This window comes from Suncus etruscus, chromosome 3, assembly GCF_024139225.1.
Source record: "Suncus etruscus isolate mSunEtr1 chromosome 3, mSunEtr1.pri.cur, whole genome shotgun sequence".
Classification (NCBI taxonomy): domain Eukaryota; kingdom Metazoa; phylum Chordata; class Mammalia; order Eulipotyphla; family Soricidae; genus Suncus; species Suncus etruscus.
The window spans coordinates 20,099-92,187 of record NC_064850.1 but is presented as its reverse complement, the minus strand read 5'-3'; the positions used below and the strand labels follow the sequence as shown (position 1 = coordinate 92,187).

The 72,089-nt window shown below is 43.4% G+C and overlaps 1 protein-coding gene and 2 non-coding genes across 3 annotated transcripts; 1 reads left to right on the top strand and 2 right to left on the bottom strand.

Annotated features, from left to right (window-relative positions):
- Window positions 1–34,716: 34,716 nt before the first annotated feature.
- On the bottom strand, window positions 34,717–34,849 carry LOC126005086 (small nucleolar RNA SNORA51). Its single transcript, XR_007494264.1, has one exon. It is a non-coding gene; the product is annotated as a small nucleolar RNA SNORA51 (small nucleolar RNA).
- A 7,524-nt stretch (window positions 34,850–42,373) lies between these two features.
- Window positions 42,374–42,503, top strand: LOC126005031 (small nucleolar RNA SNORA22). The gene has a single exon (XR_007494216.1). It is a non-coding gene; the product is annotated as a small nucleolar RNA SNORA22 (small nucleolar RNA).
- A 16,870-nt stretch (window positions 42,504–59,373) lies between these two features.
- LOC126003910 (histone-lysine N-methyltransferase PRDM9-like) lies at window positions 59,374–68,419 on the bottom strand. The gene is made up of 7 exons (XM_049770239.1): window positions 68,386–68,419; window positions 66,139–66,673; window positions 65,534–66,054; window positions 65,095–65,449; window positions 64,217–64,298; window positions 60,327–60,459; window positions 59,374–59,516 (listed from the first exon to the last, which is right to left on the bottom strand). Exons 1-7 carry the CDS (start codon window positions 68,408–68,410, stop codon window positions 59,374–59,376), a joined length of 1,794 nt encoding a protein of 597 aa, XP_049626196.1. The 5' UTR covers window positions 68,411–68,419.
- Window positions 68,420–72,089: the final 3,670 nt, after the last annotated feature.

The following is a 72,089-nucleotide window of genomic DNA, read 5'->3' as shown; positions in this document are numbered from 1 at the left end:
TCAAACCTTTGTCCTGGATCGGCCGCATGCAAGGCAAATGCCCTACTGCTGTGCTATCTTTCCAGCCCCAAGGCATACATCTTAACCCCACCATTTCCAACTACCTTTAAACTGAAATTTGTTTTGGTAAATGCTATAAATGTTTTGTTCATAATACTCATCTCTGATTTCTCTCCTCACACTCTTGATTCACTCTTCAATGATTTTCAGTCCTCACTATTCTTTTTCAACTGCTACTGATATAGTCAGTTACCAAGGACCTCAATCTTGCTATACATAAATGTTTTTTCACATTTGCAGAGCAGCACTGCTCATGCATACTGGTCCACAGAGGAGTAATGAAAATCAAGTGGCAGACCAGTGGTTTTCAACACCTTCCAATAACTGCAAACTAGCAAAGGTCTGTAGAATACTGTTGAAGACTCCTGCTTATAGACCATTTTCTTGTCTTCACCTTACTGAACTACTAGGAATGACTTTTTCTTAATAATCTTTCTTCAATTTATAGGGCATAACATGTACCTCTTTTTCTCTCTCTCCATACTTATGGTACTGCCCTCATTTCTTTTTACAGTTATCTCAACTGAAAAATGTTACAGCACCCAGAGTCAGTGTTATCTGCCTTCACATTTATTCCTTTAATACTATGTAGTGTCACAATTTATAAATTCATCTTTTTTTGGGGGGGGTCATACCCGGCAGTGCTCAGGGGCTACTCCTGGCTCCACGCTCAGAAATTTCTCCTGGCAGGCTCAGGGGACCATATGGGATGCCGGGATTCAAACCAGTGACCTTCTGCATGAAAGGCAAATGCCTTACCTCCATGCTATCTCTCCGGCCCCCTAAATTCATCTTTATATGAACTTCTATATGTATATCTTGAACCAAGATATTTCCTCAAATAACACACTTTCAGTGCAACAAATTCCTTTCTTGCTATCTTAAGTTTTAGGGAAATTCTGTATCATATATGTTTAATGTTGTACTCCTGATATTTCTCCAAAGCTGCATCTCCCAGTTTCCCTACCTCCATAAAAATCAGCACTATTATGGGCTGGCGTGATCATATAGCAGGTAGGGCATTTGCCTTAAATGTGGCAGACCTAGGTTCAATCCCTTGCACCTTATATGGTCCTCCGAGTTTGCCAGGAGTAATTTCTGAGCTCAGAGCCAGGAATAATCCCTCAGTGCTGCCAGGTGTGGTCCCAAAGCAAAATAAAACCACAAAAAAAGGGCAATATTTTTTTCAAGCCTAAATCTTAAGAGCCAATCTCTGTTCATCTCCTTCACTCACATTATTATTCCAGAAAACTTCACTCTACATGGGTCTTCAAAACAGAATCAGAATCCAACTTCTCATTGCCCTATAGCTATCATTTTGGTTACCTCCCATTCTATCTAAATTACTTTAAGATTTTACTAATTATTTGATCTAATTCTATTCTTTCTGGTTTATAGTCTCTTCTCAACAAAAGTTAGGATAAGTGATATTTTAAAAATAATAGTATTATAGTGTTACCTTTATTCTCAAAATCCAAAAGTGACTTCATATCCTTTTCAAAGTTTAATAATCTAAAGCTATCACAGTTACCCACAATTCCCTATATGATCTGTTTCTGGGCCAGGGAGATTGCATAAAGTTAAGGCAAGAATGAACTCTGAGCAGAGGCAGCAGCAAGCTCTGAGATTAGCATAGTGTACCTCCAAAACAAAGGATATGCCCCCTATTAACTTCTCTGCCCAATGCCTTGTTCACTCTACTTGAGTCTTGACTAGCCTCCTGACTATTCAGCAAGGCATGCTCTTCCTGAAGGGCTCTTCTTACAGGTAACACCTTTCCTTCAGGTAAGCACTGGGCTCACTCCATTAAGCGTTTGCTCAAATGCCACAATCGCAGGCAGCAGTCTGACTTGATATTTAAAAGTCCATCTCCACTCAGCAAAGATGTTTCCTCTCCTTTAATTTTCACATTCCCTCACTACCTTGTGTTTTATTCTTCTACTTAATGTCAATTTTCTTTCCACTAATAAGTAATTTCCATGAGGACAGGAATTTTATGAGAGGAGTATGAGGTTTGGGGCCCTCCACTTGGGTGCTCAAGGACAATTTCTGGCTTTGTGCTAAGAAGTGAACATTGGCAGTGCTTGAGAGACCATATGTGATACCAGGGATCTGAACAAGCGCTGGCAGCATCCAGCCTGTATTAACTCTCTAGACCCCAGGGAGGACTTTTTGTCTGATTTGGACACTACTCTATCCTCAGAAACATGCAATGCCTGGTACATAACCAGAGAATGAGAGAATAGAGAAATACTAAAGAATAACTAAAAGGTCAGTGATTTAAATGGTATCAAGATGACAAACAGGTTTCACCTTGAATGCCAAACAGAGATGGCTGACAGTAGCTGTAAAGGTGATAAGTAGAAAATTCTGAGGTTATGTCAGTTAGAGAAAAATTTACCATGATTATCAGTCTGTCACTTTGTATTCTTCATTTCTGTATTAATTTGATGCTATGTAAAATATTATCAACTATAAAAAAGGACAAACTTGTTCACCATATACAAACGCTATTATATCTTATAAAATTCATTATGAAAGTTTGGTTGGGGCCGGAGAGATAGCATGGAGGTAAGGCGTTTGCCTTTCATGCAGAAGATGGGTGGTTTGAATCCCGGCATCCCATATGGTCCCCTGTGCCTGCCAGGGGTGATTTCTGAGCATAGAGCTAGGAGTAACCCCTGAGCGCTGCCGGGTGTGACCCAAAAACCAAAAAAAAAAAAAAAAAAAAAGATTATTTCTTAGTATTCTCAAGAATCAGGCCAGATCCATAGATCCATAGTATAGTAGGAAGGGTTGCTAAAATTGCATTCAGTAGACATAGGTTCAATCATTATCATCACATATGTTCCCTTGAGAGCACCAGAATTGGTTGCTGGACTGACTCCCAAGTACCACCACTAACGGTGGCCTCAAAAGATGTGAGAAGGGGGCCGGAGTGGTGGCGCAAGCAGTAAGACATCTGCCTTGTGTGCATTAGCGTAGGACAGACAGTGGTTCGATCCCTAGCGTCCCATATGGTCCCTCAAGCCAGGAACGATTTCTGAACACAGAGCCAGGAGTAACCCCTGAGCATCACTGGGTGTGGCCCAAAAACCAAAAAAAAAAAAAAAAAAAAAAAAGAGAAGAGAAGAGTAGGAGCAATAGCACAGCAATATTTGGGCGTTTGCCTTGCATGCAGCAGATATTGGGCAGACCTTGGTTTGATACCCAGCGTCTCATACAGTCTCCCAAGCCAGGAGCAATTTCTGAGTGCATAGTCGGGAGTAACCCCTGAGCATCACAGGGTGTGGTCCCCCCACCAAAAAAAAAAAAAAAAAAAAAAAAAGAAAGTTTGGTTAACAAAGACCAGAAAACAGAAAATGACTGAAAGGCTAATAACTAAGATGAGCAAAAGCTATGTTTAAATATAATAGAGGAATAAAACAAAAAGTATTTTTGAAAACAATTTCAAATATCCTTTTATCACATTCCAAAATACAGATATTGATTTTTTTAATTTCAAAAAATTCACTTCAAAATATTATTGAAAATACTTAGTAGTCATTAAGCATACAATTCTTACACTACCACATAAAACATTTTTTTCAGTAGAAATTACGAATTCATGACACATACATTCCGTTTCATGCTTATAGGCACCTAATGTTAGCTGATGAGATGTTGTTAATAACTGCTGCATCATTGCTGTAGGATCTTAAAATATCTAAAAGGACAGAATTAAAATAAAAGTCCACTAACTTCAGAGTTCTATAAATGAGAATACACTCAAATTTTTATAGTGTCTACTTACCATTTCATCATAGAACTCTGAAACCACTGTCTTTTTCCCCTAGCATTGCATTGGTATCTGATTGAAATAGCTTCAATAAATGATACAGGGTTACCTTTGAAATAAAAATAGAAGACATACTGGTGTTATGGTAAACACAAGTGTGACAAATTTCCCAAACCCTGTACTTTCCTTCCTCAATGCACAGCTGCAAACCCAACAGGAGTAGCACAGCTATGTATAGCACAGAAAGCAAAACAACTGAGAATTGCCATATCACAGAGTTATATGTAGTTTTATGTACTCAACTTATTAGTAGAACATAAATGGAATTAATACATTTTAAACGTTTTTTGCTGTAATAAGATTTCCGTGTGTTTTTTTCAATAAATGCTCATATTATATCTATTTTTGTACTGAGTTTATGAAAGGCACATCACTTAAGAAGGGACGAGTTTATTAATTTGGGGACAGAAACATCATGCCAAAACTTTACATAAAGTATACTTAAATAAAATGTCAACATGTGCCAGGTTATTAATTACAGTTACATTTTCACAAGTACTAAAAATTATAAATTTTCAAAGATTTAACATTACTCACAGGTCTTTCATTAGGATCAATAAAAAATATTTTGATGATTATTTCAAATTCACCCCATCCTGTTTCAGTAATTTCATATGGTGGTTTAGTAATAACTGGAGAGGAAAAATAAAGTAATTGTAAATGAATAGTTTAGTTTTCTAAATCCCTTACTTTTTTTTTTTTTTTTGGTTTTTGGGCCACACCTAGTGATGCTTAGGGGTTACTCCTGGCTATGTGCTCAGAAATCGTTCCTGGCTTGGGGGACAACATGGGATGTCGGGGGATCGAACCACGGTCTGTCCTAGGCTGGCACGGGCAAGACAGACACCTTATTCCTTGCACTATCACTCCGGTCCCCCCTTAAATATTTTTGTTATAAATAAAAAAACACCATATTAGAGTCTAGCAGGAGGAGGCTTGGCAAGCCCACGCCATGCCGGAGGCCTGCTTGGCCAGGCCTAGGAGGGGTGCGGGACTTGGGTAACCCCAGCACCCCTCTGCCGCCTTGCTCCAGATCTCCAGGGCTTCCCCGGGCCACACGCCTGAGCAAGCCGGTGAGTTGGGTCCCTTGGTGGAGCTTGAAGGTACCCTAGGCCTTCCTCCACTATCGATGCGGCTCCTTAGGGAGGGTCTGGGTGGGGCTCTGAACCTCTGGTCTCCCAGCTTCTTGAAGGATCTCTCCTTCCTGGGAGCCGGGAGTCTAGCAGGAGGAGGCTTGGCAAGCCCACGCCATGCCGGAGGCCTGCTTGGCCAGGCCTAGGGGGGGTGCGGGACTTGGGTAACCCCAGCACCCCTCTGCCGCCTTGCTCCAGATCTCCAGGGCTTTCCCGGGCCACACGCCTGGGCAAGCCGGTGAGTTGGGTCCCTTGGTGGAGCTTGAAGGTACCCTAGGCCTTCCCCCACTATCCATGCGGCTCCTTAGGGAGGGTCTGGGTGGGGGCTCTGAACCTCTGGTCTCCCAGCTTCTTGAAGGATCTCTCCTTCCTGGGAGCCGGGAGTCTAGCAGGAGGAGGCTTGGCAAGCCCACGCCATGCCGGAGGCCTGCTTGGCCAGGCCTAGGGGGGGGTGCGGGACTTGGGTAACCCCAGCACCCCTATGCCGCCCTGCTCCAGATCTCCAGGGCTTTCCCGGGCCACACGCCTGGGCAAGCCGGTGAGTTGGGTCCCTTGGTGGAGCTTGAAGGTACCCTAGGCCTTCCCCCACTATCCATGCAGCTCCTTAGGGAGGGTCTGGGTGGGGCTCTGAACCTCTGGTCTCCCAGCTTCTTGAAGGATCTCTCCTTCCTGGGAGCCGGGAGTCTAGCAGGAGGAGGCTTGGCAAGCCCACGCCATGCCGGAGGCCTGCTTGGCCAGGCCTGGGGGGGTGCGGGACTTGGGTAACCCCAGCACCCCTCTGCCGCCTTGCTCCAGATCTCCAGGGCTTTCCCGGGCCACACCCCTGGGCAAGCCGGTGAGTTGGGTCCCTTGGTGGAGCTTGAAGGTACCCTAGGCCTTCCCCGAATATCCATGCGGCTCCTTAGGGAGGGTCTGGGTGGGGCTCTGAACCTCTGGTCTCCCAGCTTCTTGATGGATCTCTCCTTTCTGGGAGCCGGGAGTCTAGCAGGAGGAGGCTTGGCAAGCCCACGCCATGCCGGAGGCCTGCTTGGCCAGGCCTAGGGGGGGTGCGGGACTTGGGTAACCCCAGCACCCCTCTGCCGCCTTGCTCCAGATCTCCAGGGCTTTCCCGGGCCACACGCCTGGGCAAGCCGGTGAGTTGGGTCCCTTGGTGGAGCTTGAAGGTACCCTAGGCCTTCCCCCACTATCCATGCGGCTCCTTAGGGAGGGGTCTGGGTGGGGCTCTGAACCTCTGGTCTCCCAGCTTCTTGAAGGATCTCTCCTTCCTGGGAGCCGGGAGTCTAGCAGGAGGAGGCTTGGCAAGCCCACGCCATGCCGGAGGCCTGCTTGGCCAGGCCTAGGGGGGGTGCGGGACTTGGGTAACCCCAGCACCCCTCTGCCGCCTTGCTCCAGATCTCCACGGCTTTCCCGGGCCACACGCCTGGGCAAGCCGGTGAGTTGGGTCCCTTGGTGGAGCTTGAAGGTACCCTAGGCCTTCCCCCACTATCCATGCAGCTCCTTAGGGAGGGTCTGGGTGGGGCTCTGAACCTCTGGTCTCCCAGCTTCTTGAAGGATCTCTCCTTCCTGGGAGCCGGGAGTCTAGCAGGAGGAGGCTTGGCAAGCCCACGCCATGCCGGAGGCCTGCTTGGCCAGGCCTAGGGGGGGTGCGGGACTTGGGTAACCCCAGCACCCCTCTGCCGCCTTGCTCCAGATCTCCAGGGCTTTCCCGGGCCACACGCCTGGGCAAGCCGGTGAGTTGGGTCCCTTGGTGGAGCTTGAAGGTACCCTAGGCCTTCCCCCACTATCCATGCGGCTCCTTAGGGAGGGTCTGGGTGGGGCTCTGAACCTCTGGTCTCCCAGCTTCTTGAAGGATCTCTCCTTCCTGGGAGCCGGGAGTCTAGCAGGAGGAGGCTTGGCAAGCCCACGCCATGCCGGAGGCCTGCTTGGCCAGGCCTAGGGGGGGTGCGGGACTTGGGTAACCCCAGCACCCCTCTGCCGCCTTGCTCCAGATCTCCAGGGCTTTCCCGGGCCACACGCCTGGGCAAGCCGGTGAGTTGGGTCCCTTGGTGGAGCTTGAAGGTACCCTAGGCCTTCCCCCACTATCCATGTGGCTCCTTAGGGAGGGTCTGGGTGGGGCTCTGAACCTCTGGTCTCCCAGCTTCTTGAAGGATCTCTCCTTCCTGGGAGCCGGGAGTCTAGCAGGAGGAGGCTTGGCAAGCCCACGCCATGCCGGAGGCCTGCTTGGCCAGGCCTAGGGGGGGTGCGGGACTTGGGTAACCCCAGCACCCCTCTGCCGCCTTGCTCCAGATCTCCAGGGCTTTCCCGGGCCACACGCCTGGGCAAGCCGGTGAGTTGGGTCCCTTGGTGGAGTTTGAAGGTGCAGGGTCCAGAAGCCCCCCAGGGGGGCCCGGCCAGCAGGAATTAGCTGGGAAGGCTTCTCAGACGACCGCACTCCTATTTTGCTGAGTAGAAGCACAACCACTCTGTAAGAAATTTAAGAGAGGTTAATAATAAATGGCCTAAGACAATATTTCACTGTTCAAAGGCCCTTTATTGAGGTACAATTCCTTCTTTTATAGTGAAGGAGAAGGGGGCAGTACAAAGGTGCTGTCAATCATACTTTTGGCGCGAAGGCCCATAAGGAAGTGGGCAGTGGGCTAGGGGCTGGATGACCTTCAAGCTATGCTGAACGTGCTGTTTCAATGGAAACTTCTAGTGTCCTTCTAGCTGCATTCCTAATTGCTTGACTATCAGGAAATGGTGCAATATGTGCTTGCCTAAGTGATCTTGAACAGACAATATAGCATATACTTATTGATAACAGCCTAAATTACTCCGGAATGTGGTCTTAAGGAATGGGGCCTAGTTTCTGATAACTGTACCAGGCAGTTTTTACTCTCCTCCGGGCTAAGAGCTAAATTATGTCCTGCAGCTGTACATTCTTTTCTCTTAGCTCAAAAATTTACAGCAAGACTGCATATTGCTTTTAGGTGAAAAGCTGGGCTATGGCAGAAAGAACAGCAAAATGTCCTCAAACAAGTCAGTTCCCAACATCTCCCCCTTTCTCTTCTAATAAAAGAAGGAAAGTCGTGAGCGGGTGGAAGAACCGTGTCTTAGGCATACAAGGTTTGACCAGGTCGGACACGGCCAAAGCCGCATTTAAAAGGTGGCTACAAATGCCGTGGGTGTACGCAGAGATCCGAATTATGCGTTGTAGCCTTTTAGGGCCGTGCCCTAACTGGGACCTTGCTAATCCCGTTGTAGGTGTCTCCACAGCCGAGAGCACAAGTGCCGGAGCGAGCTCCGTCTGTTAGCTATGCGCTCTATCTCCTGGAAACTTAGTGGCTGGAAAGGCGGCTTGGTGACTAAAGCCAAGTTTTCACAGGAGTCACGCGGGGTTAGACGCTGGTAGTTAACCTGAATAGAGGTTTTTGCCTTTTCATCTACCTGGTTTTTAATAAAGGCAGTAATTTTGCGGAAAATCCATGGGCCAAGAGAAAAGAGCAGGATGAGGCTAATAAGAGGGCCCACAATGGTGGACAAGATTGTGTGGAACCAAGGGGAAGAGAAAAACCAATCCTGGTACCAACCTTGTTCTTCATCGAAATGTTTTTCAAAATCTTTTATACCATCACCAATATGTTGAACGCTATCTCTAACTAAACCTGTTTTGTCTTTAAAAATACAACATTGTTCCTTAAGGGCTACACAGACTCCCCCTTTCTTCAAAAAAAGGAAACCAAATTAAAGCATGGTGGTTTTGCTGCACTATCTTTGCTAGGGATTTAACAATGTGCTTTAAGTGTTGTAAACTTAGTTTAAGTTTGTAAACATTATTAACAACAGTTATACTTAAGGCATTGACAGATTTTAGAGTATGAATTAATGAATAAATTATTGTGCCAGCACCAATAATACCCAGGCCCATTAATAAGGCAAGGGTAAGAGCAGTAACTGGCTATTTCCTGCGGAGGGAGAGAGACACAGAGTTATTTTTAAGGGGTAATAAATTAGTTTCAGGTGTAACAGTTAATTTAGGCATTAAAACAACTAAAACACAGTAGTTCTAGGACTGAAAAAACAAATGTGAAACAATGTGGGGAGATAAACCAGTAAAACAGGCAAGAAACGTTAAATTGGGGGCAATTATGAACTAAAAGGAGGAATTAATGACAAGAATTTGATTACAATTTTCAATAGGGGGAATCATATTGGGTACCAAAAGGCAAAGTATAAGTTTCACCATCTGTTCCAAGGTGATGCTGAAGTGAGGCTTGGGGCTGGATCGCAGAGCGAAGGGGTTAGAGACAGGCAGGAGGTTGCCAAAGCAGGCAGGGTCGGTGATGGTGGAGACGTTGACCAGCTGTAGGATGAGGTTTGAGGTGGGTGAATAGCAGGTACCGAAGGCGTTTGCATCTGGGCGGAGGGCGGAAGCGTTGATCATGACAAGGATGAGCTGAGAAGAGGAGGGGGGTCCGGAGGACAGCATGGGCAGCAAAGGGTGAAGAGAAGGAACCAGAGGTGTTGTCATCGTCTTGCAAGGGAGAGTGAAGTGGAGCAAACAAATTAATGAAGACTTGGTGCGAAGGGGGTGGTTGGTGGCAGTGGGCATCAAGGACAGCCAGGCAGAGTACCAAATTCAGCATTGCCAAAGGTGGAGTCAGTCAGAAACAGGTTCGCAGTAATGGCAGCTAGCAGGTGGGGTGGCAGGCTTTTTTGAAGTGAATAAGGACAGGACTGCAGGAAGCTGTAGGAGGTCTATAAAAAAACAACTTGGCAGGAGGTAAAATGATTATTTTTGAATGCCACAGGAATGCCTTCTGACTTTTGCCAGACTTTAGCACTTTTAAAAAATCTTATAATTAATGATAGCCAATTGTTCAAAAGCCTTTAAACTGAACTTAAATGATTTTTGTTAAACTTATAGTTATTATTTTAAAGCTAGATGCTTCTTTCTCTAGCCAAATTTGGCCTTATTCTATTGGCCTTAACTACACATAGCAGAAAAACTGGGGATTGCAAAGTCCAAAAATTCTCCAGGGAAAAATTATTCCTGATGGCCATTTGAGAAATTTTTGGGGTTTACCATCCCCTACCTTTTCCGCCATGCTGATAGAACAAAGCTAGCTTAGCACAGGATTTTTAGCAGGATTTTACAGTTAGTTAGATGACTAGACTAAGCCAGGTTAAAAAAAATTAATTGAAATTTCAAAAATGGATAAGGCTTTAAAAATTGTATTTATATGAAATGCAAGAATAACAAATAGACAGACAGAACAAACAACACGAAACACAACATTGTGGCCACTTTCACGCATAACACACACACATGAACAGACAAGAGGATTTATTCAAAAAATGCATTGGAAAAATTAACAAGCGCTATTAAATATTTAGCCGGCATGTTTGTAAAAAAAAAATTCTGTTAATGTAGCTGGAGTGGAACTGCTGAAAATAAATTTTAAGGTTTAGCTTTAACACAAAACATTTATTAAACAATTTTAATTTGAAGTTTAAAACATGAAGGAAAATGTTAGCAGCTAAAAATTTTGTTAAGTGAAATGGTTAGGGGAGCACTGTAGAAGAAGTTTGCACTCTGAAGTATGATAGTATTTGCTGAAAATGAACAGGTTTGTTATAAATTGGTTTTACAGTAGAATAGTAAGACAGCTGTAATAAAGTGTTAAAATTTTTATGATTAAACACAAGAGTATGAACTATGATTATTAAAGGTATAAAAAACTGACTTTAAAAAACAACTGTTTTTACTTTGAAGACTTAAAGTGAATAATTTGTAAAAAATATTAGATACCAAATTAACAAAATGTTTAGACATTATAAAATATAGTTAAAGACATTTGATGCATTTACACACCTAGAGCTTAAGACCAAAATTATTTTTAATACTTGTTAATTTGCTTATAAAATTTAGTTACTTTTATGATACTAATTAACAATATTATTTTAAAAAGGGCTAACCACAACATGAACAGAGACAACTTAAGATTAAACTTGGAAAATGCAAAATTATTTGTACTTACCTTTGAGTTTAAAATTAAGCTTGAAATTAAGAAAAGAAATAAAGCTACTTAAGGTTTAAGTTTATGAACAATAATTTATGAACAAATTTATTTAACTAGTTATCATATTGTTTTTGTTATTGAAATGGCTTTTATGCCACTATTTGAACTGCCTAACCACTTTTAAGGTTTAGATTATTTGGTTTAAGTTTTTCAAATGGCAATGCTATTTTGCTATATTTATATGCATTCAAAAGAGCTTAGGCTTAGCTTAGAGTTTTGGAATGTTTATACATTATTGTTAAGGAAAGCTGACCAACTTATTTTGCTCACTTGTATTATTTTAGTTCTTAAAAAATTAACTTTCTAAACATGTGCAGTAATTTTAACAAAGGAGTTTTGCTTTTTTTTTTTTTTCCAATGCAGAGGTAAGAAAGACACCTGTGTTATATTTACAAATTATTCCTCAAAAACAAAGTTAAAAATGTTACAAAATGTTATTTAAACGCAGATTAAGGAGCTTAAACTATTAAAAAATGCCCATGACCTGAACCACTTTACAAACTTTATATTTATGACATTTTGTAACACATTTAATTTTACCAACTGTGGCCTTTATATTTAGAAAAACATTTGAACTTAGGCATCCCAACTCAGGAAAAAAGGAACATTTGTAGCACCAGAGAGACAATTATAAAAGCCTGAGGGAAGATAGGCATTTGTATAGTAAGGGATGGGAGGTTTTCGCCCTGCTCGCTGAATTTTGCTGAAGCTGCCGCATGGCCAAGGGGGGGGGGGGAGTAGCAAAAGTTTGTTGCTACGTGTGGAACCGGGTTTAAGCTGGGATTTGGAAAATGGGCGCTGTCCCTTTAAGGTGAAGCCAGCGATGAGCTCAGAGATTAGAATCTGTGCTTGCTTGCTGGAAGGAAAGATTTTACTGCGGAGAAAAAGTTAACTTTGCAAGAGTTCAGCTTTTCAGCGGGGGAGACAGCGCCGCCCCCAATAGATTTCAATCAGGAGAGCGTGTAAGGGGCTGGGGTCACACGGCTTGAAACAGCTGTGAGGCTTTTCCAATTAAAGGCTTTGTATTGTTGCAATTCCTGGTTAAGGAGGGGAGTTGGTGGAACAGGGACGGAGCTGAAGCTAGGGAAGTGAAGGGCTGTTTAGGATTTTGCACAGAGGGTGCAGCGGCAGAAGTAAAGATGAAGGGTCAGAAGAGGAAGGAAACTGAGAGACAGAGTTAGAGCGAGAGGGAGCCCAGGAACACTAGATTTTTGGCAAACATCATGAACAAATATTAAAAAAATTACAAATATCTTTTTTGGTAACCTCTATATGTCTGGCTTTCAACTCAGACTGTATATATTTAATGAATTTAAGTTCAGTACTCAAAGAATTACCCATGGTAGCGTATCCTATGGGTTAAGCCCCAAAAGCCAATCAGGGGCGGCGATCAGAACGACTGGAAAAACTGCAGTTTAAATATTTGATTAAGGCTAACTCGTTTCAACGCTTACCCTGATGAGGTAATTTCCGCGATTTACGAAGGAGCTCTAGACTCGCCGACCTGTAGTCATTCGGAGTGTGGCGGTGATCTTCGAGCCCAGCGTTGGGCGCCAAAATGCAGGGTCCAGAAGCCCCCCAGGGGGGCCCGGCCAGCAGGAATTAGCTGGGAAGGCTTCTCAGACGACCGCACTCCTATTTTGCTGAGTAGAAGCACAACCACTCTGTAAGAAATTTAAGAGAGGTTAATAATAAATGGCCTAAGACAATATTTCACTGTTCAAAGGCCCTTTATTGAGGTACAATTCCTTCTTTTATAGTGAAGGAGAAGGGGGCAGTACAAAGGTGCTGTCAATCATACTTTTGGCGCGAAGGCCCATAAGGAAGTGGGCAGTGGGCTAGGGGCTGGATGACCTTCAAGCTATGCTGAATGTGCTGTTTCAATGGAAACTTCTAGTGTCCTTCTAGCTGCATTCCTAATTGCTTGACTATCAGGAAATGGTGCAATATGTGCTTGCCTAAGTGATCTTGAACAGACAATATAGCATATACTTATTGATAACAGCCTAAATTACTCCGGAATGTGGTCTTAAGGAATGGGGCCTAGTTTCTGATAACTGTACCAGGCAGTTTTTACTCTCCTCCGGGCTAAGAGCTAAATTATGTCCTGCAGCTGTACATTCTTTTCTCTTAGCTCAAAAATTTACAGCAAGACTGCATATTGCTTTTAGGTGAAAAGCTGGGCTATGGCAGAAAGAACAGCAAAATGTCCTCAAACAAGTCAGTTCCCAACATGAAGGTACCCTAGGCCTTCCCCCACTATCCATGCGGCTCCTTAGAGAGGGTCTGGGTGGGGCTCTGAACCTCTGGTCTCCCAGCTTCTTGAAGGATCTCTCCTTCCTGGGAGCCGGGAGTCTAGCAGGAGGAGGCTTGGCAAGCCCACACCATGCCGGAGGCCTGCTTGGCCAGGCCTAGGGGGGGTGCGGGACTTGGGTAACCCCAGCACCCCTCTGCCGCCTTGCTCCAGATCTCCAGGGCTTTCCCGGGCCACACGCCTGGGCAAGCCGGTGAGTTGGGTCCCTTGGTGGAGCTTGAAGGTACCCTAGGCCTTCCCCCACTATCCATGTGGCTCCTTAGGGAGGGTCTGGGTGGGGCTCTGAACCTCTGGTCTCCCAGCTTCTTGAAGGATCTCTCCTTCCTGGGAGCCGGGAGTCTAGCAGGAGGAGGCTTGGCAAGCCCACGCCATGCCGGAGGCCTGCTTGGCCAGGCCTGGGGGGGTGCTGGACTTGGGTAACCCCAGCACCCCTCTGCCGCCTTGCTCCAGATCTCCAGGGCTTTCCCGGGCCACACGCCTGGGCAAGCCGGTGAGTTGGGTCCCTTGGTGGAGCTTGAAGGTACCCTAGGCCTTCCCCGAATATCCATGCGGCTCCTTAGGGAGGGTCTGGGTGGGGCTCTGAACCTCTGGTCTCCCAGCTTCTTGATGGATCTCTCCTTCCTGGGAGCCGGGAGTCTAGCAGGAGGAGGCTTGGCAAGCCCACGCCATGCCGGATGCCTGCTTGGCCAGGCCTAGGGGGGGTGCGGGACTTGGGTAACCCCAGCACCCCTCTGCCGCCTTGCTCCAGATCTCCAGGGCTTTCCCGGGCCACACGCCTGGGCAAGCCGGTGAGTTGGGTCCCTTGGTGGAGCTTGAAGGTACCCTAGGCCTTCCCCCACTATCCATGCGGCTCCTTAGGGAGGGTCTGGGTGGGGCTCTGAACATCTGGTCTCCCAGCTTCTTGAAGGATCTCTCCTTCCTGGGAGCCGGGAGTCTAGCAGGAGGAGGCTTGGCAAGCCCACGCCATGCCGGAGGCCTGCTTGGCCAGGCCTGGGGGGGTGCGGGACTTGGGTAACCCCAGCACCCCTCTGCCGCCTTGCTCCAGATCTCCAGGGCTTTCCCGGGCCACACGCCTGGGCAAGCCGGTGAGTTGGGTCCCTTGGTGGAGCTTGAAGGTACCCTAGCTTTTCCCCCACTATCCATGTGGCTCCTTAGGGAGGGTCTGGGTGGGGCTCTGAACCTCTGGTCTCCCAGCTTCTTGAAGGATCTCTCCTTCCTGGGAGCCGGGAGTCTAGCAGGAGGAGGCTTGGCAAGCCCACGCCATGCCGGAGGCCTGCTTGGCCAGGCCTAGGGGGGGTGCGGGACTTGGGTAACCCCAGCACCCCTCTGCCGCCTTGCTCCATATCTCCAGGGCTTTCCCAGGCCACACGCCTTGGCAAGCCGGTGAGTTGGGTCCCTTGGTGGAGTTTGAAGGTACCCTAGGCCTTCCCCCACTATCCATGCGGCTCCTTAGTGAGGGTCTGGGTGGGGCTCTGAACCTCTGGTCTCCCAGCTTCTTGAAGGATCTCTCCTTCCTGGGAGCCGGGAGTCTAGCAGGAGGAGGCTTGGCAAGCCCACGCCATGCCGGAGGCCTGCTTGGCCAGGCCTAGGGGGGGGTGCGGGACTTGGGTAACCCCAGCACCCCTCTGCCGCCTTGCTCCAGATCTCCAGGGCTTTCCCGGGCCACACGCCTGGGCAAGCCGGTGAGTTGGGTCCCTTGGTGGAGCTTGAAGGTACCCTAGGCCTTCCCCCACTATCCATGTGGCTCCTTAGGGAGGGTCTGGGTGGGGCTCTGAACCTCTGGTCTCCCAGCTTCTTGAAGGATCTCTCCTTCCTGGGAGCCGGGAGTCTAGCAGGAGGAGGCTTGGCAAGCCCACGCCATGCCGGAGGCCTGCTTGGCCAGGCCTGGGGGGGGTGCGGGACTTGGGTAACCCCAGCACCCCTCTGCCGCCTTGCTCCAGATCTCCAGGGCTTTCCCGGGCCACACGCCTGGGCAAGCCGGTGAGTTGGGTCCCTTGGTGGAGCTTGAAGGTACCCTAGGCCTTCCCCCACTATCCATGTGGCTCCTTAGGGAGGGTCTGGGTGGGGCTCTGAACCTCTGGTCTCCCAGCTTCTTGAAGGTTCTCTCCTACCTGGGAGCTGGGAGTCTAGCAGGAGGAGGCTTGGCAAGCGCACGCCATGCCGGAGGCCTGCTTGGCCAGGCCTAGGGGGGGTGCGGGACTTGGGTAACCCCAGCACCCTTCTGCCGCCTTGCTCCAGATCTCCCGGGCTTTCCCGGGCCACACGCCTGGGCAAGCCGGTGAGTTGGGTCCCTTGGTGGAGTTTGAAGGTACCCTAGGCCTTCCCCCACTATCCATGTGGCTCCTTAGGGAGGGTCTGGGTGGGGCTCTGAACCTCTGGTCTCCCAGCTTCTTGAAGGATCTCTCCTTCCTGGGAGCCGGGAGTCTAGCAGGAGGAGGCTTGGCAAGCCCACGCCATGCCGGAGGCCTGCTTGGCCAGGCCTGGGGGGGGTGCGGGACTTGGGTAACCCCAGCACCCCTCTGCCGCCTTGCTCCAGATCTCCAGGGCTTTCCCGGGCCACACGCCTGGGCAAGCCGGTGAGTTGGGTCCCTTGGTGGAGCTTGAAGGTACCCTAGGCCTTCCCCCACTATCCATGTGGCTCCTTAGGGAGGGTCTGGGTGGGGCTCTGAACCTCTGGTCTCCCAGCTTCTTGAAGGTTCTCTCCTACCTGGGAGCTGGGAGTCTAGCAGGAGGAGGCTTGGCAAGCGCACGCCATGCCGGAGGCCTGCTTGGCCAGGCCTAGGGGGGGTGCGGGACTTGGGTAACCCCAGCACCCTTCTGCCGCCTTGCTCCAGATCTCCCGGGCTTTCCCGGGCCACACGCCTGGGCAAGCCGGTGAGTTGGGTCCCTTGGTGGAGTTTGAAGGTACCCTAGGCCTTCCCCCACTATCCATGTGGCTCCTTAGGGAGGGTCTGGGTGGGGCTCTGAACCTCTGGTCTCCCAGCTTCTTGAAGGATCTCTCCTTCCTGGGAGCCGGGAGTCTAGCAGGAGGAGGCTTGGCAAGCCCACGCCATGCCGGAGGCCTGCTTGGCCAGGCCTAGGGGGGGTGCGGGACTTGGGTAACCCCAGCACCCCTCTGACGCCTTGCTCCAGATCTCCAGGGCTTTCCCGGGCCACACGCCTGGGCAAGCCGGTGAGTTGGGTCCCTTGGTGGATTTTGAAGGTACCCTAGGCCTTCCCCCACTATCCATGCGGCTCCTTAGTGAGGGTCTGGGTGGGGCTCTGAACCTCTGGTCTCCCAGCTTCTTGAAGGATCTCTCCTTCCTGGGAGCCGGGAGTCTAGCAGGAGGAGGCTTGGCAAGCCCACGCCATGCCGAAGGCCTGCTTGGCCAGGCCTAGGGGGGGGTGCGGGACTTGGGTAACCCCAGCACCCCTCTGCCGCCTTGCTCCAGATCTCCAGGGCTTTCCCGGGCCACACGCCTGGGCAAGCCGGTGAGTTGGGTCCCTTGGTGGATTTTGAAGGTACCCTAGGCCTTCCCCCACTATCCATGCGGCTCCTTAGGGAGGGTCTGGGTGGGGCTCTGAACCTCTGGTCTCCCAGCTTCTTGAAGGATCTCTCCTTCCTGGGAGCCGGGAGTCTAGCAGGAGGAGGCTTGGCAAGCCCACGCCATGCCGGAGGCCTGCTTGGCCAGGCCTAGGGGGGGTGCTGGACTTGGGTAACCCCAGCACCCCTCTGCCGCCTTGCTCTAGATCTCCAGGGCTTTCCCGGGCCACACGCCTGGGCAAGCCGGTGAGTTGGGTCCCTTGGTGGAGCTTGAAGGTACCCTAGGCCTTCCCCCACTATCCATGTGGCTCCTTAGGGAGGGTCTGGGTGGGGCTCTGAACCTCTGGTCTCCCAGCTTCTTGAAGGATCTCTCCTTCCTGGGAGCCGGGAGTCTAGCAGGAGGAGGTTTGGCTGGTACTGGTAATCTCTGTCCAGTCTACATTCTCAAAATCGCGCGGGGGTTATCGCCCCCGCGCGCACAAGAAACATTAATCGTACTCTCACAAGAAACATTAATAGTACTCACTATCATTGAATTATGTTTTTCTGTATGCAGAATGTCCATTTTGTACTCTGCCCTTTTACATACCCCTTCATAAGTTCATAGTTCTCTTTAACTTCTTTATCTCCTATCATCATTACTCCTTTTTTACCCTTTCTGACTTAAGTAGTATTGAGTCCTAATTCACATACCAAAGTGTTGCCCTAGAGTTAACACCCACCCAACTATTTTAAAAGGCATAAAAATGACGCATATCTTTTCAACATTTTATGGGTGTTTTCTTTGACGGCTATAACTTTTGCTAAATACTTTCTTATACAGTGATGATTCCCCCCCCCATGTTTTTTATCTTCTCTTTGTGAACTGCTCAATATGGAATTTGGTGTGAAAGAATCCCTCAGTTTAATACTTATGTTTTGAACCAAGTCATGGGTCTTGTTGGAAATGTTCTTATGCCCCCATATATCTGATAGCACCACGTGGCTTTATTACTTGTTTGCGTAGGCACACTAACATGGGAAAATACTATACATACTAATAAGTTCTTATCTAATAGAAATGGGAACACACTAATCTTGTAGTGCAATGAGACCTTACACCCTGAACATTGACATAAAGACCTGGCACAGGCCTCAGAAGAATGGGCATTCTCCATTTACCCCTTGATCTACAGAAGACATTTACAAAACATCCAGGGTTGTATATAACATCACCCGGAGGCATTCCTGTACCAGGGACGACCCTACAGCTGCTCTGACATCGATCTACTCAAAAGAGACATCCCTTAACACTGAGAAGACAACAAGAACAATGGCCTGCTTACTGGACAGGGCTTGCTGTATTGCCCCTTTATGGTGAGGTTTGTCTATAACATCACCTGGAAGCAATCCTCTACCACGGAAGACCCTACCACTGCTCAGACATCGTCCTGCTCAAAAGAGACTTCCCTTAACACTGAGAAGACTTAACAACAACAACCTGCTTACAGGACAGGGCTTCCTGCATTCCCCTTTCATGGTGAGGTGAAACGAGAAGGCACTCCACATCATGACTTCAATGTAGGACATGCAGATTCCAGAATCTTTAATACAGAAACATGAGACCGACAACAGAGACTGTGTGATAAGTGTGTTGGCGCTACGGACAATGTCTTGGAACGAACGATAACTTTCCTGAGGCCTAGAGCTGGTCTTATGCCAGGAAACTTCAGGGGTAGGATCTCTTTGTATTTGGGCCAAGGCTATTCCTTTCCATGCCTCTCATATTTTGGTGGGCCTATGCAAACAACAATTGCCACTCTAACACCGTTTTTACTGTGCTCCTTTGACTCTAATCCTTAAAACACACCCACTTAAAATTTGAGGTTAACTTAAGCTAATATGCATGTACATGGAAATGTAAAATATACTATGCCTCTAATGTTTAAGGAGTTACGTAATTTTGATGGCTTTAGATTGCCTTGTGTGCTGTTAAGAAATATTATAATGTGCTACAATCTGGGGACTTGAGGGACAAAGTAATTGCACATGGATTCTGTTTTATTTATCTTAACTTTCTTTGGTGAAAGTTCAAAGTTAAGATATCAGCAAGGGTACTTCTTCTGATAATTATGTTATGGGTGATTGTCCTTCCACTGTAACTTTACCTTATCCTCTTTCTTTGCATCTTTTGTTCTCATAATTCATAATAAAAAATTATAAAACTGGAAAAAACACCATATTATACCTCTTAAAGGATTGCTGTAACTTTCATGCAATTTAAATTGGATTTTCTTCACATAAGCTGACATATTCTAATACAGAGAGAAATTAATCATGCATAAAAACTTGGAGAAAAGAAAATACACCGAGCATACATATTTACTTAATTGTACATAATATACCTTCCTTTAATTACGTGGCATTTAATTTTTTAAAAGAAAAAAGCCAAGGGCTGAGTCTAATAGTACAGAAGGTAGGGCTGCCTTGCCTTGTAAGTGGCCAACCCAAATTTGATCTTTACTAGGAGTGATCCTGAGCTCAGAGCTAGAAGCAACCCCTGAGCAATATTAAGTGTGACTCCGTAGCCCCTCCAAAAGTAAGGAAAAAAAAGAAAGCATAGGAAGCCTGAACATAATTTCACAATTCATAATAAAGTAGGACATATATTTATAATTCATTTGTTTTGCATTATTTTTATTCTATACACAATGCTCTAACCAATTTTGCTTTTTCAATAAATACCCCCAATCTTTCTTTTTTTGGGGGAGGGGGTCACACCCAGTAGTGCTCAGGGGTTTCTCCTGGCTCTTTGCTCAGAAATCACTCCTAGCAGGCACAGAGGACCATATGGGATGCTGAGGTGCAAACCACCATTGGTCCTGGGTTGGCTGCCTGCAAGGCAAACGCCATACCTCTGGCCCTCCCAATCATTTTTAAACCCAAAAAAATCTATATTCGATTTTAAAGAACAAATTGTAGATATAAATAAGGTCAATTAAACCAAGTAAACTAAAATGTTGGGTATAATGTTCCTCTCCTTTATATTAAATACAGGAGAATATTCATTAGTTATATGACATAAAAGGCTTCTCTAGGCAGTTAAAAAAAATAAAAAATGCACAAACAGTTACGTGGTATACAATAGTAGTGTCCACGAATCTACATATTTATATATAGGAATGTTTATATGCTAATTAACTCCATGTACATTTTCTTTTTTCTTTTTTGGTTTTTTGGTTACACCTGGCATCGCTCAGGGGTTCCTCCTGGCTCTATGCTCAGAAATCGCTCCTGGCAGACTTGGGGGACCATATGGGATGTTGGGATTCAAACCACAGTCCTGCATACAAGGCAAACGCCTTACCTCTATGTTATCTCTCCAGTCCCATTCATATACATTTTCAATTGGGATCATGCCACAATATCTTAATAATTGTTTCCATCTCATTGCATTATATTGTGAACTTTTTTATGAAGCAAAATCTCACAAACATTTTTAAAGACTCCTTTGGGAATACTTTCACTTTTCCCCTACACTAAGAGTTACTACCAACATTGGGGTTTTATATATTCTGTTGGCAAATAGAATCTTCCTGTGGAGAGCAGAAAAGAAAATGATTAGTGTAATGTGTTATGAATACATTAGATTTAAAATGACATGAAAGAGGCCTGTGCATTCTTTGGAGACTGAAAAAAATAGAACAAGAGAAACATCAGGAATGAATAAAGAGGCTTAAGAAAAAAGTGGAAAAGTGAGAAAAAAAAGTGAGAGTAACTTAGTATTAGTAAAATGTAAATTATTTGAAATGAGAAAAAATAAAGTTGCAGAAATGGGTAGGGAAAAGGTCCTGCAAAGAGGGTCAAAAATGACGGTTTTAACTTCTATCATGGAGGAAATAATTATTGATAATTATTGATATCTTAGAAAACCAAAACAAAGGAGTTAGACATTAGAATTAATTAAATAAATTAAAAAAGTCCTGCAGCCTTACCCTTGCATGCATGATTCAATTCATGGGCCCACATTCATGATCCTCCTGAAACCACATAGTATCCCCCCCAAGCTACTAGGAATGACCCACAAGCAGAGCCAGGGTAGCTCTAAGCACCTCCAGAATGACCTCCAGAAATAAAGTTTTAAATTAAAAAACAGTTTCAGTGAGATGATCTGTCATACAATTTACACAGAATGTAATTTACCCAGCCTTCAATGACTTTTAGTATAACCAAAATTGTGTATCAATGATCAACCACTATCAATTTTATTACACACCAAGAAAACCCATTAGCAGGGTTTCTCTAAAATCTTTCTACTCACTGTCAAGTACTCTTTATTTGTATAATCATATAACATATAGCCTTTTGTATCTGTTTTTTCACTTACCATATTTCCAGTTATCTTCCTTTTTTTAAACTTTATTTTATTGATTGATTAGTTTCTGGGCCACACCCAGTGGTGCTCAGGGGTCACTCGAGGCTCTGTACCCAGAATTCGCCCCTGGCAGGCTGGGGGATCATATGGGATTCCGTGAATCAAACCGGGTCCCTCCCAGGTCTGTCGCATGCAAGGCAAACACCATACCGCGGTGCTATCTCTCTGGCCTCTCTAATTATCTTTTATTGGTAGTTAGCATGTATTTTTGTATTTTTTATTGCCGAGTAATATTCCACTATGTAGATACTCATATGTAAGTTCTTGTATGGATTTTGGAAAGTTCTAAGTAAGAATAGTTTACTCATTCAATAAGTACCTTTTAAATATACAGTATTTAGGTTGTATTCCAGGTACTGAAATTCAAGAGCAAAATAAAAACAACAAAATTATTATAAAACTATTTATAATTTTAAAAATACAATGATGAAATATATTTTATCTTTATGCCAACCAACTGCAGATGAACAACACAATTACAGAAGAAACAAGTGCCTACCTCATTTCTTTTTTTTTTTTTTTTTGGTTTTTGGGCCACACCCGGCATTGCTCAGGGGTTACTCCTGGCTGCCTGCTCAGAAATAGCTCCTGGCAGGCACGGGGGACCACATGGGACACCGGGATTCGAACCAACCACCTTTGGTCCTGGATCGGCTGCTTGCAAGGCAAACACCGCTGTGCTATCTCTCCAGGCCCTTCTTTTTTTTTTCTTTTTGGTTTTTGGGCCACACCCGGCGGTGCTCAGGGGTTACTCCTGGCTATCTGCTCAGAAATAGCTCCTGGCAGGCACGGGGAACCATGTGGGACACCGGGATTTGAACCAACCACCTTTGGTCTTGGATTGGCTGCTTGCAAGGCAAACGCCGCTGTGCTAGCTCTCCGGGCCCTCCTACCTCATTTCTATATGGTTTCACACACACCGTCCACTGGTGGGTATGCCCGTCCTCTTCTCTTTTCTTTCCAAAATAGCGAGCAACATTACCATAAACTATTGGTTTAACAATAGTAACTCCCTACAAGAAAAAAATATAATTAAATAAATTAAAAAGCACAAATGGGGTTGGAGAGATAATACAGCGAGTAGAACATTTATCTGGCCAATAATAGATTCAAACTTTAGTATCCCATATGGTCCTCTGAGCCCACCATAAGTGAGTAAAGCCAAGAGTAAGCCTTGTGCTATCACCTGTGATAAGGGACTTAAATTGTTTTTTTGTCAATTTTTTTTGTTTTTGTTTTTGGGTCACACCCGGCAGTGCTCAGGGGTTCCTCCTGGCTCTAAGCTCAGAAATCGCTCCTGGCAGACCTGGGGGACCATATGAGATGTCTGGATTCGAACCATCGTCCTTCTGCATGCAAGGCAAATGCCCTACCTCCATGCTGTTTCTCCGGCCCCTTATTATTGTATTTTTTGGTTTTGGGCCACACTGGTGGTTACTCCTGGCTCTGCACTCAGGAATCACTCCTGGAAGGGTCAGGGGACTATATGGGATGCTGGATATCAAACCCAGATCAACTGTATGCAAGTCAAATGCCCTACCCGCTGTGCTATTGCTCCAGCCCCAATTGATTTTTTTTATGGCATAGACTTCTCAAGCATAGTAGAAATAGTAGGGTAATTTGGCAGAAAATTTTAGGTAGAATGGGGCAAGAATTTTTTATTTTATTATATGTGTTTGGTTTTATTACTAATTTTTTGTTTGGGACCACATCAAGAAACGCCTGGTTCTGGTTTACCTAGTAGAGTTCAAGGGACAATATGTAGTTCCAGAAATAAAACTGGGGTTGGATACATGCAAGGCATGCATGCATCCCTGTACTATCTCTACATTCCCTGCAACTGTTTACTTTCATCAGTACAGAAAAATTGCAACTAGTCAAGAACCCAAATTTAAAAAATATTAACATCATTTTGGGGGGGAGGGGGGTTCACACCTGGCAGCGCTCAGGGGTTACTCCTGGCTCTATGCTCAGAAATTGCTCCCTGGCAGGCTCAAGGGACCATATGGGATGCCAAGATTCAAACCACCATCCTTCTGCATGCAAGGCAAACAACCTACCTCCATGCTATCTCTCCTGCCCAAGAAAGGAGTTTTTAAAATTTGATTTAAGGGGGACTGAGGCGATAACACAGCAGTAAAACATTCGCCTTACATGCGGCCAACCTAGGACAGACTCAGGTTCAATTCCTGCCAGGGGTGAGTTCTGAGCGCAGAGTCAGGAGTAACACCTGAGGGCTGCCGGGTGTGGGCCAAAAACCAAAAAATACTCGATTTAAGGAACCACAAGTCTCATCAGGAGTATTCCTGAGCACTGAGCAAACAAGCCCTGAGCACAACTGTGTGTGGTCCCCAAACAAAAAAATAAATTTAAATAAAAATGTTCAATAGTATAATTAGAATCAGATCATGTTAAAATGGTAGGATTGAGATACAGTACAGGGATCAAGGTGCTTACTTGATCAACACTGGATCAACATATATCTCCTGATATACTACTAGGAGCCAGGAGAAAAACCCTGATGCGACCCCATAAAACAAAAACAACAAATAATGTTCAAAGGCACTTGGAAGAATGATAGCTATTGATGGGTGGGATGTTGCTACATTAGTGCTGTCCTAAGATGGTGTGCTTGTTTCTTACTTCATATGGTATAACTTTACTCTTTACATATCTTTACTTTTTACAGAAGAGTAAATAAAGGCCAGTGAGTTTATGGTGGCAAGGACAAAGAAATTTTAAGAGAAAATACTGAATATTGCAGATGAGTTCAATAACGGTGCATCTGAGATGGGAGGAGTAGCTCAGCAGGACAGTGCTTACTTGCACAGCATATATATAGTCCTGTGCTCATACCCTCACTCCCCAAAGAGGATAAAACACGACGTGTTTAAATATAGAGAGCAAGATCTATCTTAAGTGTAAAGGGCTGTGCTATACCAAGAAGAGCAGGGGAAAGCTGTGAAAATGGGAAAACTTTAAATCGAGAGTAGATAAAGTTTTAGCTTAATGAACGATCGGAAGAAACAATAATTTGTAGGAAATGAATTGTATGTAAGTGCTACTAATACTTTAGGGGCAAAGATGACTCAGGCTCCAGCCTGACCGAATGAGGAGGAAACACTGACAAAGCCAACGTCTTTCAGGGCTACTACATTGCTATCTATTTGCAGTTTTTCAGCGATTAAAAGGAGTCAAATGCAAGAATTTAGAACTGGAGGGAATTTATCTAAATTGGAAACACTGTAAAACTGCATAAATATCAGCAGGGAGGACTTGACTAATTCATCCCACTTTTAGAAGAACTCTTGAGGACTGGATATGAATTTAAATTTATAGATCCAACATCCAAATTTATATATCCAACCCTACAGAGGGTCTTTAACATTGGTCTTTACTCCTCCAATATCTTTTTGTGTAGGGACCACACCTTCTGTACTCAGGACTTAATGCAGAGCTGGGGGACTATATGGGAGGCCTGGGATCGAACCCAGGTCTATCTTGTGCAAGGCAAACGCCCTACCTGCTGTATTATCGATAGGTCCAGTGCCCCAAACTCAATTTTTAATCTCCTTCCCTCCATCCACTCAATTTCAGCAGCTCTTGAAATTCTCAAACTTTCAAAATCTCCTACTTTGGGGGAATAACATGAAGTGAGCACAACATCGAAGTACCGTGTCCGCGCAAAGAATCGTTTTAGAAACAATGTGGCGCGAACAGACAGAAACTCCAAGCCGAGGACCAGAGACACTGTCCAGTCGACGGGCGGGTGGCTTTGATCCCGACACTGACAGGGTCCCCTTGGCGCCGCTGGGAGGATATCCTGAACTGAGTGAGAGTGAGAGGGAGGGAGAAAGGGAGGGAGGGAGGGAGGGAGGAAGAGAGTGAGTGGGAGAGAGAGAGAAAGAGAGAGGCAGAGAGAGAGGGAGAGAGAGAGGGAGGGAGGGAGAGAGGGAAAGAGAGAGAGAGAGGGAGAGAGAGGGAAAGAGAGGAAGAGAGAGACAGAGAGAGGGAAAGAGAGAGAGTGAGAGAGAGAGGGAGAGGGAGAGAGGGAAAGAGGGAGAGGAAGAGAGAGATGGAGAGAGAGAGGGAGAGAGAGGGAAAGAGAGAGGGAGAGAGGGAAAGAGGGAGAGGAAGAGAGAAACGGAGAGAGGGAGAGAGGGAAAGGAAGAGAGACGGAGAGAGAGAGGGAGAGAGGGAGGAAGAGAGGGAAAGAGAGAGAGAGGAAGAGAGACATCCATTTCCCATGATTTCGATGAGATGACCAAATTCATCTGCTAATTTACCTTTATGTCCCTTTGGATTTTCTCTGTTAATATCTTTTTTATAATGATCTTGATAAAAATACTGAGTCAAGTCTATAATATTATACAGGCATTGTAATATTGAGTTCATGTAACATGAGTTACCTAAATTTTGTAATACAGTGAAAACAGGTTTCTGTTTTTCTATTTGTGTTCCAGACTGTAAGGATTTTTCACTGTTATTAGATTCACTGAGGATATGGGATATGAAACTTAATCCCTCACCTACTTTCCCCGTCACCTCAGCAGCACCACAACTGTTAATATCCTGAGCACTCTGTACTTGATGTGGGGAGAAGTCTATAGTCCCAGCAACCTGACCTTGATCATCCACGCCAGTCCAATTTCTAACGAAGCACAAGGGGACCCAAAATTTCTTGGGAGGGTTGTCATTTGTAGAAACATAAGCATCGGGGCCGGGCGGTGGCGCTGGAGGTAAGGTGCCTGCCTTACCTGCGCTAGCCTTGGACGGACCACGGTTCGATCCCCCGGCGTCCCATATGGTCCCCCAAGCCAGGAGCGACTTCTGAGCACATAGCCAGGAGTAACCTCTGAGCGTCACCGGGTGTGGCCCAAAAACCAAAAAAAAAAAAAAAAAAAAAAAAGAAACATAAGCATAACCCCTCCCTCTCAAGAGGAGATAACCAGCAATCCATTTTTCATCCTCTTTTATCCAAATTGGAATATTTGTTGTTTCTTATCTCTGAATATCTTCCTTAAAATGTCTTTCCCCTGCTGTGTAGCTCTTCCCTTGGGGTAAATTTAGGTAATTTAGTGTGATAAGAGTCAAAGATAACAGCTCAGTTGGCATTAAACCTCTTTTTCTATTCTTTTGCAATTGAGTTTTTAGAGTTCTGTGGGCTCTTTCCACAATTGCCTGTCCTTGACAATTGTGAGGAATTCCTTTAAGATGTTTTATCTGCCATTCTTTACAAAAAATTCAAAAGTTTTGCTTATATAGGCAGGTCCATTGTAAGTTTTAATGGAATACGGAATACCCATAACAGAAAAACATTGTAAAAGAAGACTGCAAACCGCCTTAGATTTTGGGGAAGACATAGGGATTGCCCAAATAAATCGAGAATAGGTATCCACCACCACATGTAGATACGGTTTTTTGGAAATAAGTCTGTCTGAGTTACATCCATTTGCTACAATTCGTTAGATAGTAAGCCTCTTAGGTTTGCTCCTGCTATATGAGTCTTTTGTGCTAACGGGGCACATATTTTGCATCTTTCTATAATTTCTCTAGCTTGCTTCCATGGAATTTGGTAATTTACATGTAAACACACACAAATGTGTGTAAGGCTGAATGTTCCTCTACAGGTGATTTAAATATAGGCATTGCCAACAAGTCAGCAGTTTTATTTCCTTGAGCCATTGACCCTGGAAGACCTGAATGGGCTCTAATTTGTGTGATGAAGATGGATTCAGTTCGTTTTTGAATAAGTTGTTGTAATTTTTTCAGTAAGTTCTGTATAATTGGACTATGAGAATTGAGGGAGGCAGTGGCTATCACTGGGCATACATTTACAACATATAAAGAATCATAAACGACATTCATGGCTACAGATACATTTTCTAAAAGGCAAATTAATGTTGCTAATTCAACCTTCTGTGCAGACTTAAACCCTAACGTAATACAACATCAATTTCTAAGATTAAAAACTAAAATAGAAAAACATTAATTACAATAGTCAAAAGAAGTGTAGTACCAAATATAAATTCAAAGGATTACAATTATAAGAAAAATACAAAAGGTGAAATTTCTACAGAGTCCAATACCAATCTGTAAAGATGAGGGGTCTGGAACTCCAAAAAGACACTTGATGGGTCTGGAAAAGTGGAGTGAAGCCTGGTACAGAAGATAATATCAAGCTGAATGAAGAATACAGGCCAGTATAGTCATTCATGTGTTGGGACATCCCCAAGCGTTATATCAATGCCATCATGAGTTGGTTGGGCTTGTGCATTTTCTTTGGGATAGCCATTGTATAAATGATCAACAATAGCACTGTGGATGTGGATGGAAGACCAGAAATTCAGATAGCACAGTTTAACTGGGATCCAGAGACTGTGGGTCTATCCGTAGATTTTTTCTCTGGGATTACATTGTGACACAAATTCCAGGCGGCTTCATTTCCAACAAGTTTGCAGCAAACATGGTACAAAACTCCAAAAATCATGGATTTCTTCCTCAGGCTGAGATCAGGAGGCTTGTAGTTGTGGGTGAAGGAGATGATTTGCACATGTGAAGGAAATCCTGAAAATCAAATGTTAAGGACTAGGAAGAGAGAAGAAAGGATAAGGAAGACTAAATTGGGGAAGATAAAGTTAGGAAAAAGGGAACTATATACAAAATATGCAAAACAGACAGACACTGAACAAAACATACACATACAGACTTCACAAAAAATATGACCATAACACTCACTCATACCAAAAAATATTTGTTGGAAAGTATCCAAAATAGACCAAAAGAAAAAGGAATTCAGCTGAATCAACTAAAAGCACTTTAAAATGTAATAGCCAACAACTGTTTAGATGAATCATTTCAAATTAAAAAAAATTTTAATGGCAGAGCAGAGCATATCTGAAAGAGAATTTCATGCATAATACAAATATGGAAATCTCTACTATAAATGTATAACAGTATATATGCAAAGTTATTGTATAACAGTAACTCTATAATAGTCAATCATAGGCGAGAAGCACTGTGAAGAAAGTCCACCTAAAAAGTATCATTATGCCAGCTTTTAAAACCTAAATTGAGGAAAATAAAGCAATGACATTAATATAAAAAGAGTGGAAGTTGTTAAATGAGTATACCTAGAAAGAAAAACAACATTAATATGATGAGAAATTTTTCTTTCAGGTGAACCTTGACTAAATTAAATTGTAAGATTTCATGATTAACTGAGACCTAGAGCAATAATGAAATTAAGACATAAATCCACCATACAAGGAAACACATTGGGGGTCCATGATTTTCAATCCTATTCATTGATCAGAAAATAGAAAAGGCAATGTTTCTCAATTTACAGAACAAATAGAATAACCATTATGCATTTAACTTTAAACCCTATTTGGAAAAAACTTGATTTCCTGTAATTTCTATAGGTCCAATTCTCTAAGAGCACTGTAACTTGAGTCTAGAGCTTCTAAACTTCTCCATAGAATTCTCTATACAAAACATTAGGTCATCTCTAGCTATACAGTTTGAACATACTTTTTTTAACACGACCCTCAAACCTTCTGCACATTTCTTTGTTCTATTTTTAACTTTCCACTATTTCAATTTGCAATAAATTGATTACACTTTCACAGAATTCTCCATTTTTTCACAACTTCATCCATTATCTTTCTTGCATAAAACACTCATCTACAGTTCTTTTTCCTAACCCTTTCTCTCTTCATCCTCCAATGGGTGGTCTTGTTGCCCTGTCTGCCACAGCAACCATGGACATCCAGCTTAGTGTGCTGGAGAGGGCCATTGTTGGCTTGGTGCTCCAGCCGCTTCCCAGAGCATATCAGCTTTCCATGTTAGCAGCCTAGAACTCAGCACTAGGGCTATAGAAAGTAAACTTGAAACTACCCATTGCCAATTTGAAGCCAAATTACTAAAAAATCTTACACTTAGCAGGACCAAATTGTTCTTTGCAGTACTTATTAAAGATCTTTAAATGAATTCTACTGATTTCCCCTTTAGATATTCACAATCTAGTACCATTGAGATTTTCACACTTAAAGATATTTCAAGCTCAACATTGGTTGATGTGACAAAATTGACCTGGAATTGAATTACTTTAACAATATCATGAATTGGGCTGGAGCCATAGCACAGCGGTAAGGCATTTGCCTTGCATGTGGCCAACACAGGATGAACCCTGGTTTGAATCCTGGCATCCTATATGGTCCCCCGAGCCTGCAAGAAGTGAGTTCTGAGTACAGAGCCAGGAGTAACCCATGAGCACCGTCGATGTGACCCAAAAACAAACAAATAAAAACTATCACGAATTTACAAAATTAGTAATACTGTATAAAAAAAAGCTAACCACATTAATTTGCAACATTTTACTGCCCAATTTTTTTATCCGTAGAAACCTCTAAAATAGAGAAAGTTCCTTCAGTTGAATTTAAAATAGCTCAATTTTGTTTAGTAAGTTTCTTAGTTTGCCTAGGGGGAAAGTGCGAGCAACCTTTATCACTAACAGGATCAATTACTCTAGCCTGCTTGGTTTGGGTTTTAATACAGCCATTTTCCTCTCTCCAGCCAATTCTCACCATTGGAAAGCAGCCAGGCTTTCTCCTGGCCTCCAATTCCTTCTATGATTTTTTTATTCCTCCCTACCCCTTTCTCTATACACATGTAGATAACCTCAGTAAGTCTTCCTCTGCCCCACCTAAGATTGGCAGCAAAGGAGCTGAGATTGATGTGAAAATACAGAATTGCTCCAGAACAAATTTACATCCTGATGACCTTTGAAACCTTTGAACACCTGTGAGACCTTGGTTTCCACAATCCCTCCACACTGCTTTATGGCATGTCAGTAGGAGAGCAATACTATCAGACTCTCAAATCAAGCTATACAAACACACAAGTCTAACACTACACATAATTTTTTCTGAACTGAATCCAAATTCTACCAACCTTGAAGGGGGGTGGCATTCTCCCTAGAATTTCACTCCATGTTCTGACCAGACAAGATAGAAAGCACAGCACAGGCTGGTCCGAGTGCAGTGGTGTTTACAATTAATTGATCAAAGCCAGCTTCAGATTTCTTTGTTCCTTCTCCACTCCCACTGCTTCATTTGACTAGCCTAAAAAAAAAAGAAAAGAAAACATCACAATGGACACAAGCACAATGAAACCCCAGTGGAACTTGAACCCCCAAGGTCCCAGGTGGGACTCAAACCCATTTATCACCCCTGGTGGTGATGCTAGCACACCCAAGTGGAACTTGAACACACAAGAACTTAGTGGGACTCAAACACATGTCCACACACTCGAAAACACCAATTGATGGCAGTCAAATCAATCTTCCTTGGGAGGGTGGGGCATCCCTGAACAGCCTCCAGCCCTGGTGAACAATACCAGATTCCTCCCCTTGTGTCCGCCTGAGCACACAATTAAAGATGGACAAAACTTTAATCTGTCTACCAACAGCTCCAAACTAGCTAGTTAGGTTTGTCTCTGGCAGGAGATGAACTTCATCCAAGGTCGTGAAATGGATTATATAGGGAGGGGATATAGGGAGGTCCTAGCTTTTTGATCTTCAAAATGATTGGCCTTTATTTAGGGAACCTTCCTACCTATCCTTTTCAGATAGGCCACCTGGTATGGATAGGTAGTTTGGTGGTGTTAATGGAAATAGGCTTGAATATGTGGTCTTTACAAAATGGCGTCCCTCCTTGTTCAGAACCTAAGAAAAGCTTGACATGTGGTCTTTACAAAATGGCATTTCTCCTTGTTCAGAATTCAGGACCCCACAATAGGAGAAACCATGAACCCAAGTGCAACTAAGATTTCCCAACTGTAGTAGAATTTGTGGATGGGGGGAAGGGGGCCAGAATCAATAAAAGATGGAGTTGTGTCATAACACCCATAGACATGCAAGTATGGATTCCTATTATCTCGCCTGATACATAACCCAGTGAACAAGAAGGAAGAGACACCTCAGGTAAATACACAGACCCAGGTTAGGACTGGGTCTCTGCATAACCCAGGTCAGAGCTGGGTCTCTACATGGTCAGGACTGGGCCTCTCTATGGACCCAACTCAGGGCAGAGTCTCTGCATGAATTGAGGTCAGGGCTTGGTGTCTCTATGGACACATTTATGAATGGATCTCTGCATGGATCCAGGTTATGACTAGATATCTTCATGAACCCAGGTCAGGGCAGGACCTATTCATGGACTCAGGTCAGGGCTAGATCTCTGCATAGATCCAGGTCAGGCAGGATCTCTGTATGGACCCAGGTGAGGACTGGATCTCTCCTTGGATGCATGACAGGGATAAATTTCTCCATAGCACCAGGTTAGTGCTAGAACTCTGCATGGACCCAGGTCAAGGCTTGATTTCTATAAACCCTTGTCAGGGCCGGGTGTCCTTATGAGTCCATTTCAGGGTTGGATCTCTGCATGAACCCAGATAAGTGCTAGATCTCTTTATGAACCCAGGTCAAGGCAGGATCTCTCCATGGATCCATTTCAGTTATAGATCACTGCATGAACCCAGGTCAGGGCTAGATCTCTTCTCAAACCTTAGTCAGGGCTGGATATCTTTATGGAACCATGTCAGAACAGGAATCTGCATGGACATAGTTTAGGGCTGGATCTCTCCATGGACCTAGGTCAGCGCTAGATCTCTGCGTGAATCCAGGCCAGGGTGGTTCTCTTCATGAACACCAGCCAGTGCTGAGTCTCTGCATGCTATACTATAACTGTAGATTTAATAATGCTTTCATATTACTATTTTTCTTTTCTCCCAAGAAATACATAATTAGTGATTAATAATTTTTTTTGGGGGGGTCCACACCTGGCAGTGCTCAGGGGTTACTCCTGGATCTATGCTCAGAAATTGCTCCAAGTGGGCCTGGAGAGATAGCACAGCGGTGTTTGCCTTGTAAGCAGCCGATCCAGGACCAAAGGTGGTTGGTTCGAATCCCGGTGTCCTATATGGTCCCCCATGCCTGCCAGGAGCTATTTCTGAGCAGACAACCAGGAATAACCCCTGAGCACCGCCGGGTGTGGCCCCCCCCCAAAAAAAAAGAAAGAAATTGCTCCAAGCAGACTCCCATGTCGACAGACCACATGGGATGCCAGGATTTGAACAACTGTCCTGCATGCAAGGCAAATACCCTACCTTCATGCTATCTCTCTGGCCCCTGATAATGAATTATACATCCATCAGCAGATGACAGTAATTTAGTTTTGGACTTGAGTTTTTATTACTTTATATCAGGGATCGTTCAGATCATAGTAGGATTAGAATCTGTCCACTGACATTATCGCCAATTGATGAATTATCATTAGGAAGGATCTTAAATTTATTTGTTTTGGAGCCACACCTGGCAGTGCTCAGGGGTTCCTTCTGGCTCTGTGCTCAGAAATCACACCTAGCAGGTGTGGGTATGCCTGGAATCAAACCTGGGTTGGCCATATGCAAGACAAATGCTCTACCTGCTGTGCAATCACTGGTTCCTACCTTTATTTAGCGATGTGCTTATCCCATCATATTTCACTGAAAACTTTTCTACTTTCTTGATTTTTCTTGAGGTTTTCTTTAGAAAATAGAAGATTCCGACCTTGTTCAAGGAAAAGTAACTTAGTGTAGAGATATTCATAAAGCAGTTCATACGTGCTGCTGACCACAGTTGTCACTGTCACATCATGGACTCCCTCTTGCTGGGCATAGGACCCCAAACTAGGACTGCCATCACCTCTTCTGCAGTGTATGTCACTGCTGCCACAGTTCCCGCCTTTACAGATGTAAAAAGTCCTGCACAGTTCTGTCCTCTCTGTCACCTATTCCTGAGCCAGAGTCTGGCATGAGCTCACCTGACAGGGGGTTTTTGACTGTCCAACTGCAAGAAAGTGGGGTCAGGTAGGTGTCCTATCATGGAGAAAGAGCCCTTTCTCCTGTTAACTGCAGAGTTCCTCCAAGTGAGAGGAGGCACCAGGATCCAATGATTCTTGGTTAGAGACTGGGGAGTTGGGAAAAATGAAAAATATTTATTGGTTTAGCTATATGTGAACACTGATTGCTGCTGTAGGTCAGTGCTGATTTGTGGTCCTGATTACCATCAGAAGTCTGTCAAGAAGTTCCCTGTGCCTATGCCACCAACATGCACTATAGCTGAGGTGGAAGTGATCTGTCCTCATGCCCAGGCCCCAATCATCAACATTAACAGTGCAGCACTCACAATGCTCAATGGAGCCTCTCCCAAACTGCAGAGACCTAAGATTCTGCGCTGAGCCTGGAATGGAAGGAGACTGAGAGGGACTGTATTTTGCATGTGGGAGGAATGCAAATTGTGTCTTGAAGGTGGATTTTGGTGCTTTTCAAAAGCTAAAAAGGAAGATGATTTTTCTAGTCATGAGTGTGGCTGGACCATTGCTGCCTCCTTGGGACAGAACAAAGCCCAGGTGACGTTGTGCAGCTCCACAAACATGACCGCTGAGGTATGTGGTTATGTGGTAGGATCCTTTACCATCACCCTTGGCTAAGGGACGCTCACCATATGGCAGGACAGTTTTTATTCCAGCAGCACATTGGATGAGCATTAGAGGAGACCCTGCTTCAAAAGGGGAATCTACCACATTCTCTCTATTTCTGGTCACCCTGAGAATGAATGGCTGGTGAGATATAGGACTGTGCATTATTCAGGGAAGCACACTGAGTCCTAGACCTTACTCAGGCATTTCAGGACCTTTGCCTCTCTCACAGAAAAGAATTTTCAGAGTTATAGTAATTTGAAATCCCTGGAAACAATGGTGTCAAGAAAGAGAAAAATTGACTCAGAGTGTAGGATATTCAAAAAACATTGGACTTTTGATTACTTTTTCATGCAGTACAAGGAAAGAGCTGCGTGTCTGATATGCCCGAAAATAGTGCCTGTGTTCAAAGAATACAATTTGCGTCGACACTATGAAACTTAACATAAAATAAATATGATTATTTTGTCATAGAAGTGGGAAAAGATAAAATATTAAAACTTAAAACTAAAGCTGGAGAGATAACATGGAGACAGGGCATTTGCCTTGCATGCAGAAGGACGGTGGTTTGAATCCCGGCATCCCATATGGTCCCCTGAACCTGCCAGGAGCGATTTCTCAGCGGAGAGCCAGGAGTAACCCTGAGCAATGCCGGTGTGATCCAAAAACAAGCAAACAAAAAAAAAAATAAAAGAACACCTTAAAACTACATTGACAACTCAGCAAAATACTTTTGTGAAGCAGAAGCAGCTAAATATTTTATCACTGCGAGTAGGTTTTCAAGTTGTCGTGCACTGGCATGCATGCACTGGCATTCATGCACTGGCAGACCATTCGTGAAGGAACAATTTTTTTGTCCCCCAATTCACAATACAGACCAGGCAAAGGGCCTGGGTTGAAGTATAGATGGGGTGCATTTACTGTACCTCCTCTTTCTATACAGTCAATGTAAAGAACACAGCCTGTGGTAAGAATTGGGAGGCCTTATCTTTTTTTTCTTTTCTTTTTTTGATATATATATATATATACATATATATATATATATATAGAGAGAGAGAGAGAGAGAGAGAGATACACAAAACAATACTTCACCAGTGCAACATTCCCATGACCAATATCCCAAGTGTCCTTCCTCCCCACCCCACACAGGCCTGTACTCTAGACAGGCTTTCTACTTCCCTCATTCAGTCACATTTTGTTATGATAGTTCTCAGTGTAATTATTTCTGTGACTGCACTAAATGATTCCTGTGGTGAGCTTCATGTCAGGAGCTGAACCCTCCAGTAAGGAACAATTTGTTAAACAATTCCTTCTTTCCATTGCCAAAGAGATGTGTCCAGAGAAGGCCGATTTATTTAGTACAGCGAGTCTTTCAGTACCTACAATTACACTGAGGATTGAAGAAATGGGAGACAATTTGCATCAGCATTTGCAAAACTCCACCAAAAATCTTTCATATTTTTCCTTGGGACTCAAAGGAAGCAATGATGTTCATGATTCTGCACAACTTCTAATTTTTATTTGTGGGAACAATAATTATTTTGAAGTCACAGAAGAGCTTATTGGACTGCAAAGTATCAAAGGAACAACTACAGGCGAGGATATCTATGAAAAGGTTTGCCAAACTGAATGATTTGGAGCTGGACTGGGCTAAACTAGCCAGCGTGACAACTGATGGTTCTCATAGCATGGTGGGCTCTAAAAAAAGTAATTGCTTACATTAACCAAGAGATGGACAAAAATAACCATTCTTATCCAATAGCCATAACTGCCTCATCCATCAACAAGCGTGTTGTAAATCACTGAAGTGGGACTCTGTTATGAAAATTGTGGTATCTTGTGTTGACTTCATTAGAGCTCATGCAGTAAACCACAGACAATTTCAGGAATTTTTTTCTGAGCTAAACGTTGACTCTGAAGATGTTCTGTATCACATAGAAGCCATTGATTGAGTCGAGGGAGAGCTTTGAAACTTTTCTATGAGTTACTTTCACAGATTGCAACATTTCTTTTTTTGGGGGGGGGTTTGGGCCCCAACCGGTAGTGCTCAGGGGTCACTCCTGGCTGTCTGCTCAGGAATAGCTCCTGGCAGGCACAGGGGACCACATGGGACACCAGGATTCGAACCAACCACCTTTGGTCCTGGATCGGCTGCTTGCAAGGCAAACACCACTGTGCTATCTCTCCAGGCCTGGATTGCAACTTTTCTGCTTTCAGAAAACAAAGTACTGTTGTATATGAAAATATTTTCGTTTGTGACGTCAGGCTGGGAAAATCCACGAAACTACGCCTGCCAGTGGGGCCCAACTGTGAAAAATTGTGAGTGCTGCCTGTGTGTGTTTGTTTACTATCCTGTTGCGTGAACCTCTTGGGAGTGGGCTGTGCGCTCTTTTTTTGGGGGGTGGGGGGGTTGGGCCACACCCAGCTGTGCTCAGGGGTTACTCCTGGCTGTCTGCTCAGAAATAGCTCCTGGCAGGCACGGGGGACCATATGGGACACCGGGATTTGAACCAACCACCTTTGGTCCTGGATTGGCTGCTTGCAAGGCAAACGCCACTGTGCTATCTCTCCGGGCCCGCTCTTTCTAAGAAAAGAACACCATCGCAACAAGAAGAAAAAAATCACACTAAGAACTGTGCTGGATCACTGAATCCCAGCATTTCTCTCCGGACTGTCTTTTCTGCTGCATGCTGGGGCCCAAGATTTGATCCTGTGTGAGGCTTCATCCACGGAGGACTCCCCTCCCTTGGAGGCAAGTCAACCCATCCAGAAAGGATGTAGCCAGAGGAGTATGTGTCTGCATCATTTAGCCAATGAATACCACCACAACACGTAGAAAAACCCACAATACAAGTGTGACAATGGGGAAACAACGCAGGCCAGCATCAGAAACAGAGAATGAAGATGACAACTCTGATGACCAGATAATAACCAACCAACTTACCAACCTCTCAGATAAGGACTTTAGACTAGCAATATGGAAGATGCTCAACGAACTCAAAGAAACCATGGATTGAGTTGAACAGAACACTAATAAGAACCAAGAAAATATGAAGACAGAAATCACAAAACTCCAAACTGAAATAACATGTCAACTAACAGGCCTGAAAAACTCAGTAAACGAAGTGAATGACAAAATGGATAAGCTCTGGGACAGGGTATCAGAAGCTGAGAATAGACTTGGTGCTGTGGAAGATGAGATAAATAACAATTCCACACAGCAGGAGAGATTGGAAAAAAAAACTTAAAGCAAATGAACAGACAATGGAAAAATTAGTCAAAGAATGGGAACAGATGAAAATAGAAGTCTATGATAAGATCAACAGAAACAACTTAAGAATCACTGGAGTCCCAGAGACCCAGGAAGAAAATTTCCAGGAAGAATCAACGGTCAAGAACATTATTAAAGAGAAACTTCCAGAGCTAAAGAATATATGTGATCAAATCCTGAATGCTTGAAGAGTACCAACCAAAAGAGACCCCAGAAAAACTACCCCAAGACACATCGTAGTCACAATGACAGATCCCACAGATAGAGACAGAATTCTGAAAACAGCAAGATAAAAAAAGGGGAAATTACGTTCAGCAAGCATCCTTGAGATTTACAGCAGACCTGTCACCAGAAACACTCAATGCCAGAAAGCAGTGGTGGGATATTGTGAAAAGACTGAATGAAATGAATGCTTCACCTAGAATACTGTACCCAGAAAAACTCACTTTCCGGTTTGATGGAAGAATACATGGTTTCACAGAAAAAAAAACAGCTCAGAAGCTTTACAGGCTCAAAACCAGTCTTAAGAGAAAAACTGAAAGACCTAATTTAAGACAAGACTACCCAAAAGACACACCAAATTTTGAAATAAAGATGGCGTTAAATCCCAGGACAATTCTTTCTCTCAACGTCAATGGACTAAATGCACCAGTTAAGAGACACAGAGTGGCTAAATGGATCAAAAAACTCAATCCAACCTTCTGCTGCCTACAAGAAATGCACCTGAATAGTCAGAACAAACATAGACTCGAAATAAAAGGCTGGAGAAAAATTATCCAAGCAAACAACACCCATAAAAAAGCTGGAGTGGCCATACTAATATCAGATAATGCAAACTTTATACTCAGGAAGGTTGTAAGGGACAAAGATGGACATTTTATATTAATCAAGGGGTATGTAGAGCAGTGCAACCTCCCATAGGAGACCCCCGACCCGCGGGGGTGTGGAAATGGAGGTTGCTAGTTATTAGTGGGTTCACTCGAGCAGAACCGACCTGTAAAGAAGAACTAGAGAAATTAGTAAGAGAAGTCTTCAAGACAACGCATGCTGTTCAAAAAGGGAAGTTTATTGTTGGGGGATCAGCTTTTAAGGGCTGAAACACGTCAGAGGTGTTACAAGTTTTCCACCAATCACAGTTACAAGCATTCATTAGCATAAACTGGGGCAGGTAATAGGGAGGGGCAAAGAGGTAGACCTGAGCATGTTTTACTAAAAGGCATAAGATTCAAACAGAGTTCTATAAATTATACTCAACAAGTATAAATAGAACCTCAGCTGTAATCTTAATAATGTTTGCTAACACAAAGGCAAGTTCCTCTATATCTTTCTTTCTGGCTGGATATATTGGGCTGCTCTGAATTACTTTGTCTATTTCCTTTGTCCTCAAGGCATGGGCGCCTTTGGTCATGTGGGTGACCAGATTAGGAATTACTGAGGTGTCTTTATGTTCTAGGTTTATCAGCTAGGCTCCCCACAGATCAGGAAGAAATAACTCTCCTAAACATATATGCACCGAATGAGGGGCCAGCAAAACATTTAATACAACTGTTAACAAATCTGAAAAATAATATCAATAACAACACAATAATTGTTGGGGACCTCAACACGGCTTTGTCAACACTGGATAGGTCAACAAGACTGAAACCCAACAAGAATATACTAGACCTGAAAAGAGAAATGGAAGAAAGAGGCCTAGTGGATATATAGGACACTCCATCCCCAGAAACCTGGATACACATTCTTCTCCAATGTACATGGGACATTCTCCAGAATAGACTGCATGTTGGCACATAAAACATACCTCCATAATATCAAGCAGATAGAAATTTTGCAGACTACCTTTGCTGACCACAAGGCTCTGAAATTATTTGTGAATTCCAAAGGGACTCAGAAGAAAAACTTTAACACCTGGAAGTTAAACATCCTCATACTGAATAACCAGTGGGTCTGAGATGAAATCAAGGAGGAAATCAAAAGGTTCCTGGAAACAAATGACAATAAAGACACAAACTATCAGAACTTATGGGACACAGCAAAAGCAGTACTGAGAGGAAAATTTATAGCTTTGCAAGCACACATCAGGAAAGAATAAGGAGCTTACCTGAGTAGCTTAATGACACAGCTAATAGAACTAGAAAGTGCTCAACAAAAGGACCCAAAAATAGGGAGACAGAAGGAAATAACTGTTGGGGACTGTGACTTGTTTGAGGCCATTTTGCTGTTCTTTCTGCCATAATCCAGCCTTTCACCTAAAGGCTACATGCAGTCTTGCTGTAAGTTCTTGGGCCAAAGAGAAAGGAATGTGCAGCTGCAAGAGATAATTAATCTTGTAGCCCGGAGGAGAGCAACACGGCCCGGTACCATTCCCAGAAATGAGGTCTTACTCCCTCAACTATATTCCGGAGTGAACTAGGCTGTTATCAATAAGTGTATGCTACATTGTCTGTTCAAGATCACTGAGGCAAGCACATCTTGCACCAGCTCCTGATAGTCAAGCAATTAGGAATGCAGCTAGAAGGTCACTAGAAATTTCCATAGAAACAGCACGTTCATCATAACTTGAAGGTCATCCAGCCCCCTAGCCCACTGCCCACTTCCTTATTTAGAGCATGATTTACTTTCTTTGTTCCTTGAAACCTGAAATACATCCTTGCCTTGTATGGGCCTTCGCGCCAAAAGTATGACTGACATCACCTTTGTACTGCCCCCTTCTCCTTCACTATATAAGAAGGAGCTGTAGTCAAATAAAGTTGCCTTTGAGCAGTGAGATATTGCCTTAGGTCTTTATTATTAACCTCTCTCAGATTTTTACAGGTGTGGTTGTTCTTCTACCCAGCAAAATAGGAGTGCGGTTGTCTGAGAAGTCTTCCCAGCTAATTCCTGCTGGCCGGGCCCCCCTGGGGGGCTTCAGGACCCCGCATTTTGGCGCCCAACGCTGGGCTCGAAGACCACCGCCACACCCCGAATGACTATGGGTCGGCGAGTCCGGAGCTGTTTCATAAATCGCAGGAATACCCCATCCGGGTAAGCGTTGAAACGAGTTAGCCTTAATCAAAAATTTAAACTGCAGTTTTTTCAGTCGTTCTGATCACCGCCCCTGATTGGCTCTTGGGGCTTCGCCCGTTGGCTTCACTTCCATGGGTGTTTCGTTGAGTACTGAACTTAAATTCATTAAATATATACAGTCTGAGTTGAAAGCCAGACATATAGAGGTTACCAAAAAAGATATTTGTAATTTTTTAATGTTTGTTCATGATGTTTACCAGAAATCTAGTGTTCCCAGGCTCCCTCTCGCTCTGACTCTGTCTCTCAGTTTCCTTCCTCTTCTGACCCTTCATCTTTACTTCTGCCACTGCACCCTCTGTGCAAAATCCTAAACAGCCCTTCACTTCCCTAGTCTCAGCTCCGTCCCAGTTCCACCAAAACCTTTACTCCCCTCACCACCCTCCCCTCCTTAGCCAGCAATTGCAACAATACAAAGCCTTTAATTAGAAAAGCCTCAAAGAGCCGTTTCAAGCCGTAACCTCCTATGGCCCCCAAGCCCCTTACACGCTCTCCTGCTTAGAATCTAATAGCTGAACTCTTTGTCTCTTGGGAAGTTAACTTTTTTTTCCGCTGCAAAGCCCTTGCAGATAGGCAGGAATCCTGATCTCTAAGCTCTTATAGCTGGCCTCGCCTCTTTTCATACCTTAAAGGTACAGCACACACTTTCCAGGTCCCAGCTTGCCAACATGGCTCTTGCTGCCCTCTATGCCTGGAAGTCGCTCCCCAGAGCCAGCATTCCAGCAGCTCCCCCACACGCGGCAACAAACTGTTGCTGCTTTCTTCCCCCCCCCCCCCCCTTTTCTGACTTGAGTTCCCAACTCACCACAATTACATCCATGGTGTCTCACCTCTCTAACAAACTTGATAATGCTCTTAGCTCAAAAACCAGTGCTACTACCTTTCCTGTCTTTCTCCCTAATGGAAAAAGTTCCCCCCCCCCGCCTGCTCAGCAGCCTCCGCAGCTACCTTCTCAAACGCCTCCCACTAATCCCCCGCACCCCAGGGGAAAAATTCTAAATGCCCAAGACGTTCAGTCCCTAACCATGGCAGATTCCCTCCTCTCACCGCTCCCCCTCTTAAAGCTATAGAAATGAAACTACTTGGCCAAATTGAAAATCTTAAACAAATCTTAAGCCTTCAAAAACAGGCTGCTTCTCTTAATTCACAGGTTTCTGCCCTTCAGGCGTTTCCCCCCCCCTCCTAAATCTATAGTTGTCTGTCCTCTGCCCACTGCATTCTACGGCCAGGCCCCCCCTCTTGAGAATTCAAAGGAACAAACTAATAAAAGTGAGGCTGAGTGCCATAAAACAGAAACTGCTGCAGTGCCTACAAAAAATTCTAAGGGCACAGTAAGCAGGATAATTACAAAGTATCATCTGCTAAGCCATAAAACCTTGCGATATCTACACTTTGCTGTTAAAACTTCTGAGCCTAATGTACCTTTTACTCAGTACATTTTGCTCAAACCAGCCCTCAGCCTCCTTCAGCCTCTTTCCTGCCAGCCTTGGGAAACAGCCAGCTCAGGCCCTGCCACTCCCACTTTAAGCCTTCCAATTCACCTTGAAATACCCAATCTTTGTTATTCAAAATAAATCTGAAAAGTAGCATCTCTTGCATATTCTCAAATCAATTAATAAAACCATGATCCCCATGGTACTTTTGCAACCCAGACTCCCCTCTTCAGTTGCCATTCCCTCTAATTCCAATAAATTAGTAATTAATCTTAAAAGATTGCTTTTTTTTCTCTATATCATTACACCCTGCGGACTGTAAATAATTTGCCTCTAGCCTTCCTGCTGTTAACTGTGCTGGCCCCTCCCCGAGTTATCAGTGAAAGACTCTGCTTCACCTTGTCAGCCCTACACTTCGTCAGATATGTGTTATTAGGTTTAGTGCATTAAGTGGTGTAAAGTAATTATTAAAACATTAAAAAGCAACATGAAGATAAGGGCAATAAACTTTTTTTTTGCCTCTCAGAAAATTTTAGAGCAAGGTCATGATTCTGTCACTTTACAGATAACAAAATGTTGGTAAAAGAAAAACTTCTTTGTGTTTTAAAATCCAACCGAACACAAAAGTGTTAAATTTAAGTCTTATATTTCTATTAAAAGTTTTATTTTAATTTTTAAAGTATTTACAAAATTATGTGAAAAATAGTGTGGTTAGCCTTTTTAAACAATATAGTTAATTTAATGCACAGTAAACACCTAGGTGTGCTTTATAGTACCCTTAGTTTTAACTTTGTGCTACAGCAATGGTTGTTCTTTATTTCTGCATTGAAAGAACTATTATTTTAAGTGCATTCAAAATATCAGCACATTATACAAATCTGTATATTTGTGTCGCAGTGAAAAAATAATATAAATGAAAAATATATTATATATAATTTTATAAGTAATATATAAAAGTAACTAAACTTTATAAGCAAATTAACTAGTATTAAATATAATTTTAGTCTTAAGTTCTAGGTGTGTAAATGCATCAGATGTCTTTAACTATATTTTATAATAATCTAAGCATTTAGTTAATTTAGTATATAATATTTTTTACAAATTATTCACTTAAAGTCTTCATAGTAAAAACAGTTGTTTGTTTTTTAAAATCAGTTTTTATACCTTTAATAATCATAGTTCATGCTATTGTGTTTAATCATAAAATTTTTAACACTTTATTGCAGCTGTCTTACTGTTCTACTGCAAAACCAATTTAAAGAAAACCTATTCATTTACAGCAAATCATTTCATACTTCCAAGTAGAGACTCCTTCTACAGTGCTCATTAACCATTTTACTTAATGTTTTAAACTTCAAATTAAAATTGTTTTAAAAATGTTTTGTGTTAAATCTAAACCTTAAAATTTATTTTCAGCAAAGTTCCACTCCATCTACATTAAGTACTTCTCAAAACTAAAAAAGTTTTTCTACAAAATTTTTTTTCTTTTTCTCTTTTTCTTTTCTTCTTCTCACAAACATGCTAACTAAATATTTAAAAGCGCTTGTCAATTTTTTATAATTTAGTCTTAAATCACTCCTTTTATCTGTTTATCTGTCTGTTGTGATGAATGAAAGTGGCCACAAGTGTAAAATGTTGTGTTTAGTGTTGTTTTGTTTTGTCTGTTTATTTGTTATCTCTACATTTTATAATAATACAATTTTTAAAGCCTTATCCATTTTTCAAATTTCAATTAATTTTTTCAACCTGGTTCAGTCTGGTCAGTTCACAGACTGGCATCTTGCAACTAAAAATCATGTGTTAAAAATTATGTATTAAGCTAGCTTTGTCCTTCTAAGAACATGGCGGAAGGTGTGGGAGATGGCAAACCCCAGATTTCTCAATGGCCATCGGGGATAACTTTTCCCTGGAGAATTTCTGGACTTTGCAGTCACCCGGCTTTCCTGTTATGTGTAAGTTCAGGCCTATAGAATATGTATTTATGGCTAAAAAATAGCATCCAGCTTTAACATAATAACTAAAAGTTTAAGAAAAATCCTTTATATTCAGTTTAAAAAAATTTTTTTAATTAGCAATTGTTAATTATAAAATTTCTTTTATGCCAAAGTCTAACAGAGGTCAAATAACATTCCCGTGGTATTCAAAAATAACTAGTGTAATGTAAATTGCTAATGTTTTCTGCCTGTAAACCCAAGCCAAAAAACTAAGTAAATTCTTAATTTTTATATGAAGTAACCATTTTGCCTCCTGCCAAGCTGTTTTCTTATAAACCTCCTGCTAGCCGCCATTCCTGCAAACCTGTTTCTAACTGACTCCACCTTTGACAATGCTGAATTGAGCACTCTGCCTAGCTGCCTTGATGCCCACCATTGCCACCAACAACCTCCATTGCAAACAAGTCACGGTCGTGGAACTTTGCTTACTCAAACCATATATGTGCCCCCCTGTTCAACAATCAGACATTTGCAATCAAACCATTATTGTTAACAACTCTTCCATCTTCATTGAAGCCCCCAACTCCACTTATTTTGTTTGCTCCACTAAATTTTCTCCCCATATTGTTACTGAAATGTTTCTTGCTTATCATGATTATTATGTTTTAGCTTTGTTAATGCCTAAAATAACCATCAAACCTGTTGGTCCGGTTTCCACCTTTATCCTCATCCTGCAAATGGTCAATGCCTCTACCCAAGCACTCTCCAACACCAGCTATGAACACTGTTGAATCTGCAATTCACCAGTTTCGCCGTTTTATGAAAGCATCACAACGTTTGAACCTCCTATCTACACCACTGACTCTGAACTTCTTCTCTGGAAAATTCAGCCTCAGCGTCATTAACTCACTGTTGTGCAGGTTGTGAGCTACAAACTCTGCCTTCTAGCCCATCCTCCTCCTCTCAAGTTATTTTAAATCTTATAAATGCCTCTGCTCTAGCCCTCACAGACCCATATTATGAACGCTGTTAGCTTAGCTTCTCTCCTCAACCCCTACGATACTGTTAGTTCCCTTGCTAATATAGTTCTTCAAAATCGTCGTGCTCTATATTTTGCCCTTATGAAAGAGGGGGGAGTCTGTGTAGCCCTTAAGGAACAATGTTGTATTTTCAAAGACAAAACTGGATTAGTTAGGAATAGCGTTCAACACATTGGTGACGGTATAAAAGACTTCCAAAAACATTTCGATGAAGAACAAGGTTGGTAACAGGGTTGGTTTTTCTCTTCTCCTTGGATACATACATTACTGTCCACTATTTTGGGCCCTCTTATTAGCCTCATGCTGCTCCTTTCCTTTGACCCATGGGCTTTCCGCAAACTTACTGCCCTTGTTAAAAACCAGGTAGATGAGACGGCAAAAACCTCTGTTCAAGTTCACTACCAACAGTTAACCCAACGTGACTCCTGTGAAAACTTGGCTTTTGTCACCAAGCCGCCCTTCCAGCCACTAAGTTTTCAGGAGATAGAGCGCATAGCTAACAAACGGAGCTCGCTCCGGTACTTGTGCTCTCGGCTGTGGAGACACCTACGACGGGATTAGCAAGGTCCCAGTTAGGACACGGCCCTAAAAGGCTACAACGCATAATTCAAATCTCTGTGCACACCCACAGCGCCTGTAGCCATCTTTTAAATGTGGCTTTGGCCGTGTCCGACCTGGTCAAACCTTGTAGCCTAAGACACGGTTCTTCCACCCGCTCACGACTTTCCTTCTTTTATTAGAAGAGAAAGGGGGAGATGTTGGGGACTGTGACTTGTTTGAGGCCATTTTGCTGTTCTTTCTGCCATAATCCAGCCTTTCACCTAAAGGCTACATGCAGTCTTGCTGTAAGTTCTTGGGCCAAAGAGAAAGGAATGTGCAGCTGCAAGAGATAATTAATCTTGTAGCCCGGAGGAGAGCAACACGGCCCGGTACCATTCCCAGAAATGAGGTCTTACTCCCTCAACTATATTCCGGAGTGAACTAGGCTGTTATCAATAAGTGTATGCTACATTGTCTGTTCAAGATCACTGAGGCAAGCACATCTTGCACCAGCTCCTGATAGTCAAGCAATTAGGAATGCAGCTAGAAGGTCACTAGAAATTTCCATAGAAACAGCACGTTCATCATAACTTGAAGGTCATCCAGCCCCCTAGCCCACTGCCCACTTCCTTATTTAGAGCATGATTTACTTTCTTTGTTCCTTGAAACCTGAAATACATCCTTGCCTTGTATGGGCCTTCGCGCCAAAAGTATGACTGACATCACCTTTGTACTGCCCCCTTCTCCTTCACTATATAAGAAGGAGCTGTAGTCAAATAAAGTTGCCTTTGAGCAGTGAGATATTGCCTTAGGTCTTTATTATTAACCTCTCTCAGATTTTTACAGGTGTGGTTGTTCTTCTACCCAGCAAAATAGGAGTGCGGTTGTCTGAGAAGTCTTCCCAGCTAATTCCTGCTGGCCGGGCCCCCCTGGGGGGCTTCAGGACCCCGCAAATAACAAAGCTGAGAACAGAAATCAACGAAGTGGAAACCCAAAAAACAATCCGAAAGATCAACGAAAGCAGAAGTTGGTTCTTTGAAAAAATAAACAAGATTGATAGACCACTGGCAAACCTAACAAAGAAAGAGAGAGAGAAACTTGATAATTCGTATTTGAAATGAAAAAGAGGAGATCACTACTGATATGACAGAGATTCAAAGGATAATCAGAAACTACTTTGAGAAACTCTACGCCACTAAAAATGAGAACCTGGAAGAAATGGATAAATTCTTGGACTCTTATAATCTTCCACGGTTGAAGGAAGAGGATGTAGCATATCTAAATACCCCCATCACCATTGATGAACTTAAAACGGTAATCAAAAACAAAAGCCCAGGCCCAAAAACAAAAGCCCAGGCCCAGATGGATTCACTAATGAATTCTTTCAAACTTTCCAAGAGGAACTACTACCAATCCTGGCAAGACTCTTTCATGAAATTGAACAAACGGAAACACTTCGAAACAGCTTTTATGAAGCTAACATCACCTTGATACCTAAACCAGACAGAGATGCTATGAAAAAAGAAAACTGCAGACCAATATTGCTGATGAATGCAGATGCAAAGATCTTCAACAAAATCCTGGCAAATAGGATTCAATGCCTCATTAAGAAGATCATCCACTATGATCAAGTAGGTTTCATCCCAGGAATGCAAGGATGGTTTAACATCCGTAAATCTATCAACATAATACACAACATCAGCAACAAGAAAAATAAAAACCACATGATCATATCAATAGATGCAGAGAAAGCATTTGATAAGGTCCAACACCCATTCTTGATCAAAATTCTCAGCAAGATGGGAATGGAAGGAACCTTTCTCAAAATAGTTAAGGCCATCTACCACAAGCCAGAGGCAAATATTATCCTCAATGGAGAAAAACTAAAAGCCTTCCCTATAAATTCTGGCACAAAACAAGGCTGTCCTCTCTCACCACTCTTATTCAACATAGCACTGGTAGTACTCGCTATAGCGATTAGGCAAGAAAAAGATATCAAGGGAATCCAGATAGGAAAGGAAGAAGGCAAGCTCTCACTGTTTGCAGATGACATTATACTCTACTTAGATAACCCTAAAGACTCTACCAAAAAGCTTCTAGAAACAATAGACTCATATAGCAAGGTGGCAGGCTACAAAATTAACACACAAAAATCAATGGCCTTTCTATACACCAATAGTAATAAGGAAAAAATGGACATTAAGAAAACAACCCCATTCACAATAGTGCCACACAAACTCAAATATCTAGGAATCAACTTGACTAAAACTGTGAAGGACCTATCCAAAGAAAACTATAAAACTCTGCTCCAAGAAATAATAGAGGATACGTGGAAATGGAAACACATACCCTGCTCATGGATTGGCAGGATTAACATCATCAAAATGGCAATACTCCCCAAAGCATTGTACAGATTTAATGTGATCCCTCCAAAGATACCCTTGACATTCTTCAAAGAAGTGGATCAGGCACTTTTGAAATTCGTTTGAAAAAATAAACACCCTCGAATAGCTAAAGCAATCATTGGGAAAATGTATATGGGAGGAATTACTTTCCCCAACTTTAAACTTTACTACAAAGCAATAGTTATCAAAACAGCATGGTATTGGAATAAGGACAGGCCCTCAGATCAGTGGAATAGGCTTGAATACTCAGAAAATGTTCCCCAGACATACAATCACCTAATTTTTTATAAAGGAGCAGGAAATCCTAAATGGAGTAGGGAAAGCCTCTTCAACAAGTGGTGTTGGAACAACTGGATAGCCACTTGCAAAAAAATTGAACTTAGACCCCCAGCTAACATCATGTACGAAGGTAAAATCCAAATGGATTAAAGACCTCGATATCAGACCCAAAACCATAAGACATATAGAACAGCACATAGGCAAAACACTCCAGGACATTGAGACTACAGGCATATTCAAGGAGGAAACTGCACTCTCCAAGCAAGTGAAAGCAGAGATTAACAGGTGGAAATACATTAAGCTGAGAAGCTTCTGCACCTAAAAAGAAATAGTGCCCAGGATACAAGAGCCAACCACTGAGTGGGAGAAACTATTCACCCAATACCCATCAGATAAGGGGCTAATCTCCAAAATATACAAGGCACTGACAGAACTTTACAAGAAAAAAACATCTAATCCCATCAAAAAATGGGGAGAAGAAATGAACAGACACTTTGACAAAGAAGAAATACAAATGGCCAAAAGACGCATGAAAAAATGCTCCACATCACTAATCATCAGGGAGATGCAAATCAAAACAACGATGAGATACCACCTCACACCACAGAGAATGGCACACATCACAAAGAATGAGAATAAACAGTGTTGGCGGGGATGTGGAGAGAAAGGAACTCTTATCCACTGCTGGTGGGAATGCTGTCTAGTTCAACCTTTATGGAAAGCGATATGGAGATTCCTCCAAAAACTGGAAATCTAGCTCCCATATAATCCAGCTATACCACTCCTAGGAATATACCCTAGGAACAGAAACATACAATACAAAAACCCCTTCCTTACACCTATATTCATTGCAGCACTGTTTACCATAGCAAGACTCTGGAAACAACCAAGATGCCCTTCAACAGACGAATGGCTAAAGAAACATGGTACATATACACAATGGAATATTATGCAGCTGTCAGAAGAGATGAAGTCATGAAATTTTCCTATACATAGATGTACACGGAATCTATTATGCTGAGTGAAATAAGTCAGAGATAGAGAGAGAAAAAAAACACAGAATGGTCTCACTCATCTATGGGTTTTAAGAAAAATGAAAGACATTCTTGCAATAATAATTTTCAGACACAAAAGAGAAAAGAGCTGGAAGTTACAGCTCACCTCAGGAAGCTCACCACAAAGAGTGATGAGTTTAGTTAGAGAAATAACTACATTTTGAACTGTCCTAATAATGAGAATGCATGAGGGAATTGGAAAGCCTGTTTAGAGTACAGGCGGGGGTCGGGTGGGGAGGAGGGAGATTTGGGACATTGGTGATGAGAATGTTGCACTGGTGATGGGTGGTGTTCTTTACATGACTGAAACCCAAACACAATCATGTATGTAATCAAGGTGTTTAAATAAAATATAAAAATAAAAAAAAATATTTTCATAAGATTATCCTTTGCCTGTTGTCCTACCTTGATCCTCCAGATGGGGGCGCTATTGAGAGCCAAATAAATAGCTTAGGTTCCTGGCGTTGGGGAGTCCTTTGCCAGAGTTGGTTGGCTGGCTCCAGGTGTTTTGGAATTAGCAGTAGGCTGACAAAGGACTCTCCTCACTCAACCTTTTAACTCTTAACCCTCCTGTCTGTTTGGATTATTTGTTGCGGATAAATATTACCAAGATCTCTCCCAAAAAGAAACAAAGGGATGGAAATCAATTTCTTATTCTGGGAGCTCTTTGCGGATACTCAAATAATCAACAAAGTGAAAACGGGACCCAACAAATGGGGCAACAAAGTACCAGAGCTCAATGATGCAGAATGGAAATGAGACCTTGCCAGAGCTCCTCAACAATTTCAATGTGAACTTCAAGGAAAGGGGAAGCCATCTGTAAAATGCAATCACATGTCAAAGCATTTGAAGTAAAACTAGACCTCCTCATCAAATAAGTGAAGGAGGAAAACTTCTGCCATATCCCCACAACTCAAAATCTGTTCACAGATTAAACACTGGTTGCATTTCCAAACAAAACATTTGTAGACTCACTGGAAATATTGCAAAAGGAGTTCTAATTATTTTTAAAGAACTGCATCTCCACAAACAGGGCATACAGCTTTTCTGTAACCCATTTTCCATTGACAGTGAAAATGTGGATATGGGAATTAGATGCTCTTCTGTGTCTCTGAAGCATGGCAGACATCTTGAGCCTGCTCTCTGCTTGCATTGTCCTGGGAACTTTGATCCTCTGTGGCATCCTTCCCTGAGGGCCTTCTACTGAGGTAAGTCATCCCACCCAAAAAGGGTGGAGCTAGAGGAGCACGGCCGCGCACATTATCTAGCCAATGAATACCATCACAACATGTAGAAAAACCCACAATTCAAGTGTGACAATGGGGGAAACAACACACACCAACACCAGGCATAGAGAAGGAAGATGACAATTCTGATGACCCAAAAACAACCAACCATTTAGTTAGTCTCTCAGATATGGAGTTTAGAGAAGAAATATGGAGGAGTTTCACAGAACTCAAAGAAAGCATAGATTGAGTTGAAAAACTGAAGCATCTATTTTAAGACAAGACTGACCAACAGACATATTAAACTTCTGCACAAAAATGGCACTAAATCCCATGACAATTATCTCTCTCAATGTCAATGGACTAAATGCACCCGTTAAGACACACAGAATGGCAAAACGGATCAAAAACACTGAATCCAACACTGTGTTGCCTACAAGAAAGACAACTGAATAGTTAGAACAGACTCAAAATCAAAGGCTGGAGGAAAATCACCCAAGCAAACAGCACCCTTAAAAAAGCTAGAGTGGCCATACTAATATCAGATGACACAAACTTCACATTCAGAAAAGTTGTAAGAGACAAAGATGGACAATTTTTACTAATCAAGGGATATGTACAGCAGGAAGCAATCACTCTCCTAATGCATCCAATGAGGAACCAGCAAAATATTTAATACAATTGTTGACAAATCACAATAATTGTGAGAGACCTCAACACGGCCTGTCAACACTTGATAGGTCAACCAGAATGAAATCAAACAAAAATATAGTAGACCTGAAAAGAGAAATGGAAAAAGAGGCTTAGCAGACATATAGGACACTCCACCCCCAGAAACCTGGATACAAATTCTTCTCCAATTTACATGGGTCATTCTCCAGGTTAGACCACATGTGGCACATACAACATACTTCTATAAAATCAAGAGGATAGAAATTTTTCAGGCTACCTTCACTGACCACAAGGCTCTGAAATTAGATGTGGACTAAGAAAAGACACAAGAAAAATTTTAACACTGGAAATTGAACAGCTAATGGGTCTGAGATGAAATCAAAGAGAAAATCAAAACTTTCCTGGAAACAAATGACAATGAAGGCACAAACTATCAGAACCTATGGGATGCAGCAAAAGCAGTACTCAGAGGAAAATTTATTAACTTTTCAAGCAACATCAGGAAGGAAAAAGGGGCATACCTGAATAGCTTAATGATACAGCTTATAGAATTAGAAAACGATCAACAAAAGGAACCAAAAATAGGGAGACAGAAAGAAATAAAAAACCTGAGAGCAGTAATGAAGTGGAAACCCAAAAAACAATCTGAAAGATCAACGAAAGCAGAAGTTGGTTCTTTAAAAAAAATAAACAAGATTGATAGACCATTGGCACAACTTACAAAGAAAAAGAGAAACTTGATAACCTGTATCAAAAATGAAAAGGGGAAGATCACTACAGATATTGCAGAGATTCAAAGGATATTCAGAGTCTACTTTGAGAAACTCTATGCCACTAAACATGACAACCTGGAAGAAATGGATAAATTCTTGGACTCTTATAAACTTTCATGGTTGAATAAGGAGGATGTAGCATATCAAAATACCCCCATAACCATTGAGGAAATTAAAACGGTAATCAAATGTCTGCACCAAAACAAGCCCAGGCCCAGATGGATTCACGAATGAATTCTTTCAAACCTTTCAAGAGGAACTACACCACTCCTGGCAAGACTCTTTCATGAAATTGAAAAAAAAAGGGAACACTTTCAAATAGCTTTTATGAAGCCAACATAACCTTGATACCTAAACCAAACAGAGAAGCTGGCAAAAAAGAAAATTACAGACCATTATTCCTGATGAACACAGATGCAAAGATCCTCAACAAAATCCTGGCAAATAAGATTCAATGCCTCATCAAGAATATCATTCACTACAATCAAGTAGGTTTCATCTCAGGAACACAAGGATGGTTTAACATCCATAAATCTATCAACGTAATACACAACATCAACAAGAAAAATAAAAATCACATGATCATATCAATAGATGCAGAGAAAGCATTTGATAAGGTCCGAGAACCATTCTTGACCAAAAAAAAAAAAAACTCTCAGCAAGATGGGAATGAAAAGAACCTTTTTCAATATAGTTAAGGCCATCTACCACAAGCCAATGGCAAATATTATCCTCAATGGAGAAAAACTAAAAGCCTTCCCTCTAAATTCTGGTACAAGACAAGCTGTCCTCTCTCACCACTCCTATTCAACATAGTACTGAAAGTACTTGCTATAGCGATTAGGCAAGAAATAGGTATCAAGGGAATCCAGATAGGAAAGGAAGAAGTCAAGCTCTCACTGTTTGCAGATGACATGTTATTCTACGTAGAAAACCCTAATGACTCTACCAAAAAGCTTCTAGAAACAACAAGTGCATATAGCAAGGTGGCAGTAGGCTACAAAATTAACACACAAAAATCAATAGCCTTTTTATACACCAATAATGATAGGGAAGAAATAGATATTAAGAAAACCCCATTCACATTAGTGTTATACAAACTCAAATATTTTGAAGTCAACATGACTAAACACGAGAAGGTCTCATGCAAGGAAAACTATAAAACCCTGCTCCAAGAAATAAGAGGACATACGGAAATGGAAACACATATCCTGCTCATGGATTGGCAGGATTAACATAATTAAAATGGCAATACTCCCCAAAGCATTATACATATATAATGTGATCCCTCTAAAGAAACCCATGACATTCTTCAAAGAAGTGAATCAAACACTTCTGAAGTTTGGAACAAACACCCTTGAATAGCTAAAGCACTCCTTGGGAAAAGGAATATGGGAGGCATTACTTTCTCCAACTTTAAATTTTATTACAAAGCAATAGTTATCAAAACAGCATGGTATTGGAATAAAGACAGACCCTCAGATTAGTGGAATAGGCTTGAGTACTCAGAGAATGGTCCCCAGATATAAAATCACCCAATTTTTGATAAAGGAGCAAGAAATCCTAAATGGAGCAAGGAAAGCCTCTTCAACAGGTGGTGTTAGCACAACACCAGCTAACATGATGTACGAAGGTAAAATTCAAATGGATTAAAGACCTTGATATCAGACCTGAAACCATAAGGCAGGGGTCTCAAACTCATTTTATCTGGGGGCCGCAGGAGGCAAAGTCGGAGTGAAGCAGGGCCGCATAAGAGATTTCGCTTACCAAATATTCGCAATAAAATCACATTAGTAAGAAAAAAATGCAAAAAATTAAACATTTGCATACCTTGAACGAATCTGCTCAGGGTATGCGAATGTTTAATGCGATTTTTTTCTTACTAATGCTATTTTTATTGCGATTATTCGGTAAGCGAATAATTGCAAATACTGCGATATTTGAAGGCCGGCCATGGGCCACAAAATATTGTACGGAGGGCCGCAAATGGCCCGCGGGCTGCGAGTTTGAGACCCCTGCCATAAGATATATAGAACAACACATAGATAAAACACTCCCATGACATTGAGACCAAAGGCATCTTCATGAAGTAAACTGCACTCTCCAAACAAGTGAAAGCAGAGATAAACAGATGGGAATATATAAAGCTTAGAAGCTTCTGCACCTCGAAGGAAATAGTGCCCAGGATACAAGAACCACTGAGTGGGAGAAACTATTCACCCAATACCCATCAAATAAGGGGCTAATACCAAAATATGCAAAGCACCCACAGAGCTTTACAAGAAAAAAATCTAATCCCATCAAAAAAAAATGGGGAGAAGAATGGAACAGACACTTTGCTAAAGAAGAAATATAATTGGCCAAAAGGCACCTAAAAATGCTCCACACCACTAATTATCAGGGAGATGTAAGTCAGAACAACTATGAGGTACCATCTCACACGATAGAGATTGGCACACATCACAAAGAATAAGAACAAGCAGTTCTGGAGGGGATGTGGAGAGAAAGGAACTCTTATTCACTGCAGATGGGAATGTCGTTTAGTCCAACCTTTATAAAAAAAGATATGGAGATTCCTCCAAAAACTGGAAATTGAGCTCCCATACAATCCAGCTGTAATACTCCTAGGTATATAACCTAGGAACACAAAAATACACAAAAATCCTTTCCTTACACCAATATTCATTTCCAAGCTATTTACAGTAGCCAGTCTCTGGACACAACCAAGATGCCCTTCAATAGATGAATTGCTAAGGTAACTGTGGTACATATGCACAATGGAATATTATGCAGCTGTCAGGATAGATGAAGTCATGAAGTTTTCTTATCCATGATGTACATGGAATCTATTATGCTGAGTGAAATAATCCAGAGGGAGAGAGATAGACGCAGAATAGTCTCACTCATTTATAAGTTTTAAGAAAAATAAGAGACATTTTTGCAATAATTCTCAGAGACGAAAGAGAGGAGGGCTGGAAGGTCCAGCTCATGACACGAAGCTCAACACAAAGAGTGATGAGTGCAGTTAGAGAAATAACAATATTGAGAACTATCATAACAACATGAATGAATGAGGAAAGTAGAAAGCCTATCTAGAATAGACTGGGGTGGGGTGGGGAGGAATAAGATTCAGGACATTGTAGTGGGAATATTGCACTGGTGAAAAGGGGTGTTATTTACACGACAGAAACCCAATTACAATCACTTTTGTAATCAAGGTGTTTGAATAAAGATATTATAAAAAATGTCAATGAACACCATGAGAACATTTATAGACCTATTACATATTAATATATATTTATATATACTAAATTTTTTTTCACCTCATGTTAAGGATTCAAATGTCAGTGCCATTTGGTGAACAGAGTGAGAGGTCAAAGGACCCAGGGTGGGCTAAGAAATACCCTTTCCCTAAGAAAAACACACACTTTCCTGCCACTTCAAGCCTTAACCACGAAATCTAGGCCCTGAAGGGCCCAGAGACCATGGTATAACCATCTCATCCTATTGGACCAAATTTGCTTCTGCTGTTTTTGACACTGGCCCCTAGTTTCTAAGGCCCAAATGGAGTCACTTGTAAGCAGTTTTCAATTGGTGGCCCTAAACCCTTTCCAAAATTAAACAAAAACTAAAAGTGTGTTCTATTTCTCCACCCACAAATACCTTGCAAGCAAAATGAATCAAGTTAAAAAAAATAACTTGAGACATTTGCATGGAAAAGCATGGTCTGCTGCCTCCTGCAAACACCAGATTCCACCTCAAGTAGCAAAGAACAGGCATCAGAGGGGTCTAGATGCAGGAAAAAGTTGGGGAACCCAGTGGGATCCAAATATCCCTCTCCCCAGACTTAGACTTTCTTCATTTTTAAAGCCAGAGAAGATTTCCCACTGAGAGGGTTCACTTCAACAGAGGACCCACAACTTAATGGTGAGTCTGAAAGGCCTGACGTGATCTGATTGTGGCTAGTGACAGAGACGTTATCCAGAAGCCTGGTTTTCCTGAGTTGCCCCACCAAGCTGATGGCCACAGAAACTCCCTCCATCATTTCCTATGTTTCAGAGGCCAAACTTCTTTTGAACATGAGGCCCTGTGAATTACTCGCCTCACATACAGATCATGCAGAGCCCTGGCAAAGGATAACCAGGACTGCGATTCTGGTAGGGCACCCCCTTCTTTGACAGACCTGACCACTCCAAACACACTCTTTGGTTACCCTTCCTTGCCGAGCTTCTGAAGGCAGGACGTACTCCATAAGGCAACTGTCAGCTATGGACAGCAGCAGTGTCATGACTACTGTCTCAGGATGGAATCCTGTTGCCAGAACATGGGTTTTTTTTTATACTCTAGAGCTATAGAAAAGCAAAGCCACACATGCTTCCAGTCTTCTTTCCCGGATCTCACAAAAGCAAGCCACCCAGAACGAGACACTCCAAGGAAGGCATCACAGGAGTCCCTCTTCCCTGAGCCCTTTGCCTCCCTTGTGGCATGGAACAACCAAGTTTTCAACTGACCTGCTCTCAAGCCTACTGCACAAACAATAGCAAAACACATGTGGGACATGGAAACAGTAGAGTCATGTGTGGAAGTCACTGGTCTCTGCATGTCCAGCTATATCTTGAGCTGCCAGAAAATTCTCTCTTCACTTGGGCTGGGGAGGGCTTCTGCCATCCCCTCTTCTGCATCTGCAAAGCCTCAGGACTTATTGTCTTTCCTTTGGCCTTTTCTCATATAGAACCTGGGTGACTCAGTGACTCTACATTGTCTCTACTCTACTCCCCTTTCCTGAGGCATCAGAAGATCCTGAAATAACAAAGTTTCTGGGGATAGATGAATGTTATTTGTGGATGATAATCTTCATCCAATCTATTGAAAAAGCAATACAAATCAAACATGAAACTAAGATTGGGACTGACTGAACCATTCAGAACCATATCTTTTGTAGGGGATAGTCTGCCTCTTGGTCCCTGAAATTGCAGCACCCTGCATCCAGCCAGAGCTAAGAGTCTGTCCTGCTCTGCCCAGACACAAGTTCTCTACTTTCTCCTTTGAGTGCTAGCCTTTGTGCTCTCTCTAGACTAAGGTCAAGGTGCAGAATGCAGGCTGCAGTAAAGGTAGGATGGGATGAGCTTGTGGCAGTGCCATGAAAGGACACTCCCTTCTGAGTCCTCAATGGGTACATGTGCATTTAAGAAAGTGGGGGTGCAGTCTGGTGCATGGATGCCAGGGGAAAGATGGGAGTTAAGAGTCATCATGAAGAAGGGAAGATGAGTAGAGGAGAGAAAATTCTAGGGGCACAGATGAGGGGTGTCTCTATGAATGAGTTGTCTTGACCTCTGTTTTTCTGGGAGACTCAAGTTTCTGGGTGTTCTCTCCACTATCTTAATTCTTTCAGCTGTGTCTGTGTTTTCTGGAGTCACTGACTTTTTGTTTTGTTTCTTGTTTGGGGGCCACATCCGGCAATACTTGGGGGTTATTCTGGATCTGCATTCAGGAATTATTCCTGGTAGTGCTTGGGGCTTCGTAAGAAATACTGGGGATCCAAGGTGTGTATCCAACCTTGTTTGGCAGTATGCAAGGGAAGCGCTAGAGTACAGTTCAAGCCCTCTGAGTTGTCACCTTGGCTGCTAATTCACCTCCTCCTGTCTTTTCATGTCATTAGTTGTGGGGGACCCTCAGGGTCTCAGTTTAGCAAGGGTGGTGGAGCAGCCTACACAGGACCGTGAAGCCCAGTTGCTCAGTCTACAAAGGTAGATTATCCTAACCCCTGTTCACTTGTCTCTGGTTTTAGCTGAACATATCAACTGAGCCTGGGACTGCTCATTTTCCATCTTGAAGTCTTATAGAAGTTTCTAGAAAAGAGAGAGAGGAGGCAAAAAGGGAGAGAGGGAATAACACCTGCCTGTCCAGAGCCCACAGCCACTGACTCTGACCAGGCTGTCCCTCAGTCTTGGACTTTCTCCACATCTACCTTGTTCTGAGTTTGCTCCTGCTGCAGCTGGTCCAGAACTCTACTTCAACATCACTGACTGCTATAGCAGCTTCCATTTAGGAACTAGTTGCAGGTAGGTGACCAGATTTCTGGAAAGCTCCTAGAGCCTTTTCTATTTTTCTAAATCTACCTTGTTCTGAGATGGTGCCTGCTACAGCTGGTCATAAAGCTGTTTACATATATGTTGCATCTCTAGATCACCTGATGGAACGTGATCAGTAGTTTTTGGAAGGTGGCCATGAATGACTGTAGTAGGTTGAGATACTGGTCTTTGTGCTGAAGAGACTGTCTCCTCTTTTCCAGTTTCAGCTCTGGGCTGTCACTGGGAGTGATGATGGGTTACAAAGGCATCCAGATCAGAACCAGGATATGAGGGGTGGTAAAGCACTGACTCAGGCCTAGACATCACCTGTTCTTGGTCTTAGGGTTATGATAGTGGAGTAACCTGGGCCTCCAGGACCCCAGTGACCTGTTTTTTTGGCTGAGATGGGCTCCATGCATAAAGCCTGTGTCTACTTCCCTATAGCCTCCACCTTTCAAGGAACATACTCCTTTACCTTAAGTCCTGAAGCTCAGTGCACTGCGGTGACCAGAGTGAGAGGTAACGCTCAGATTCCAACCCCAGTCTGAGGTGCCTTTCCTCAAAGACACACACCTTTCTGCCACTTCATGTCTGGACCATGACAGAGGCTCTACATCTCTTTTCTTCCTGGCAGACTTTCGCTCTGTGCAGTTTCTGAGGCAGATTTCTAAGTTCCCTAGAACTGCCAAATAGTATTTCTAAGCACCCCTGGATAAGTGGCCCAAATTTCTTGCTCCACAGTCTAACTCATCTACTCACCAAACCTCTCTTTTCAAAAAGACTCAATGTACATTTGTAATTATTGGATAATAGTCATTATGCCATGTTAGAATTTTCACATCTACTAGCACAAGTTTCTATTTTCTTCAACTGAATTCAGCAGGCACAGAACTTGTGTCCCCTGTCCTGGTCTGCCAGCTACCACACCTGCCCTGTGGAAGGTCAGGACCCACAGTCAGCTTTTTTCTTATCTTTCCTAAGGTGAGTACTATTCTTTGTCTTCTCTTGGTTTTGTTCCTTCTGTATTGCCCTCTGATTCTGAGAGGGGGTGACTTTGTCAGAGGGCTCGGAGGCTGGGAATGCACACAATGCCTGGGAGTATCCCAATTCCCAGTATGTCCCTTAACCTTTCCCCAGTCCACAGAACACATCTATGTTCTAATATGTCAAGATGATCTTTCAGCTCCACTTTCCCTTTTATCCTTTAAACTAAATGGTCTGAAACCAAGATGATAGCTCAATGGGGCACTGAAAGCCCAGCTTATTCCATGACTCTCATCCACAAAGTCCCCCACGAAACACCTGCTTACTTGCAATAGTTTCATAGCCAGCCAGTGGCAAGCCCAACTGTTTTCTCTGGGGGACAGTCTGACTCTCACTCTCAGGGTCTGTCTACTCTGCTCCAAATTAAGCTGGGAAACTGTCCAGAACTGGTCTGCACAGAAGTTTTTTTTTCTCTTAGGCTGCTCCCACTGGCCTTCCTGCTCCATTCCTGCCTTTGCTAATGCCCATGGATGTATTGAGCTGCCTCCCCTCTAATCTCGCTGAGTTTCTCCCTTCATCTTTTTTTCCTTACAGCTGGAGCAGAGACAGCCGAAAGCAACTCCATGTCTCCAAAGTGAAATAAAATTTAAAATAGTTCAGAAAGAACATTCAGAGCCTGGAATGACCACATGGCTTCTCCCCTACCACAGTCTACCTCTGTTGGCAAAGCATGAACTTTGGAGGGTCATGACCCAGGAGACGTTAAAGAATCAAGTGAGACTCCTTAAACTTCCCAATCCTTACTTCAATGGTCTCCTTTATTAGAACCATAACCTGACTTGGCAGTGAAGGTTTTGCTTCAATAGAAGGTTCAGTCTGAAATTCCTGACCTGATCCTACTGTGTCTAGAGACAAAGAAGATACCAGGAACCTAGCTTGCTTGAGGTCCCCATCAAGGTGTTGACCTAGGAAAACTCCTACAATATCTTCTAACTCTGTCTCAAAGTTCAGGGCTGCTATCGCCTCTCTTCCTGAGACACTTGGCAGTGGTGAGACTGTTAATAGTGTGGACTCTTCTGGGCCTTGCTGTCAGTCTTCACTTGGGGGTGCAGGTGATATCTTGGAGATGGAGAGGACTATGAGACAAATTCCCCACAATCCAGAAGCACAGTTTTGTGCTGGCAGGACCCGCCCTGTCCAGTGACACCAACCCACATGGCCTGGAGCAGACCTATATCCATTTATTTGAACAAAAGAGGAAATAAGACAGAATATTGGAGAACGTCTTCCCCTTGTTCTCTCCTCTGCCTCCAATGGTCAGGACTCCTCAGCCATCCCAAAGAATGCTGGAACTCAATCACAAAGCCAGTTCTAGCCAGTGATGCTGACAAGGTGTCTCTCCCAGTAACACACAATGAGTACTGGGCAGCTGTAACTTTTGTTTGGCTTTGGGAGCTCCTAAGTTAAGGGTTGAGTGTGGCCTAGGTTTTGGAGATGCCAAGAGATTTGCAGCGTTTGCCTGCAAAGTGTCTTATTCTGCACATAAGACCCTCTCAACAAAGGTTTCCTTAAATAATTGAGTTCCTTCATACACCCCCACAATTGTTTTTGAGCCTCACGACCTGGACATATGTCCACTAGATTCCTCATTTGGTGTTCTTCTATTACTCCATGTGGTGCCAGAGAGGACTCGGACCTCATGTAGGCAAGCCTACATTTGTCGATGGTGTCTCTTCCCAGGACCTTCTGGACACAATCTGAAGTATAAAATGGAGGGGGAGTGGGGAAATGCCCTGCCGTACCTCCACCACAGCCCACACCAGCTACTACCTTGGCATTTCCCATCATCTTAACATGCAAATGAAAATGTGGAGTCCTGTTCCATGCCAGTCTCTATTCGGAGGCCAGATTTGGGGGACATTTCTATCCAATGGTTCCTAATTCCCCCAGTTTGGGGACATTTCAGCATGCTATCAAAGTGCCTTATTGGGGGGATATTGCTGCCTCCTGGATCAAAGTAGCTCACTTGGCTGTCCTTTCTGTCCCCCTGGTCAAGGTGCCTCATTGGGGGACATTTCTGCCCATGACAAGCCATGCTGCCTTGGGGGTCACTTGTTTCCTGATCAAGGTGCTTAGTTTGAGGGTCATTTTCTGCCCCCCCCCACCGTGAAATGTGCTGAGTTTTGAGGAATATTTTGTCTCTCAAGCTAGGTGCTGATTTGGGGGGACATTTCTGTCCCCTGGGTAAGATGCCAGTTAGGGACACATTTCTGATCCCCAGTTCAGGTGATGCATCTGGGAAACATTTCTGCCCTCCTGTGAATGCCTTGCTTGGCTGATATACCTGACCCCTAATCAAGGTGCTAGTTTGGGGGACATTGTCCCCTGATTCAAATGCTGAAATTGGGGCATATCACTGTCCTCAAAAAAAAAGCTCAGTTGGGGGATTTTCTGCCCCCTGGTTCAAGTGTCCAGTTTGAGGGAAACTTTCTGTCCCCCAATTTATGGTGCTGAGTTTGGGAAACATTGTTGTTCTCTGATTGAGATGCCATCATTGTGGAACATTACTTTCCCCCGGATAAAATGCTCCGTTGGGGAGATATTTCTTCCCCTGAATCGAGTATCCAGTTTGGGGAACACTTTCTGCGCCCCAATGTAAGGTGTTGCTTTAGGGGACATTGTTGTGCCCCGATTCAGAAGTCACCTTTGGGGGACATTATGTCCTCCAGTTAATGCTTAGTTTGGGAGATATTTCTGCCCAATTTAGTGTTTGTTTTGGGAGATATTTCCTGTCCCCCGATGTAAGATGCTGCTTGGTGGTGGGGGAGGGGCACTTCCCCCTGATTCAGATGCCATCACTAGGGGCATTATTGTCCCCCAGATAAAATGGTCAGTTCAGGAGATATTTCTGCCCCGTTTCAAGTGTTTGGTTTTGGCAGACACTTTCTGTATCTGACTTAAGGTTCTAAGTTTGGCAGCCATTGTTCCCAATCCACTCATCTTGGGGATTAGTTCCCCCACCCCACACCACCAGAAAACATGCCTGATTCAGAAGACATTTTTGTTCCTGTGGTTGAAATCCAAAGTTAGGGGGACATTGTTGCCCCAATCCAGATGCCAATGACCTTCATGGGTCTTTGCCCCGTTACATTGCAATTGGAGCATTTAAAAAGTTTTTCAGTCTCGGGGCAGGTGGAGGGAAACCTCTCCCCTTTCAATTTTCAAACTGGAGAGGGAGCTTGCAGTTGGACCCAGCAGAGCACACATGCCAGGAAAGCCGTCCCTTTTTTCTGGTATGTCAGGGTTGCTGGTCAGACAGCGGGCCACAGATCTCCTGGACTGAACACTTGGTCCAGGAGACTGGGACCCCCCACGCCAGGCAGGTCTTCATGGCTGGCCCTGACAACTCGGGCCCTGGGGGGCGGGCGGAGGAGGGAAACCCCTCCCCTATGTATTTTGGACCACCTGTATTGTTTGCTAGTAAATACTACCTTTCAAAACCACATGGTTTTTTAAGCATTATCCAAAAACATTCCTGATCCCAGACTGTTCCTAGGAATGAAATCAGGATGCCCAAAATTTGGATAAAACACTCAAATAGACCTTTATTGTCTAGTCTTTTATGTATTACTTCTCCCCTCTACCCAGTGTCTCTCCTACCTCCTCATCCCCCAACCCTAAACCATTATCTTTTCCTTATTCAACCCTCTTTATCCTCAGTTCCTAACTGGGTAGACACCAAGACTGACCTCTGCCCCAACACCACCATCCAGCTCCTCATTGAAAGACACCCTCTCGGTCCCCAGCTCATGCCTCTACAAATAACTACAACCAACACGCCTGTTGACCCATGCTTGGTGGCCCCTCTTACCCCCATCAAACTATGGACTGTTGCATGATACTGGAATCAGCTTCAGCAAAACCCCTAGTTCAAGGACAACATAGGGTTCCGTAATGCCGCAAAACATGTCTCAAACTCAACTATCACCTGTTGTCTTCAAATACCCTTGTTTTCTTTCTTTTTTTCTTTTTAAAACATAAAAGGGTCACATGTATCTCTTTTGTATATCTCAGATGTATTCCCTTAACATCTATACTTTTTGAATATCCTCATATAGTGACAAGTTTGCCCACTAGATTTGTTATTTGATTGTTTGATTTTTCCCCGAGATGTTTTATAAGCAATACTGGTATAAGAGTATCTCTGGGGGCCGGGCAGTGGCGCTGGAGGTAAGGTGCCTGCCTTGCCTGCGCTAGCCTAGGACGGACCGCGGTTTGATCCCCCGGCGTCCCATATGGTCCCCCAAGAAGCCAGGAGCAGCTTCTGAGCGCATAGCCAGGAGTAACCCCTGAGCGTCACAGGGTGTGGCCCAAAAACCAAAAAAAAAAAAAAAAGAGTATCTCTGTATAGATTTCATGTTTATACCGTTACAGGAAATGTTGGACTTTATTCGTCGGCCCCCAGATGCACCAACAATATCTTGTGGCATTGCTTTTCTTTTCATAGGCACATTAAAATGGGAAAATAATGCATATGCAAACAAGTTCTTATCTAATAGAGATGGGAACACAAATTTGGTAATGTAATTATGCCTTTTATCCTGAACATTGGCATAACGATTTGGCTCAGGCCTCAGAAGAATGGGCATCGCCCACACACACCTGAACAATGGATACCATCTATGGAAACAACCACAATTGTCTTTAACATTACCAGGATCCAAGCCTCTACCAGGGAAGACCTACCACTGTTTTGGCATTGACTTACTCCAAAGAGTGCTCCCAACAACCAGGCGACTCAGCAACAGTCTGCATGCAGGGCAGATCGCTCCACATTTAATGGTATGCTGAAACTAGAGGATGCTCCACATCAGCCTGACATCGATGAAAGAAATGCACAGAATCCAGAGTCTTTAAATATGAGTCTGATACCAACAATAGCTAAAGTGTGAAAAAGTTTCACCGGGACCTTGAGAATGACTGGAGTTGGATAGACTGGTATGCCTGGAACCCAGAGTCTTTCTTATGCCAATAAACTTCTGGGGTGAAGCCTTTTTGTAATCAGGTCAAGGATTTTTTTTTCCATTTTCCCCATTTTTCTGGATCTATGCAAACAATGGTGATTGCCACTATCACACCCTTACTATATTCTTTTACTCTTATCCTTTAAGGAAAAAAAATACAACTTACTCAACTTAAAAACAAATTACTCTAGTAGAATGCCTGTCTTGAATACAGGCAGGGGATAAGAAGGGGGAGGGGGAAATGTTGCACTGGTGAAGGGGGGTGTTCTGGTTATGACTGTAACCCAAATATGATCATGATACTTAAATAAAAAATATATTAAAAGTTTTTCAGTCTCGCCTTCCATTGTTGAGGATTAGGCACTCTATGTGCCTTTTTGATTATTGACATGGAGCAGAAGGCATTGAGCATCATGCCTTGGTTGAATCAATTTTCACACACAGCTTAAGTGGCTTCTTTCATTTTCTTCAATTTCTTCTGCCAGGAACAACAGTGAGTCCCCAGCATTGTCCTCCCCACCTGCACAAGCCAGTCTCTAGGGTCCTCAGGATGTTCAAGATTAACCCTCAGTTTTCCTTACCTGTGCCACGTGGGGCATATGCTCCACCTTCTTGCTGCCACTCCTTCTGTACCGATCCCATTTGTGAGGGCGACATATTGTCCTACAGAGAGTAGGTGCAGGGCTCAGACACTGACGCTCTGACCACACCCAAGGATGTCTCACCATAGACTGTACTTCAAACTCTTTGCTTACTCTTACCATAACCACAACTTAAACCCTAACTCTAAACCCTCACCCTAACTCATCTCTAACCGTATCCCTAACCAAGCCCTAACTCCTAATATAACCTAACCCTTAACCCTACCCCAACGCTAACCTAACCCCTAACCCTTCCCCTATCCCTACCACTCTAGCCCTAATCCTAACCCTAAATCTCTAACCCTCACCCTGACCCTAAGACACTGATTTTAATATTGGATATAATTTTTCCACTGTTTTCTTGTGCTTTGAAGGGGAAAGGAAATATTAATATATGCTATGTAGAGTTTGTTTATAGCATTTATTATTTGTGGATACTTTATGGTCACTTTTTATCAAACATTGGCCTTCAAATATGTGTCCTGTCATGTGAGATGATTTATGAAATCTGACAATAGTTTCACTGACACTATCTAAACATTGGGTTTTCTGTGTGCTCTGATGTGTAATGAGACTGGATCTCTGACCAAAGCCTCATCCACTGTCTGCAAACAAAGGGACTCTCCTGTGTACCGCATTGGTGTTGCCCACTATCTGCAAATGTATGGTTTCTCCCATGTGTATCCTGTGGTGTGTGATAAAACTTGATCTCAGAGTAAAGCCTTGCTCATAATTCCTGCAAATAAGGGCCTTCTTGCCTGTGTGTCATCTGGTGTTTTGACTACAAATCTGGAAACACAGGGTTTCTCCCATGTTACATCTGAATGAAGCCTTGCCCATTCCCTGCAAATATGGGGCTTTTCTCCTGTGTGTCCTCTGGTGTCTGATGAGACTTGCACTCATGCTGGTGTGTGATGAGAGCTGACCTCTGACTGAAGGTACGCCCACACTCCTTGCAAGCATAGGGCTTCTCTCCGGTGTGTGTTCTCTGGTGTGTGATGAGATGTGACATCAGACTGAAGCCACGCCCACACTCCTCGCAAACATAGGGCCTCTCTCCTGTGTGTGTTCTCTGGTGTGTGATGAGATGTGACCTCCTACTGAAGCCACGTCCACACTCCTTGCAGACATAGGGCCTCTCCCCTGTGTGTGTTCTCTGGTGTCTGATGAGATGTGACCTCACACTGAAGCCACGGCCACACTCTCTGCAAATATGGGGCTTCTCCCCTGTGTGTGTTCTCTGGTGTGTGATGAGAGCTGACCTCTGACTGAAGGTACGCCCACACTCCTTGCAAGCATAGGGCTTCTCTCCGGTGTGTGTTCTCTGGTGTGTGATGAGAGCTGACCTCTCACTGAATGCACGCCCACACTCCCCACAAATATAGGGCTTCTCTCCGGTGTGTGTTCTCTGGTGTGTGATGAGAGCTGACCTCACACTGAATGCACGCCCACACTCCCCACAAACATAGGGCTTCTCTCCTGTGTGTGTTCTCTGGTGTCTGATGAGATGTGATCTCCTACTGAAGCCATGTCCACACTCCTTGCAGACATAGGGCCTCTCCCCTGTGTGTGTTCTCTGGTGTCTGATGAGATGTGACCTCACACTGAAGCCACGGCCACACTCCCTACAAACATGGGGCTTCTCCCCTGAGTGTGTTCTCTGGTGTGTGATGAGATATGTCCTTAGACTGAAGCCATGTCCACACTCCCCACAAATATAGGGCTTCTCTCCTGTGTGTGTTCTCTGGTGTCTGATGAGATTTGATCTCTGACTGTAGGTACGCCCACACTCCTTGCAAGCATAGGTCTTCTCTCCTGTGTGTGTTCTCTGGTGTGTGATGAGTTGTGACCTCAGACTGAAGCCACGGCCACACTCCTTGCAAACATGGAGCTTCTCCCCAGTATGAGTCATTTGATATGTAATAATATTTGATTCATCGTTGAAGCCTTGTTCAGGCCTTATATACTTGTCTCTTAAAATTATTGGCAAGTCTATCCCTGGAACTACCCCACCTGTGTCCTTTGGATTTTCTTTAAGGCATGTGTTAATGTCTTCCTCCATTGTCATCTGTTTACTATCGCTACCTATTTGGCTGCTAAAGAGTCTAGAAAACACTGTTGAAATTCTTCTAAGCTTCATCCTACTAGTCAAATGTATGGAGCTTTCTTTGTGCTTTTGACTTTCAAGTATGTTATTCTTTGGTTTGTCATTATATGGATCAGAACATTGGTTCTGATCATGTGGACAGGAATTCTCTGATTGAAGGTGCTTTCTTGCAGATGTTCCCAGGAGGAACCAAGAGGGATGACTTCGTTTCATATGATGACTGAGGAAGCTCTGATTGGAGAAGGCAAGAGAACAGAAGGAACAAGGATGGATTTCTGGCTTGAGTTCTGCTGAAAGAAAAAGGTTTTGGTCAGAGTAGATGTTGACAAGGCTGCCTGACCCTTATCTCTATCGCCTGCTAAAGTCTGTTCCCATAGCTTTCCTTATTTTGTTGATAAAGCAAAATCTTTATGCTCCTAAATAGTCTGGTGGGTTTTTCTGTTTGATTAGATTTTGTGGCCACACACAGAGGTGTTCAGAGCTTACTCTTGCACTGCATCTCCTCTGTGAAACAGTGAGAACCACCAGTGTGGCATGTATGCAGGAAAAAAGGCACTCAAGTTGGTGAGAATGCTGTATAGTCAAGCCTTTCTGAAAAGTATTATGGATATGGCTTAATAAAGTGGAAATTGAGCCCCCATATAATCCAGTAGTACCATTCCTAGGTATAGACCCTAGGAACACAAAAACACAATACCAAAATGTCCTCCACGCTATGTTCACTGCAGCACTATTTACATTAGCCAGAATTGGGAAACAACCCAGGGGGCTGACAACAGAAAAGTGGCTAAAGAAACTGTGGTATACCTACAAAATAGTATGCAGCTATTAGAAAATGAAGTCATAAAATTGGCTTATACTGGGATGGACATGGAGATTATTATTATATTATGAATCAGAGAATGCGGGGTAGCCAAAATAGTCAAACTCATCTGTGGGATATAAGAAAAATAAGATGGTATGATAATAATATCCAGAGACAATAGACAATGACAGAGAGCTGCGAAGACAAGCCCATGATATGAATCTTGCCACAAAGAGTGGTGAGCACAGAGCAGCAACTGCACAACTATCATGACAATGATTGTGAGTGTGCCAGCTTTAGAAGGAAGTGGGATATTGTAGGGGAGGGACATGGAGGACACTGATGCTAGGAAAGTTGTACTGGAGAAGGGCAGTGTACAATTTATGACTAAAACTCAATTATGAACATTTTTGTAAACATGGTGTTTAAATAAAAATTTCTTAAAATAAATTAGTTGAATGAAACCTGGTTGAAGAGGCAACATAGGTGGAGCAAATACATGTTGTTTTCAGGTATTAAATAAGCTGACATAAAAAGGCAAGATAGGTTGGAAGCACCACAGTGAGGAGCTTGGCAAAATCTATATTAGCTTTGTGCTGGGCTTGCTCAGAAATAGTTTAAAATACAGACAAAAATATATTTCTGAGTGGGCCAGAAGAAAGCACAGCAGGGGGTGTTTGCCTTGAGGCTGACCTGAGTTCAACTTCCATCATGCCATAATGTTCCTGAAGCCAACAAGGAGTAATTCCTGAAGCATGGTGCCAAGATTAACCCCAACTATTATCACTGAGTGACCCTCTAAATAAAAGGAAAGAAAATCACTTCCTTGGGGATATCAAAACCCCCACAATAATCTAAGGGCAAAGATCAGAGCAAAGGAAAAAGGCAGGAGGACCTGAGAAAGGCACCCTGACATGGGGATGTGCAGCCACATTGAGAGCACAAACAGGGAGTGAAGGAATATCAGGATCTGTTCTAAACACCCACAGACATGGAACCAGAAAGAGGAAAGGCAAGACAGCAAAGCTGCAGATTATTCTGGGACTCAGCAACAAGGAAATTGAAAGGGAACAAGAGAGGTCATGCACCAATGCTCTGGGAGTCCCAAGGTCCAAACCCAGGTCCCCCACTTCACAAAGACTATTAAATCCACACCCAAACCACACCCTCAGCCCAGGAGGCTCTTCCCACACTCACCGGCAAACAAGCTTCTTGGCAGCATCCCCAGGGCTCCTCCTTCTAGCCAGGAGATTAAGGCAGGCTTTACCCCAAAATACCCTGCCGCAGAAGGACAATCTTGGGTTAGAGACAATGAAGGGAACAGCAGTCCATGCATGAGTCTGGCTCCCTAATGAAAACGGTTAAATCATAGAACAAATGAAGAACAGAATCGCAGCTACCCATATGCATGTTGGTTATTGCAAAAATGAGAATAGGTTAAAACAAGAGTCGAATTGAGGAGAATGGATAATACAACAGAGGGATGGGGAAGCAATCGGTCAATACTGGCCTTGCACGTGGCCAATCTTCATTTGACCTCGGAATCCTCTGTACTTCCCTAAGTCCCTCAGGGAGTGAGCAATGAGTGAAAAGCCAGGAGCAAAACCAAAAACTGCTAAAGCCCAAAAGATGTCTTAAAAAGAGGAGGCTGGAGGGTGCTAGTCCTGATCCCCCTATCATCCTGTGCCATTTCAGGATTTCTGGACTGTGTCAGAGTGCAGACAGGGACTCTTTGGGCTGTCCCATCAACCCTCCATTTCCCAAAGTACAAAGATGTTGGTTGCATTTGCATAAGGACATTTCAATGTACATCATTTATTTCCCAGTTTATTGGACCTAGCACTTCTTTTCCTAGAAAATATACACCTCAAAACCTAGTTGAACAAAACAACAAATTAGTTTGCAAATTATTTTATCATACTCAGACAATCTGCTTGTTTAGGAAAATATCCTCTAAAGCAGATATACCTCTAGCCACTTTTTATGCAATCCATCCAATAGATCATTTTCTTAAACACCCTGGAACTACAGCATCCCAAACCCCAAAAGCAAAGAAGAATGAGAAAACTAAGGAAGACACCTGCAGTTGGGATTTGGAGAGAAATCCTGGAAAATTTCCAAATTCACCACAACACCTGAGCCTTATAGTTGAGAACCTAAAATCAACACTAATGTTTCAGCAGCAGAAAACAAGGAGTCACTATCTGGTGAATATAAGCTATCTATAGACGAACAATTCAATCAATTCAAAGAATTCTTTCAGAAAAATGACAGAATCCATACAAATGGAATTGAAAGAAATAAAAAAATGTTAGCAAGCCACAATACCAGATATACACAGCTGGAGAATTGTACAAAGTGGAATACAAAATGCAAGCTAACATTAATAAAGAAATCAGAAAAAGAAAAGGGCCAGGAAGGTGGCGCTAGAGGTAAGGTGTCTGCCTTGCAAGCTAGGAAGGACTGCAGTTCGATGCCCTGGTGTCCCATATGGTCCCCCAAGCCAAGAGTGATTTCTGAGTGCATAGACAGGAGTACCCCTGAGTGTCAAACGGGTGTGGCCCAAAAAACAAAACAAAAAAAGGAGTCAGAAAAAAAAGGACAGACAAATCATTGGAATAAAATGTAAAGTACCTATTGAAGAAAGACAAAAGAAATGATAAGAAATACCAGTGGGAGAAAAAAGTGAAAGAAGAAAAAACCAGTGAGGAAGATAACAACAGAGAAATTTCAACTCTCTGGAAAGTGGCTGCTATACAAATCAGGGGCAAAACCAATGCAAACAAAACAGACCCCATTAGAAAAGCAGCAAGGCATTTAGTAATTCAAATGACAGAGAGAGAGAGAGAAGAGAGAAGAGAGAAGAGAGAAAAGAATCATCGACTCTTTAAAGTAGTAAAGTTGGAACAACTTTAAGTATAAAGAAAAGAACATAAGAATCAAACCAGGGAGGAGCTGGAGCAATGGTGCAAGTGGTAGGGTGTTGTTTTGCATGCGACTATCCTAGGACAGACCACAGTTCCACACCCCAGCATCCCATATGGTCCCCCAAGCCAGGGGCAATTTCTGAGGGAGTAACCCCTGGGAATCACCGGGTGTGGCTCAAAAAAAAAAAAAAAAAAAAAGAAAGAAAAAAAATCAAACCAGGGGATGGAGAGATAGCACACTGGTAGGGCATTTGCCTTGCATGCAGGTTGACTAGGGAGGGACCTGGTTCAAGTCCTGGCATCCCATGTGGTTCCCCAGACTGCCAGGAAGATTCTGAGTGCAGAACCAAGATAGCCCCTGAGCATTGCTGGGTGTGATCCAAAGAATAGATAAAATAGTTAAATAAAGTTAAAAAAAAAAAAAAGAATCAAACCAGATATCCCATTAAAAACAAAGCAGGCAAAAGAAGTGCAATGACATTTTCAAAGTATTAAATGAAAGAAACTTCCAACCTAGAGTCCACTACTGAGCACTCTCATTTATGTGGGAGGGAGGATTACCAACATTCTTGAACAAAATAGAGCTCGCAGTATTTGTTGGGAACTGACTTGTTTGAGGACATTTTGCGGTTCTTTCTGCCATAGCCCAGCTTTTCACCTAAAAGCAATATGCAGTCTTGCTGCAAATTTTTGAGCTAAGAGAAAAGAATGTGCAGCTGCAGGACATAATTTAGCTCTAAGCCCGGAGGAGAGTAAAAACTGCCTGGTACAGTTATCAGAAACTAGGCCCCATTCCTTAAGACCACATTCCGGAGTGAATTAGGCTGTTTTCAATAAGTATATGCTACATTGTCTGTTCAAGATCACTGAGACAAGCACATCTTGCACCATTTCCTGATAGTCAAGCAATTAGGAATGCAGCTAGAAGGACACTAAAAGTTTCCATTGAAACAGCACGTTCAGCATAGCTTGAAGGTCATCCAGCCCCCTAGCCCACTGTCCATTTCGCGCCAAAAGTATGATTGACAGCACCTTTGTACTGCCCCCTTCTCCTTCACTATAAAAGAAGGAGTTGTATTTCAATAAACGCCTTTGAGCAGTGAGATATTGCCTTAGGTCTTTATTATTAACCTCTCTCAGATTTTTTACAGGTGTGGTTGTTCTTCTACTCAGCAAAATAGGAGTGCGGTTGTCTGAGAAGCCTTCCCAGCTAATTCCTGCTGGCCGGGCCCCCCTGGGGGGCTTCTGGACCCTGCATTTTGGCGCCCAACGCTGGGCTCGAAGATCACCGCCACACTCCGAACGACTACAGGTCGGCGAGTCTAGAGCTCCTTCGTAAATCGCGGAAATTACCTCATCAGGGTAAGCGTTGAAACGAGTTAGCCTTAATCAAATATTTAAACTGCAGTTTTTCCAGTCGTTCCGATCGCCGCCCCTGATTGGCTTTTGGGGCTTAACCCATAGGATACGCTACCATGGGTAATTCTTTGAGTACTGAACTTAAATTCATTACAGATATACAGTCTGAGTTGAAAGCCAGACATGTAGAGGTTACCAAAAAAGATATTTGTAATTTTTTAATGTTTGTTCATGATGTTTGCCAGAAATCTAGTGTTCCTGGGCTCCCTCTCGCTCTGACTCTGTCTCTCAGTTTCCTTCCTCTTCTGACCCTTCATCTTTACTTCTGCCGCTGCACCCTCTGTGCAAAATCCTAAACAGCCCTTCACTTCCCTAGTCTCAGCTCCGTCCCTGTTCCACCAAAACCTTTACTCCCCTCACCACCCTCCCCTCCTTAACCAGCAATTGCAACAATACAAAGCCTTTAATTGGAAAAGCCTCACAGCTGTTTCAAGCCGTGTGACCCCAGCCCCTTACACGCTCTCCTGCTTGAAATCTATTGGGGGCGGCGCTGTCTCCCCCGCTGAAAAGCTGAACTCTTGCAAAGTTAACTTTTTCTCCGCAGTAAAATCTTTC

Coding starts and splice junctions, on each gene's coding strand:
- LOC126003910 (XM_049770239.1), bottom strand. CDS start 68,410: ATGCTGCCAAGAAGCTTGTTTGCCG. Junction 66,674..68,385: donor GCCAAGAAGCTTGTTTGCCG/GTGAGTGTGGGA, acceptor TTTTTCTTTCAG/CAGAACTCAAGCCAGAAATC. Junction 66,055..66,138: donor TGCAAGGAGTGTGGCCGTGG/CTTCAGTCTGAG, acceptor GTGTGGGCGTAC/CTACAGTCAGAGATCAAATC.